This window comes from Anolis carolinensis, chromosome 4 (genome assembly GCF_035594765.1).
Source record: "Anolis carolinensis isolate JA03-04 chromosome 4, rAnoCar3.1.pri, whole genome shotgun sequence".
Taxonomy (NCBI): Eukaryota; Metazoa; Chordata; class Lepidosauria; order Squamata; family Dactyloidae; genus Anolis; species Anolis carolinensis.
Genome location: NC_085844.1, coordinates 11,495,288 through 11,567,376, shown reverse-complemented (window position 1 = coordinate 11,567,376; position 72,089 = coordinate 11,495,288). Strand labels below are relative to the sequence as shown.

At 41.6% G+C, this 72,089-nt stretch overlaps 2 protein-coding genes across 3 annotated transcripts; both read left to right on the top strand.

Moving 5' to 3' along the window:
- Positions 1–27,753: 27,753 nt before the first annotated feature.
- Positions 27,754–60,374, top strand: LOC100556382 (solute carrier family 2, facilitated glucose transporter member 5). Of its 2 annotated transcripts, none has more exons than XM_062979999.1 (13): positions 27,754–27,996; positions 29,839–29,911; positions 42,899–42,994; positions 43,838–43,980; positions 46,317–46,441; positions 47,256–47,408; positions 47,501–47,626; positions 49,004–49,191; positions 51,075–51,185; positions 53,364–53,465; positions 53,978–54,053; positions 54,195–54,322; positions 60,124–60,374. In XM_062979999.1, exons 2-13 carry the CDS (start codon positions 29,861–29,863, stop codon positions 60,295–60,297), a joined length of 1,473 nt encoding a protein of 490 aa, XP_062836069.1. In that variant the 5' UTR covers positions 27,754–27,996; positions 29,839–29,860; the 3' UTR covers positions 60,298–60,374. The 2 variants fall into 2 exon arrangements, with proteins under 2 accessions (XP_062836069.1, XP_016848235.2); XM_016992746.2 differs by having other exon boundaries at positions 27,754–28,052.
- Positions 40,525–41,466, top strand: LOC134298634 (uncharacterized; the record flags this gene model as incomplete). The annotated part of the gene is made up of 1 exon (XM_062979416.1): positions 40,525–41,466. A coding segment is annotated over exon 1 (501 nt), but the record flags the coding sequence as incomplete, so codon positions are not given.
- Positions 60,375–72,089: the final 11,715 nt, after the last annotated feature.

Here is a 72,089-nt window from a genome sequence, read left to right as displayed (position 1 = left end):
TACAACTTGGGAAGTGGGAGCTATCATGCAAGTCAAAGTTTCAGCAAAAATTCTCAATATGTGAATAATAATCAGAAAATGAAGAATAAGTGTTGAACTGTATATGAACATGAAATAAGTAAAGATTTACGACTTGCAGTTACATTGAGAAACTGCAAGTCGCTTCTGGTGTGAGAGAATTGGCTATCTGTAAGAACGTTGCCCAAGCGTTGCCCAGATGTTTTGATGTTTAACCATCCTTGTGGGAGGCCTCTCTCATGTGCCCACATGGAGCTGGAGCTGATACAGGGAACTCATCCACACTTTTCCCGGGTTGGATTCAAACCGACAACCTCCAGGTCAACAACCCAACCTTCAAGTAATCAGTCCTCCCAGCACAACGGTTTAACCCACTGCGCCACTGGGGGCTTCACATTCCTAGCTGAAAGCAATGACAGCAACACAAGGAAACCTAATGGGCCTCCGGCCTAGCACTATCGCAACTTTAAGAATAAAAACATCCTGGGGGAATCCAGCCATGGAAATGCCATTTTTAATTCTGATTTTGAAAGGGAGACTGGGGTGGGGAGGGAGAAAGGGGGCAATTGATTTGAAACCTGTGTGTGTGGATCAGTACCATCCACGACCCGTGTTTTCCAAAATGGACTGATGTAATTAGAAGGAAGGATAGTATCAATCATTTGGCTAATGGCTTCTCATTTTTAAAATCATCAATCATGCTGAATGTCTCAGACAAAAGATCAGGTGGACCTCACCTCCACACAGCGTTGATGCTGTCATTCCCACTAATAGAATTTTAAATCTTCCGCTAGAGAAAAGTCCCCGGAGAGACTATTTGGCAACTGCCAATTAAGGTGAAGCTAATCACAGCAGAATTAGCAATATATTTTAATAAAGGCAGTTAAGGTTCCTTTTCTGACTCAAAGCCATTCTTCTGACATTTGCTGTGCACCAGGTGAGATTTTGACTTTGACTCTCGGTTATTATGACTGGCATGAAATATTATGCACAGAATTACCCACTATGGGGTTAAAGCCACTTCTTGGCTTGCTTTTTTAGAACAGAGTTAATTACACACCTTTCTTGCCTACTTTATGTGCCCATCCTGGAAATAGAGGATGTGGTGCCAAAATGGACAACACTTTGTACTTATGGAAACGATTATGGCCACAGGGCTGACAAATAAGTGCAATTTAAATAGAAGCACCTGTTCAGCATTACTCATGTTGTATGAAGCCCCAATAAAAAGAAATGTTCACAGTGACTTCCTCCAAATATGCTATTATTTTAAGTTATTACAAGCATGCCAAGTTACTACATCAGAAGTGATTGTGGCGTTACTTATAGATTGAATCATGCAATCCCTGTATGGAATGGCAGTGGTTCACAAATGAACCAAGGTAATACTGAATACACAACCAAATGTGTGTGAGCATGCATGAACAGTGCACAACAACATGGAATGACACTGCATGCAAAATTTGCACTTCTATAACCATGAACTGAATGTGGATATTATGCATCAGACAGCACAGAATTATGGATTTAGACAAGACCACAAGGGTCATCCAGACCAACCCCTTTTTCCCATGCAGGTATACACAATCAAAACACTCCCAACACTCTGGAAGCCCAACTGCAACTGTCCTGTCCTCTGAAAGGAAGAAGCCAACAATCCTTCACCCTGCCTAGGCCAAAGAGCAGATGAAAGTCTGTCTCTACCTATCAACTGCCACTGCCCTTTCCTCAGAAGGACAGGAGAAGAACCTGGTCCAAATCCATCATGCCTAGGTCCAGAAGCAGATGAAAGCCTTCTCATCCCAACTGTATTGCCCTGACCTCAGATGAAGAAAAGAAGAAGCAGCGATCCCATTACAGAAAGGCTTAGACCTTGTTTTTGGATGATGTGTCTCATCATTGGAATGTATTTTAACTATGCTTTTATGTATGCATCAATTTTAATCTAATTTTATCTCAAGCTTCTGTTTTTATGCTCAAGGCACTGTACAAGTGCTGTTTGTAAGCTGCCTTGAGTCCCCCTTGGGCAGGATATAAATAAGGTAAATAAGGCAGGATATAAATAAGGTAAATAAATAAATAAATAAATAATGTCTAGATCCAGAATCAGATGAAAGGTTCTCCTTATCCCAACTGCCACTGCCCTGACCTTGGAGGGAGAGAAGCGGGGACAGTGTCTGCTGGAATTCATCTCCTCCCACACTGCCTTCTCTTATTCCTTTTGTGTTATGCCTTGATTTGCAAAACTGGGAGCAGGGAAATGTGGTGTTGTCCTTTTACTTGGAAAAGTTGATGTACCATAATGGAACTATATAAATAGCTAAATACATAAATAAATATGCCTATTGCTGTGTTTCCAGCTATAACAATGGATCAGGATGCTTCACCACCATCACTATCCTCAAGTTTTCCAGTGTCCAGTAAATAGTTATGGGGATGCGTCAGCTAAAAGGTGGGCTGGGAGGTGGATGAAGAAGGAGTGATGTTATAGTTTTTCCTGTTAATATTTTATGGCAAATCTTCTTGATCAAAGATCAACTGGATATTGGATATTACACACTAGGAGCATTATCCCTTATTCAACCTGGTAATTTTAGAAAGGCAGAAAACTGTCATCTGGATTTCCTGCAGTTGGCCACTTCTGTTCTAAGCCTTGAACAAGAAAAGCAATAAGTAGAGTGTCTACAGGAAACATGAAATCTATCTATGGTGAGATCTTTATGGAGAAGTCTACTGAGATTTTGCCTTGAAATGTCGGCAAGACAGATGTGATAGCTCCACACCAACCAGCAAAGCCTTCAGCAGATTTCTTCAACAACTGAAGTCTTAAAGAATCAGAGTCTCTTGCCAGATTTCACAGGACATTTTTAGCTAAGGATAGGATTAGATTAGTACAGGTAAGCCGAGGGAGGAGGCAGGAGATAATTCCTGCAGCATTTTCCAGGCCTAGCTGATACAAGTTGTTCACAGCAGCCAAGGAAGCTTAAGAGGAGATATCCCGCTAAATGAAGAAATAATTCCTCCAGTGTGCTTTAGGCAGGAAAGAGAGGTTTATCTATTTTGCTCTGAGTTGAACAATGCTGCTAAGGGCCTAAACACTTTCCTGGTGAAAAGAAAGCAACAAGCCAAAGACAAAACAAGAAAAAATGATTTTTCTTTCTTGGAAATAGTCCTACATTTGTTAAAAAAAACCCCGGCAGTGTGTTATATTCCTGACAGATTATGCTTTGATGCACATAGAGTGAGGTCTCCAAAAGCAGGCAGATGAATGTCACATCTCTGGAGCATGTATTGAGAACATAAGGCCAAGTGTCGCTCAAGTATCAGCCTAAACAAATCACACCCAGCTTGGGGTCTTGCCCATGTTTTAGAATATAGTGCCAAGCCATGATCCATGTTACCTTGGGTTGACAGTTGTTATTTGGTGACTGGACTACTTTGCCACAGCTGCCACAAAACCTAGAAAATTTAATATGTGAAGTCTTGGGTCTGCCTTTTCCTCTCCTTTGCTTCAGTTCCCCCTGTTTATAGGTTTTCCCAATAGTGTAGATACCTCATTTTGTATTAGATTTCGGGTGGAGCTTAAAAAACCCCTAGAGGCCAGCCTTAGTTGGTCTATTCCATTTGCCTGTATAGAGCTCCTTTGCTAGACTCCTCCTTTTTCTGCAGTAGAGCTAGACTACAGACCTGGTTTTTGTCTGGAAATCCTAGGCCTAGTAATCCAAACAGGCATCCTTAGCATAAACACTGCATTCAGCAGTATTCTTACACCACCAGTCCCAGAGACAACAGAAGCCTTTGACCAGCTTAGACTTCACAAAGAAAGAGGATTAAGACAGCCTTTGGGCTCCATCTTGTGAGCCATTGTATTGCACCAGAGACAGAGGACTTTCAAAGGCCCCAGAGAGATGACTGCAACCAGCAAAATCTCCTTCTGTAATGTAGTGTTTTAAGCTATCTTTCAATAGCCCCAAGTGGAATTAACACTTTAATCCTCTTGTTTTCAGTAAACTCATTTTTGTTATCTTTTCACCTTGCCTAAAGTGCCCCTCTATGTTAAGGGTCTTGATCTTAATAAAAGTTATACAGATAGCACCTGAGTAAAGCCAAACACTATCGTTTTCTCAGACTCGGGCATGCCATCACATAATGGCCACAGCCATGTAGAGGCTATGAAATTGTGTACATTAGAAAATCCTTCCTAATGTTTAGGTGGAATCTTTTCTGGTAGTTGGAATTCATTGCTCCATGTGGTCTTTGAAGCAGTAGAAAACAAGTGTGCTCCATCTTCAATACTACATTTTTCATTCAAATATTAAAACATAGCTATCATGCCACCTCTCAACCTTCACTCCTCCAGGCTAAACACACTCAGCTCCCTCAGTCACTCCTCACAGGGCATGGCTTCCAGACCTTTTACCATTTTGGTCTCCCTCCTCTGGACACATTCCAGATGACTGCATACTTTGATGGTTGAATTACGAGACAAGGATCCATGCCAAGGGCTATATGCTTTGATAGCAGATGACTCAGTCTTAACTAAGAAGTTGTGAGATATAAAATAACAAGACAGGAATACTTTAGACCTTGGCTGTGTTAAGTGTGGCCTGGGGCATCCAGGGCGTGTGTGTGTGTGTGTGTGTGTATAGCCTAAAATAATTGTTTCATATGAAAATGCCATATTATTGGAGATCTCTGACTTCAAGGGCCTGTAAAAAATCTAGTTATGTCCACAAATATGGCAAAACCCTTCCTCCAACCTGCAGGAGATATAGGTGCCTCCTTTTAGTGAAACTATATTTTTAAAAAGTACATACTAGTCCTCTAGAATCTTAATGGAAGTATCATTGGATCCATTCACTCAGCTTATGCCTTTGGTGATAAACTTCTAGGAGTTCCTTTCAAATGATTAGCTGCTGGAATCTAGGAGTATTAGAGAAGCAATGAGAATAGCAATACCACTTCTATGTGAAAGATGAAGTGTAGGGATGTAATTTTTCACTAATTTTATTTTTGGAGGAAGCAATGAATAATTTTATCTATCTTCTTATCCCTGTGAGAAAGCCCTCAAAAACTGTTTTTGTTATTGTCTGCCCAATAATGACCCAAAATGCAGACTGTGCAAGGAAACCGACAAAACCATGAATCATATCCTCAGCTGCTGTAAGAAAATTGCACAGACAGACTACAAACAGAGGCACAACTATGTGGCCCAAATGATTCATTGGAACTTATGCCTCAAGTACCACCTCCCAGCAGTAAAGAACTGGTGGGATCACAAACCTGCAAAAGTATTGGAAAATGAACATGCAAAGATACTGTGGGACTTCCGAATCCAGACTGACAATGTTCTGGAACACAACACACCAGACATCACAGTTGTGGAAAAGAAAAAGGTTTGGATCATTGATGTTGCCATCCCAGGTGACAGTTGCATTGACAAAAAACAACAGGAAAAACTCAGCTGCTATCAGGACCTCAAGATTGAACTTCAAAGACTCTGGCAGAAACCAGTGCAGCTGGTCCCGGTGGTGATGGGCACACTGGGTGCCGTACCAAAAGATCTCAGCCGGCATTTGGAAACAATAGGCATTGACAAAATTACGATCTGCTGAGGAACCTGCTGTGATGTCCCAGAGACCCCCGGGCCATGACCCTGTATTCGTTGCGGACCAGAGCGACGAGGATATGGGGTTTATGCCGAATCAGCAAGATTCTGTCCCCTTCCAGATGCTCCCTGTTGACAGTTCGAGCCCGAAGCTCATTAAAAAAGCCCTTGAAACTGAGCCTGTTCCCAGCGGTTCCCCTCCCTTTGATAGGAGGCTGTTTTGGGAAACAAGTCGCTTGGAGAAGGCTAATTTACAGAGAAGCGCGAGATTAGCAGCCAGAGAAACCTCTGACTAACCTGTTTCCCTTGAGAGTTTCCAGGGAGGCTCGCATCTGGCAGAGATGTTGTCTCTAGCCAGTTTTTCCCTTGGGAAAAGTGTTGGACACCTGTTTTGAAGGGAGATTTGAAGTCCCTTAAAAGTTCAGAGCGCTGGCTAGCCAGCGCGGTGTCAACGTGACAGTTGGAGGATTAACTTCGCTTCTAGTTCCTTGTGGCGCGCTACTCTCGAGTAGACCGGCCGATGCGCCTCGCCTTCTAGTTAAGTCTGGACCACGTTTGGATCCACTATCTTCAGCCTTGCCTTGCCTTATCTCCTTGCCTTGCCTTGAACTCCTTTGCCTTGGACTAGCTTCCTGAGACTCTTGCAAAAGACCTGGATTATTCCCCACTCAAACTGCCTGGAAGTTTGAGTGTGTTTCGGTTAATTGGATTATCATCTTTAAACTCTAATACTGGACATTGGACTTTATAATACTGGACTATATTTGACCTTTCCCAGAAGGTCTATTGTTGGACTATATATTCTGCTTATTTTTGTTTTATTTCTTCAATTCTTTAATAAAGATATTAGATTGTTTATTGGCTTGGTGTCTGGTTTCCAGTGCTCACGCAGCCTAGAGTATCACACCTGCGTCTGTAGACAACCCCTGGTCATGTGACCAGCATGATTGCTTGGAGCATTTTTTTTTTTGCCTTTACCCACTGGAACAGTACCTATTGATCTATTCACATTTGCATGTTATCAAACTGCTAGGTTGGCAAGAACTAAGGCTAACAGTGGGAGCTCACCCCGTCTCACGGATTCCAACTGCCAACCTTCAGGTCAGCAGCTCAGCAGCACAAGGGTTTAACTCATTGTGCCACCATGGCCCCTTTACAACCTATAGTGACTCTGAGGTGACCCTATAACAGTTCTTTTTTTTTTGGCAATCTTTGTTCAAAAGAGGCTTACCATTGTACTTCTCTGAGGCTGAGATAGTATGGCTTGCTTAAGATCACCTAATGTGTTTGATAGCTAAATGGAGATTCCCATTCTCATCTCCATCATAATTCAATGCTAAAATCATTCCATATCACACTGGCTTCTCAAATAAATATGTCAATTTCAGGACTTCCTCTATAGAAATATTAAATTTAAAAACCCCAGAAGTTGGCTGTGTATTGTGCTCAGAAACAGGTTGTTTTCTACCAGCCCACCTATCCATACAAGACACAGGCTCTCTGTGGTCATCCTCCCTGCCTGCAAAGTACATGCCTAGCATTTAACAGTTGCCATGGATGTGCCAACTAGGCATCTCTCAGCCCAGCCCATCAGACAGATGTTTACTGAAAGCCTTATTTGTTTGTTAATGCCGGGATTATGTAAATCAGGGATGGGAATCACACAGCCTTCCAGATGTGGTTGAACAGTAACTCCTAACATTTCCCAACATATGTTTAATCCTTGTATTCTTGATTATTACAAAAAATATTTTGTTTTCATACATAAGAAGTGGGTGTACAGAAAATATCCTCCCCGTTCTTCTATATGACAAAATTGTTTACAGTTATACGTACAATGGGCCCTCTGTATCTGCCGGCAGGACTGATGACTTGAAGGTTGGGTTGCTGACCTGAAGGTTGCCGGTTCGAATCCAACCCATGGAGAGTGTGGATGAGCTCCCTTTATCAGCTCCAGCTCACCATGTGGGGACATGAGAGAAGCCTCCCACAGGAATGGTAAAAACATCATAACATCTGGGCATCCTCTGAGCAACCTCCTTGCAGACGGCCAATTCTCTCACACCAGAAGTGACTTGCAGTTTCTCAAGTCGCTCCTGACATGAAAAAAAAACCTGTTCTGTCTCCGTTTTTCATTGGCATATGGAACTGAGACTATTGTAATGATCTCCCACCCTCATACCTTGATTTTGGCTGTCTCACTACATATATTTTTGATCACAGGCTTTTATTTTTTGCCACTTCCTATTAGAATATCACCCCAGGATTGTCTGCAACCTTTATGGATGCTTAACTGGAATTTCAGCTGTGATCCTAAATGCAATTTATAGTCCTGTATGTTCAACAGATGCCATTTTATGTCATCAGCAGGCATACTTTCTTTCCCTCCTACACTTTGGAATGGTTTTTAGGGAAATGTTTTCTTCTCTTTTTCTTTTCTGTTAACCATTTTGTTCCCAAATGCTATTGATGGATTTCCACAGTTAACAGCACTGTTGTGTTTGCCTGTTGTCTAATATCTTCAGGATGTATATTTGGGTGATTTAACATAAATAATTGGAAGAACAAGCCTCCTTGCTTGCTCCTCCCCAGCAAAATAAAGCTAGGGGAAGAATTGTGTTTTAAATTCTAATAATATGTTTAGAAAAAGCATTATACAGAATTGATGGCAGTGGTTCAGTAGTCCACTGATGTTTGAGGCATAAGCAGTCACTGAACATACAAGATGTTTAAAAGATCCAGCATCACAGTGAATGGAAAGTCAACCTGATTTTCTTTTGGAAAAGTTAATGTTACAGTTCCCTAAACCAGGGAACTGTTTTGTAGCCTCTGCCATACTAGCCAAGAATGATGGATTCTGGGTGCTGAAGTCCAAAACATTTGGAAGATCAAAATTGGAGAAAGACTTCACAGAAATATTAAAATCTAGTTATTTTCTTTTCTTTCTGCTTTCCATATGTGAAAGGAGCATTCAGAGGAAGGTCTTCACTGAGGTTAAAAGGTTGGTTGGGTAACTTTATTTTTAAACTTTTCCCTCTCCCTTTTTGAAAAATTGGACTCATGAATAAAATGTTTGAGAAATTATGAGAAAAAGGTGCCATTGCAGAAAACTTAATTACATTTCTCTGATGCCCTCTTGTTTTACATGACTTCTAGCATATTGCCTTCCTGCAAATGCTTCCCATGAAATAGATGAAGACATACAGCATGCCATAAATTTATGTTACAACAATTCTACTGATTCTTAAAAATAATAAATAAAACTTTATTTATACCCCGCCTCCATCTCCCTGCGGGGACTCGGGGCGGCTCACATGGGGCAAAGCCCAGCTAGCACAATTTACAAAAACAACAGTATAAATACATTGAACAATATACAAAAAATGAAACACAGTAAGACAATAAAACAAGAGTTGATAATATCAATCAACCACCAAGTAAAACATACTTGTATCATAAGGTACTCCTTCTAGAAGCACAAACACGACACAGACACATACAATCAAGCCCACCTCTTGAATCTTTGGCAGTTTCAGATTGCTCTGGGCAGATAACTGGCAAAGATGTTGTTTGAGCAGATGGCTTTTTTTTATTTATTTTGCAAGAAGACTGTTTGAGATGGGTGAAAAGAGATGCGGTCAGGCATTCCGGCTTATGAAAACTATAGAACAAAGCTCCAACTAGCAGGCAGGCAAAGTTAGTTGGGTGATTGGTTTCATTGTGTTTCAAATGGATGGAAATCTGTTGTGCAGGCAATATGTAGGGACTGTGAACCCCCCCTGCCCCCCAAATCTTTATTACAGGTAAGCATCTGCTGCGATTGGCAGGAGTCCCTATTCACCCCTGTGAATCCAGCCACTGCCTGTGTTCTTGTCCCATTAGGTAAGTCATCTCTGGTACAAAGAGTTTTTGTGCCAGAGTCCTTATTCCGCATGTCACACTGAAATTTTTTTATGGCAAGGGTTAGGAACATCAGACAGCTGATTGACAGCAAAATGGACTCCTATTGATCCCAGCACCTGCTTACAAGTAATTTGAGTTTGGGATGGAGGTCTGGCTGGAATCTATAACATAGCATTATAGTTATGACATTACATACACAGACAATTTTAACTTGTGAATTTTAAATTAATTGGTCAAGTCTTGTGTTATATAAATTTTAATAGTGTCATGTTTTATTGCACTGTTTTTAACCCTGTTGTACTCTGTCTAGTGCCACAAGGAGAGATGGATAATAAAATTCTCCTCCACCTCCACCTCCACCTCCACCTCCTCTTCCTTCTATGTACTTTTGAATGCAAGAGTCTTTTGAATATATCCTATTATATTGTGTAAAAGAAATAAGAAAAATCAAAGAATAAAGGAGGGGAGGAGGATCATTATTATTGCCATATGTATTACTTATATATAGGTTGATTTCATGGAGGTCAAAATATGACCCATGGATAGGTTAGGGATCATTCTGTGGAGAAGGGGTAGTACCCTGATAGTAAAGAAAAAGGTAAAGGTAAAGGTAAAGGTTTTCCCCCGACATTAAGTCCAGTCGTGCTCGACTCTGGAGGTTGGTGCTCATTTCCATATCTAAGTCAAAGAGCCAGAGTTGTCCGTAGACACCTCCGAGGTCATGTGGCTGGTATGACTGCATGGAGTGCCCTTACCTTCCTGCTGGAGTGGTACCTATTGATCTACTCACATTTGCATGTTTTTGAACAGCTAGGTTGGCAAAAGCTGGAGCAACACCGGGTGCTCACTCCGCTCCCCAGATTCGAACCTGCAGCCTTTTGGTCTGCAAGTTCAGCAGCTCAGCGCTTTAACCCACTGTGCCACCGGGGACTCCCCTGATACCATCACTATTTTCTGTCCTAGGCATTGAAAAAGGTGCCACAGTAGAGAGACTTGAGGTTTTAGGTTCTCCTGGGATGGACTAAGTTCTTGCTTTATACTACTCTACTCATAGAAGCAATGGTTTCCTTTTTCATAAGACATATTGTTCAGTACTCACACTGACTGTGGAAAGCTAAGCCATTTTTTGTGTTGATGCTTCCATTTAAATGTTATAGAATCATAGAAATCTTTAAGTCTTCTCTGCTAAAGAGTGTTTGTATCTCTTCAAACTACAACCCCCAGGATTTTATAGCATTGAGCTATGGCAGTGAAAGTGGTGCCAAACTGCATCAATTCTACAGTGCAGATGCACACTTAGTCTCTTTAAAAATAGAATGGGAGTTGAGTTCCTGATTATTCTGTTCTACACATGATATGCCATGTAAGATGCTAGGTATGTGGGGACAGCAAGTCCATCTTCTTGTCAATATGTCTTTGACCCACTGGCTCACTTTGTGGCCTGGATGCCTTGATTTTCCCTTTGAACTGTTTTCTATGTCCCTTTCTCTGGGCTTCTGTTCTTGAACATGCCTTCCTCCATTAAGATTTATTTCCCTGGCAAAAGATGATGCTGAGATCAGGACTTTTAACTGTTGGGATGAAGGATCTGCAGAGTTCTGCTACTCTTTCCCCTCATTTCTTGTCTCTTTTCAGAGTCAGCTCACTTGGCAAGCTTCACACATGGCTGATGGCGATTAACGATTTTGCACTTTATTCAGGGCTGTTGTCGGAGCAGCTGGCTTGCTGGGCCTTTCCATTGGAGTTGCCAAATCTCTCCCTCTCTCTTTCTCCCTCTTTCTCTCTCTCTCTGCTCTTGATTATGAGCTTTTCCTTCGCAATCAGCAGAAGGCTTTACTTCTGATGTTCATTTTGTATGCCAATGCCTTCTGAATGGGGATTATAGAACAAGAGGATTAGATGTATTAGACCTGATTTTTTTTTGCAAGCTATGCCACTTAACCAAACATCTGGGCCCTTGCTGTAATCTTAACATGGTGCCAGTAGCATTTCCTGGAAACATTTACTGCCGCATTACTCACAAAAAGAAAAGGAATAACAAGGTGTCTCCCTTTGCATATTCAGCTATAGTAAACCCAACCAATATAAGATCAAAGCAAGCTGTTTTATACAGAGCTGGAACCATCAGTCCATATAATTCAGTATTATCATCTCTGACTGACAATAGCTATCCAGATCTTCTTGCAGGGTTGTCAGATCTTTGAGACTGGCCCCGAATCCCTAGTTTTCGTGGCTCATTTTCAGATGGCAGATAAGGGTTCAAATTCTCCAATTTTGATGGTCTCAGTTCTAACAAGTGGACAGGGTTGTGTGGGAATCTCCAGCTCAGCCAGTAAAACAGCAGCTTGCTTCCATTTCTAGGAATGAATTGATTTGTCACTGCATAACACAGCTCAACAGGGGCCAAACTTGAGTTAGAAGTCTTGACTCATAAGCCTCAGAGCCAGGGATGATTTGAACTGGAAACCCATCATAGAGGAGACATGGCTTCTACTTGAAAGTTCCAGAAGAAACAATCCACATTTTTTGGTCTTTAGAAGAAGTGTACTCTGAAGGAATCAGGGAAACTGAGATCCTGGGCTATACTTTGCTCATTCCTCTTTTTCAAAGTGAGGATTTATTCAAATAATTGTAAATCATTGTTTTGGCCCATAAGTTTAGGATATAATTTTAGAAATACAGTAGATTCTCACTTATCCAAGCTAAACAGGCTGGCAGAAGCTTGGATAAGCGAATATCTTGGATAATAAGGAGAGATTAAGAAAAAGCCTATTAAACATCAAATTAGGTTATGATTTTTACAAATTGAGCACCAAAACATCATGTTTTACAACAAATTTGACAGAAAAAGCAATTTCAATATGCAGTAATGTTATGTTGTAATTACTGTATTTACAAATGTAGCACCAAAATATCATGATATATTGAAAACATTGACTACAAAAATGGCTTGGATAATCCAGAAACTTGGATAAGCGAGGCTTGGATAAGTGAGACTCTACTGTAACACTGAAAAATTAAACAACAGAAGTGAAAAAAACCAAAACAGAAAGATGGGCAATATGGTTGGGTAGCATCAAACTTTCCATATGTAATTGTACATAGATTGCTCTATGCCATCCTTGGATTTAATGACAGCCTTGTACAACTGAATTAGGACATCAACTGTACAACCAAAAAGCTATATGAATTCATGAGGAATGTGCAGTGCACATCAGTGTGTATTCATACATGCGGACTCCATATATCTAGCACTGCTTCTGGAACTTTGAACTGAATTTAAAAATTAACAATAAAAACATTCAACAATTTCTTAGGAAAATATATGCATGTGCAAGATGACAGGATTCCAACCCATACTATCTATGAAACCTAACCACTGGATACCATTTTTAAAAAAAAAAAAAATAACTAAACTAAAGCTACACACAAGTTCACACCTTTTCTATTCGTTATTTGATCAAACCAAGTGCACAGCTGTAATGGAATCCAAGCAGCCATCCAGCTAGTTTTATACCCAGAATGACTAGATATCATTGACTGTGTTTTTTCAAAGCACTTTGTTATCATCTTTATGGTATTGATATTTCAAGTGGTTGGTTATTATTAGATCCTACCAAAGTTCCACATAATTAAAAAGTTTGCACATGGAATTCCTGTTGTGCTTTCTGCAATTTTCCAAATAATGAGAAAGAATAATGCACATTGAAAAATGATTAATTAAGAAGAACTATGCCCACCACCACAGAGCACACAAACAGAAAAGAAACAACAGGACAGCTCCTTTAAAACACATCACCAGAATAGATTTTACATATTATTGTAGGAAAATGACATCCACGCAGCACATATAAGCATAAGCAACACTAATTGTTGTCAAAGTAAAGGAATACCTTACAGATATCCATCCATCCATCCATCCATCCATCCATCCATCCATCCATCCATCCATATATCTATCTATCTCAAACAGAAAAAAATGATATAGAAAAAACAAGATATAAGGAAAACAACCAAATACAAATATGTTACAAAAACAAAAATGACATATATTAAACATACCAATCAAAACTTAACACAACTAAGCTACAACTACAAAAACGGGATACAAATGGCTTCCATCTTCTAAACTTGTGGTTACATCTGTCAGATTCATGCACTTCCTCTAAGTCAGTGGTTCTCAACCTGTGGGTCCCCAGGTGTTTTGGCCTACAACTCCCAGAAATCCCAGCCAGTTTACCAACTTTTAGGATTTCTGGGAGTTGAAGGCCAAAACATTTGGGGACCCACAGGTTGAGAACCACTGCTCTTAACAACAGCACTTCTGTTTCTGCTATGCTTTGAAACCTAATACTGATAGTATTCTCCCAACATTGCTTTGGAAAGACAATAACCAAGTCTCAATCCATCTTAAAAAATGTTAAAGACTTATTTTTAGTTTCTGTTGTCAGTTTGAACGTTTCTACCTAGTCATATAGTTTCACCAACCAATCTTCTTGTGTTGGTAGTGTAGTATCTTTCTATCTCTTGGTGGCCTCTTTATTACATATGAAATAATGATCTCTAGGATCTTATAAGTCCCAAAGTGACCATGCATGGGAAGGGGAGAGTGAATAACCCTCAGTGATCTTGAAATGAAGGAGAATAGGGTGAGAGATTCTGATCTGAGGAATAGCCACTCAGATCTTTCAGGATTCAATGTTAACTCAAGAACAACCCGAAATTGTTGTCCTTCTGGTGATCGGACTTTTATGACAATTATGTTTTGATCTGCTTTGGGCATTCTTCCAAGCTTTCAGGATGTTATTGATACTTTGGAAAACAGTGCCTTGGAAAACATCTTTGAAATCTGAAATACAACTTCATCACACTATAGCATGGATCCATTTTTAAATCCAGTTTCTGGAGGCAGTAGAAACCTGATTTAAAATGGATCCATGCTCTACTGTGATAAGGTCCCAAGTAAGGATTTTCTGATTTGCTAACATGGCGGTCATTAGGTTGTATGTTACTGAATTCCAATGTATCATTTCTTGTAATTTTCCTCATCATAGGGAAAACTGACAATTGCAGATGAATTTCACCAGTGACTACTACAACAAGGGGAACCTCACTTGTGGCTGGAGATACCAAAGTGAAGGTGTAGTCCTGTTTCTTTAACCTTGCCCACCATTAAACTAATGGATGAAATGGAATAAAAATAACCCTCTTCTTTCTGGCCACACATAAAAGAACATGGATTGAATTCTTGTATCTACTCTACATTCAAAAATATACTTCATTGTGTGGTGAGAAGATATACTCAGTTCAGAGTAGACGTCAAATGTGAAAATGCCTCCGGTTCTACTGCTTAGACTGCACTGGGGACCATCTGCCTTGTAAAACACTTAAGAAAGATAATTGGTGTTTCAATTAAATGATCTATCCTTGTTTTAAAACCCTCATGCAAAAATTATCATTCTTCTTGCACTTTGTAATTACTCTGTTATATGTCAGAAGCACCAAGCACCTGAGGTAAAGTAATATCTATACTCATATGCTTAGTAACCTATCCCTCTTTATATGCCAAGTTTTGTTACTTGCTTGAAAGTTGGTGTGCATTTTTGAAAAAGAAAAGAATTGTAGGATCATGGAGCTGGAGAAGATCACAAGGATCATTATGAAGAAATTATTAAACTGATTTTTTCAGTATTACGTACTACAAGCATAACTTTATGGCTGTCAATAGACAATTGGAATAACTTGTTCACTGTGTTGTCGAAGGCTTTCATGGCCGGGATCACAGGGTTGTTGTATGTCTTTTGGGCTGTGTGGCCATGTTCCAGAAGTATTCTCTCCTGACGTTTCGCCCACATCTATGGCACACATCCATATGGAGGGTCACAACCTCTGAGGATGCCTGCCATAGATGTGGGTGAAACATCAGGAGAGAATACTTCTGGAACATGGCCACACAGCCCGAAAGACATACAACAAACTTGTTCACTGCATCTTAAAATATGGGTATTCACAGTTTTGAACTAAACTTTAACATTAAACAATCTCATGGGATTTCAAATCTATCTTACTCATGCATTTCTCTACTATGCATTGGATCCCATCCCATGATCCATCATAAAATGCCACAGGGCAATTGTAACTAATGATATCCTTTGGGTGAATATAAGCAAAACCCTAGTTCAGCACAAATGTTTTCCCATAGTAATGCTGTGACATGTCAGAGCATGAAACAAAGACAAACACTAGTTAGTAGAATGTGCATGAAATTCGTTCCTACCATTTTTCCTGATTCTTTCATGTCTTCCGTTTATTTGGACGCACAACAGGAAGCCCCCTCCTGACACAGAAATCTGCTTGAGACAAAAGCCTGCTTTCATGTTGAGCCAAAATTGCCTCCTTACTTGCATGTAGACATGCCTGCAGGCTCCGCCACACACACACTCTCCGAGAGTGTGCCGGGCATGTTTTGTGGCTGATGGGGCTTGCAAGTGAGCTCCAGGCCTGCTTGCAGGCCCCACCACACACACTTTCTCTGAAAGTGTGGAAGGGCATGTGTGGCAGCTGGCAAGGTGTGCAGGCAGGTCCAGAGCATGCCTGCAGCTGAACGCCTTACTCCAGAGGAGCAACAGCAGGTGCCAGCAGGCAAGAAGAGTGCCAGGAAGGGGAAGCAGTGGGTGGGAAGCCCTCCCCATAATGGTCTGAATTTTGCGGCCCTGATCCACCCCCCACCCCCACACCCCGATTTCAGGAGGCTCTTGAAAACAGATCAGGGTGCTGAACGAAGGCTGGGACACGAAACAGGGCAAGGTTTACCCTGAAAGCACAAGACTACTAGATAGCTGAGAAAGACCTTCACTGGAAACATATACCTTGACATCTTGTTCAACAATGCTCCTTACGTACATTAACTGTTTTTCTTTTCTTTTTTAGAATGAAATTTATAAACAAAATTTACAGTGACTTATTACAAATATTTTATAAGCAGCTTCAGATTTCAGATAATCCCCATAAACCTCATAGAGGATTATTAAAACTATATATTGTTATAACTGAAAGATTGACAGACTCACGCAATTTCTTTGTGTGTTACATTTATACAAACACACACACACCATGTACTTTGTATGTCTCTCTGTGGGGTTCTATCTCTTCTAAATCATCATCATCATCATCATCATCATCTATGTATATATATAAAAATGTAATGTGTGGTTTCACTATGGAGTAAGCAACAAAACCACTGAACCAAATCACACCAAATTTGGCCACAAAAGACATAGTCATCCAATCTATGTCTTTCAATTAAAAAAAAAACCTAGAAAAATAAAGTCCAAATTAGAAGATGTGGAGAAGCCGTATTCTGCCTGGCTGCCGATCAGAAGGGTAGGCCCCGCCCCTTTACCCCCCCCCCCCCCTCATCTCCTGGCAACCCACTCAGCCACAATGGTGACAGGCAGAGTTAGGCCTCACTTAAGCCTCTTCCATACAGGTTTTCTGATTTGAACTCAATAATATGACATTGTAGACTCAAGGCCCTTCCACACAGTTATATAACCCAGAATGCCAAGGCAGATATAATCCACAGTATCTGCTTTGAACTGGGTGATCTTGAGTCCACACTGACATATAATCCAGTGGATTGTGTAGAAGGGGCCTCATATAATCCAATTCAAAGTAAATAATATAAGATTATAAATATAATATATACACATTACTGTGGTATAATAAAACAGAACAATATAATCTCTATAAACAGGACAGTAAATAAAGAGCAACACTCTGAAAGCAAGGGAATTCCAGGCAGGAAACAATCACGGCCAGCTAACACCTCCCAACAAAGGATTTGCCCAGGCAGGAAGCAGCCAGGTTTGAAGCTGCAAGGTCATTAAATGCTAATCAAGGCGACTAACTGCAGTATTCATACTTGTCGCACCAAAACTATTCATTGTCATTCAACCTGGTCAACCAAGGATTTCACAAGGTAGAAAGTGGCCAGGCTTGCAAGCAGCAGGGCTATTCAGTACTTTTCAACCTGGCCAACCAAGATTTCCCCTAGGTAGAAAACCCCCAGGCTTTGAAGCCACGAGGCTACTCCGTCCCATTCAACCTAGCCAACAAAGGATGCCCCTGTGTAGAAGGCGGCCAGGCTTTTAAGCTGCAAGACTATTCAGTGCAATTCAAGCTGGCCAAACAAGGATTCTCCTACAAAGGAAGTAGCCAGGCTTCAAAGTGACTCTTTGATTGAGGGTGCTACTCCAGCTCACCAAAAAAGGATTCCCCTAGGTATAACATAGCCAGGCATTGAAGGTGCAAGTCTATTCAGTGCAATTCAACCAGACCAACAAAGGATTAACCTTGGTAGAAGGCAGCCAGGTTTTGAAGCAGTGATACTACTCTGTACTATTGAAGCTGACCACCCAAAGATTCTGCTAGATAGAAAGCAGCCAGGCTTTGAAGCAGAGAGGCTATTCATTGCAATTCTAGCAGCCCAAAAAACCATTCCCCTAGAACGCAAGTACCCAGCCTCCCAAGCAGCAAGCCTATTCCATTGTATTCCAGTTCACCAAACAAGGATTCCCATAAGAAGAAAATGGCCAGGCTTTTGAAGCTGCAAGGCTATTCACTGCTATTCTACTTGGCCAACAAATGATTCCCATAAGCCACAGCAATGCGTGGCTGGGCACAGCTAATAATAATAATAATAATAATAATAATAATAATAATAATAATAATAATAATATTTTTATCTGTCTCTTCCCCTGGCTTGAGAGCACACTTAAAAACACACAAATGCTATATAAAAATTCTACAAACACACATTAAATTTAAATTCATAAAAGATACTGATCAAAACATTTCTGTAAAATACACATTAATCACGCAGTTGTTTCCATAGTCACATCTAGGTCTCCCCTCCTTTTGTTTGTTATTGAAACTTTTACCCAAATTTACACATTTCTTCAAGGAGCTGGGCGTGGGGACGGCCAACAGGGAGCTCTGGCATGGAATGGTCCATGAGGTCACGAAGAGTAGAAAGCGACTGAACGAATAAACAACAACAACATGTTTCTTCATATGGTGGATGGAAACAACTTAAGAGCTTTCATATGCAAGATGTTCTCATTTAGATTAAGAGGAATACAACAAGTTGCTCAGAGCACTTTGGAGGAAGCAAACAAGCAAATCTGGGTGTCTAAAGATTCCCCTCACTCTTCATGCTTTTCTTAGCATGTTTTGTTCACCTGTTTTTCACTCCTTGTACTGTTTTCCCATTCCCACTTTAACGGTTTGCCTTTATGCTAAAAATATGTGTCATAACTGTGAATATAATTGCATCCATTCTACAACACTGCAGTCTCCGATGTATGACTCCGCCCATTCCTTCTCCTCCTTGTTTTTTCCTCTTCTTCCTCCTCCCCCCTTTATTCCCAAATTGCTCATCATTTCCTGATAGTTTTCCATAACAGTTTAACTCCAAAAAACACATTCCTCCTCTGTAATGCAATGGTCATGACTCTCATTCCCTCTTCCCTCCTTAAGGTCAACTGTTGCTTGCTAGAACTTGGGACAAGAGATTGCTTTGCCTTCATGAAGGGCACTCTAAGGGTCCTTCCATACAGCAATATAATCCAGAACATCAATCCACAATATCTGCTTTGAACTGGGTTATCTAAGACCACAATGCCATATAATCTAGTTCAATGTGAATTTTATATACCTGTGCAGAAGGGGCCTATGGGCCTTTCCAGACAGGTACTATCCCAGGATCTGATCCCAGGTTTTTTGTTTATTTCAGATTATCTGGCAGTGCAGACTCATTTAATCATTTTTAAAGCAGAAAATCTGGGATCAGATCCTGGGATATAGGGCCTGTCTGGAAGGGCCCTATGAAGGTTTTGTTGAGCCCATGGCACAAGATGGCTGTGGCGATTTCAGTTTGCAATGAAAGGATCCAGACCTTTTGAAGTGCTTTTCCATTAAATTGTAGTTTGACCTTCACTTGATCCAAATAGAAAAGTGAGGAATGGCTTATTATTGCTATTTCTGAAATTCAGCAGCATGTGATAGTGTTCATGTACCCAAAATATCACAATCCACATAAAAGAAACATGGGGTACTCAATATAACTACTTGCTCACTGTGGCCAAAGAAAGTGTGATAAGGGTTGCCAAGTCAGAACTATCCAAGCCCTTGAGATTTCAAGGCCCACATTTACAGGTAAGGGAGAGCCCCTCTGGTGTTGTTGCCTGTTCTGTTTGCCAGGTTGATCTAAAGCAGGCCTTCTTAAACTTCTCAACTCAGGATCCCTTTTGGCCCAAGACCTACCTGACCACAGGTATATAGTTATATAAAATAGGTATAAAAATCAAACACTTACTGGTAACAAATCTGTATCTGAAAGGCTTGCTAAATAGACTTTTATGAAGTACAACTGAAGCATTTTCTGTAAACACTGTGCAAAGGTTTCTTATATATGCCTAAAAATCCACTAGATAACATTCAGAATTTTTGGGACCCCAACATTGAGCTAAGGTAACCAACCCATCTGGTTTTGGGACCTTCAATTTAAGAAGCAGTAACTTAAAGCTTCAATCACAGTTGCATGAGGTATGAATTTTTAAATCTTATGGTAGTAGTAGTAGAACAAGAACACTAACACAAAAGGGAAATAGATGGATGGATAGATAAATAAATGGATGGATGGATAGATAGATAGATCAAACAGAAATTACATTTCTGAACTGCAAACAGGTTGTTGACATGAACAATTTTATAGAGAGGAATCCTCTAGAAATTTGTTAGGTATTCCAGGGTAACTCTATGTTAACAACCAGTAGTGGTGCACCACACAAACACCCTGTGGACTTACATCATTCCTAGGGGGGATATACTTTGTCAGAAATGGGAAGTGAATATGTGTGTGTGTGTGTGTGTATAATCATTTATCAGTGATATATATATATATATATATATATATATATATATATATATATATATATATCAGTCAACCATTAAAACTCCAATGATGCCATGACAGTTCGAATGTTGTCCACCTGGATGGATTTTATACTGTAGGCGCACCCTATGAAAAATAAATACATTTCATGTTTGGACATCTCCAAGTTACTTCACTATGTGCATAGAAGTAAAAACAGGTATTCCAGAATCAGGAAAAAAAAGCAAACTCCAGCAAACTTCTTGCTCCAAACATTTTGGATAAGAGAGATGTGGAAACTATATTTTTGACAAGCATTTACCTACTCCCTTACCTGATAAAACAGAAAGAAGGGACCACTTTTTGTATGAATTGTGATGGTTTTCTCTCCATCTTCTAAAACATATGTGCACACACAGAAACACACACATTATACCTTGTATCTTAGTAGCGCAGAGACTGGATTTGGCACTCAAAAACTACATCATTCTTTGCTAGCATTTTTATTAACAAGGTATTTTACTTAACAGAGCTCAAATAAGCATACAACTAGTTGATAAGTACAATATAATTACAGATTACAGACTAATTGGTGTGTTATTTATGCCTTAAGATTAGGTAGTAATTACACGTGGTGCTATTATGAAAAGGGGGGAATCTGGCAAGTGCTATAGAAAGCAATTACAATAAAAAATTAGAAGTAGCTGCTGTTTGATTTTATGATTTTTCCTGCTGCATGAAATAAAGTGCCATTTTTTTAACTGACCAGGGCTTGCTTTGTGTTCTGACTTTTTAATAAGAGGAGTGTTACTAATTGTGCACTTAGCAGTGAGCCACCAGCTGACAATCACACAAGACTTCATTGGAAGTGAGAACTCAGCAGGAATCTGAAGAAGTGTGAAACCTAATATAAATAATGCAATAAATATCACTCCCATTCTCCCTCAATTATCTGAGAGTAAGCTTCATTCACATTGGCCAGAGTTACTTCTGAGAAGACATACATTCTTTTAAAAGTAAAAACAATATCTAAGCCTGTTTTCCTTTCACTAGTGTAATCATCTTCAACTTTTCCATATATGAGGCCAATTTAGCCATAGTATCTATTTTAGGAACTCATATTTACCTATGTTTATATGTAGGCAATGCTACTGTTGAGAGGCATGATTGGTCAGGCCTCAAAAAAAGGAATATAGAGAAAGAGCCTGCACTGCGTCATATACCAGCTCCCATCAGATCAAATCACAATGGATAATGTTCAGAGGCTATGGGGACTCTAGTCCAAGAACATATAGAAGGAAATTGATAGAGCTGTTGTTGTATTCCTTAAAGGGCACTTCCAGACATAACTTAAACCCATAAAGTGGGGTTAAGTTCACATTCACCTCGCCCAAAATTTGTGCTTTCCTGGGGGGGGGGGGGTAATCTAGATGTCATCCCGGTAACTACCGGAATGGGATCCAGCCATCCCAAAGCCCCACAAAACAAACCTTAAAACTTTTAAAAAAACTTACGGGGCTGCCATTACGGTGGTCCTTCTGTCCTCCTGGTGCGTAGAAATGATGCACCAGGAGACCCGGGGGGGGGGGGGGAATCACTCCTCAACCCTCCCCTGTCTTCTGGCACATCATTATATGTGATTGGGACAGTCCTTTTTTTTTTTTGGATATACATTGAGATTTTTTTGGATATACATTGAGATTTTTGGATATACATTGAGCTTGTTTGATTATTTTCATATCACCACAAGCAGTGGATTTTGGTCTTCATAGTTTAGGGGAACCCATTGTCCTTTTAGACATCATTATATATGCCAGGAGAATGGAAAGACCACTGTAATGGAAGCCCAGTAAGTTTTTTAAAAATGTTTTAAGGTTTGTTTGGAGACTTGGGGGGAGGGGGTGGGTGCCCTGTCGGTTTTCCAGGCTCATGGCTGTTGGATTGGGCCCGGGATCATGTGATGCAATCCCCAGGCCCAATCCACTCAGGGACCACATTTGGTAAGACCCAGATCTTACCAAAGAACCAGGTCTTACCAGGTATCTAATTAATTCAGAACAAAGCAGGGCTACCTTGCTTTGTTCTGAATTAATTGGCTTTTACCTGAGCATCATTTTGACGCCTCAGGTAAAAGCATGAGAGGTCCTGCATTTTTGGACCTCTCTGAAAGAGTCCACATTTCCAAATGTAAAGGAGAAGCGTGGGAGAAACACAGCACTGGCGAGAACGCTCTTGTGAGCACCATGTGTCTCCTCCTCCTCCCACCCGCTCCCGCCTGCCCCAACCCCGCTCTCTCCCTCCTCAACCCCGCCTTCTTCCAGCCCCACCTCTTCTGTCCCCACCCACATTCCCTCCTGGCCCAACCTTGTAGCTATGCCCAGAAGGTGGCCCCTGGGCAAAAATGGTTGCCCATGCCTACTCTGAAGGCATCAAGATATCCAGGAAAATGAAGAAGGTACCACTGCCTCATCTTTTCAAAGTTTGATCTCCGATTTCAAAAGGTGATAATGTATCTCTTGAGTAGTCTCTCAGCACCTAGAAATATTGTTGAGAGTTTGGGGCCGGGCTGTGGCGCAGGCTGTTGAGCAGCTGCAATAAATCACTCTGACCATGAGGTCATAAGTTCAAGGCCAGCACGTGGCGGGGTGAGCACCCGTCAATTAAAAATAAAATATAGCCCCTGCTCGTTGCTGACCTAGCAATCCAAAAGATAGTTGCATCTATCAAGTAGGAAATAAGGTACCACTTATAAAAAAAAGTGGGAAGGCAAGGTTAACTAATTTACAACCTGGAATGAGAAAGTGCCGTCAGAGTAGATGATGAAGCAGCTGCTCCCCCTGTGGCCAGAATCGAACATCCCCTCAGGAGAAGGTTAACTTGCCTCTGTGTCTGTCTGTCTCGGTCTCTGTTTGATGTGTTTATGGGCATTGAATGTTTGCCCTATGTGTGTATAATGTGATCCGCCCTGAGTTCCCTTCGGGGTGAGAAGGGCAGAATATAAATACTGTAAATAAATAAAGAGTTATCTGATAGTCTTCGTGCCTACTAGTTAAGTATGTCACCTCATAATCAGGGCCAAGGCAGTGATGTTGTCTCATCTGCATCACTTAAAAACTTTGTTTTCTTTGCAGCGTCTATGAAGCATGATTCTTGTTCTTCCTACACTTTGTCATCACTTTCATGAGTAATCATGTAGGCTTTCTGGCAACTTAAAAAAAGAACTTTCTAACATTTCACCATACTTGGAACATAGGGTCACAACATCTCTTAAGCTCTCCCACATTGTACTGTCTATACTGACTTAGAACTAGCAGTTCACAAATGAAGAAAAATCCAAAGAAGACAGGAGAGAGAAATAACTGAATTGTGATAGATTCAGAAATTTTGATCCATTAGCCAAGGAGAAAACAATGTCATGGCAAACCACATATTTCAACATTTAAGTTCTGAATGCTACAATTTAATTAAATAATTCTCCTTAGAGAAAGGATGTAGCTCTTGAGGTCTGGGGAAAATGTGGACTTTGGCCCTCAAAAAAGAATTCTTAGAAGTATAGAGACCAAAAGGGCCAGCTAGTCCTCCCCACTGCCAAAGAAAGGGACTCAACCACACTCTGAAGCAGCACATCTTGTCCTCCCATTAAATGTTTCTTTCAGTCTCAAATCTCTAACATTGCAAAAAGGCCGACTAGAAGGTGTGAGGGATATTCCTCCCCCCCCCCACAAAAAACCCAAGAAAAAGCAGAAAGAAAATGCAAAAAGATTTGCATAGAGTAGAGTGCAAACTCTGAGGGTCACATGGAAAATATGTGTCCAAACATTTGTCTCTAACCTATACCCCAGATTTTAAGAAAATCTTAAGCCAAAATCAGAATGTGAAATTGATATTTTTCATTCTTTTGACTATGACTTTTGTAATCCCTCAGACACAGTTGTCATGGTTTAGTTTTCAAAGGACATACGTGGTACATTTGGTTGTGCATTCACTTGCATGTCCCCAATACAGAAACCTTGCCAGCATATTTGATATATTGTCACAGTTACAGTTGTTGTTGTTGAGGTTGTGCTTTCATATTATCAAAACATATTTTTCCCTTGCCCTCTGTTTTAGCAATCATCTTGTTTGAAGTCCTGGAAAAATGTCACAAGTTCCAATGGAACACCACTCTGTTTCTCATTTGACTCATTTGTGGGGGGAACAAATGAGGTTTCCGTTTTCACAATGCAGACCAATAAAAATGCTCCATAAGAGCTGTAAAATTTTGATTTGTGTTTGCCACCCAGAGAAGGTGGCAAAATGTAATTACACATGTTCGGAACATTATAATAACCCACAGTATATCTTTTGTCAAGTTATGTGAATTATAAAAATGATTTGTAATGACTTTTCTGTTATTCTCTGTAATAATAAGGAGAAGGTGCCAGGAACATGCTCCATGTTCTGAGCCCTTCATTGAGAATGGCTGACAAAATTCACTCATTCACTTTCATTTGATGCCTAAAGATGTTTGGGTGCTACTTATTCATTCACAAATATATTTGAAACAAGATGTGCTTCCCCAGGATTCTCATGTTCTGGTTTGTTGTTTATTTGTTCAGTCGCTTCTGACTCTTTGTGACCTCATGGACCAGCCCATGCCAGAACCAGAACCATGTTCTGGTACTCAAATCTTAAACAAAGGATGTTGTTCATTGCTGTCTCCCCAGTTTCTGTGTGGGGTTCAAAATATGCCCCCCCCCCAGTAATTTCAGATAATAATTCAGGACTAAGATGTTTATCTCTAGCTATCTATTTAGGCATTTCTATATTGCCTTTCTCCAAGAACTCAAGGCAGTTTACAACAATAGGTAAAACATAACAGTATAAATAGCCCATAAAAATAATCCCAAGTCAGTCCTTGTTGGACATAAAAATCATCGAAGATGTTAAAAGCACTCTAAAATGCCCAGAAAGGTAAAAATATAATTATAGTGCAAGTCCTAGGCTTTTGTCACCTATCTATCTCCAGTCTAGAAGCGTAGGTCTTTCCTTATTTCATTTTTCCATGTGCGTAAAAGGAACTGCAACATATTTTCTTCTTGGCCTGAAGATAGAGAGATACTGGCTGTAATCCTTTTGGTTTGATAGGCTCTTTCCTGTTCTATTATGTATGTGGTTGTTCTTTTCTGTCCAGGACCATGAACATCCCTATTCAGTTCACAGTTAAATAAGCAGAGATCGGCAAGTATACTGTAACTGTTATGCATGTAATATCACATTCTTGGGACTTTATTAGGCAAGGAATTCAAGCATTGCGTCCCATTGCAATGTACACCCTGTTGCCTATATGCCTTCTCTCTGTGATTCTCCCAGCCCTAATAATTAACAGCATGTAACAGTCCCACCATCCATTTTGGTGCGATGGAGCCTTTCTGCTTTTGTACTAGTCATAAAGTGATGTTCGAGAAATGATAACAACAACAGCAAAATCTAACAAAAGGACTTTTTTGACCCCTGAACATATAAAAGGCCATGAAATGTGGTGGCAAAAAGAATGAAATATGAGCCAGAATGTTCCTAGCCAGTGCAGTGTGCTATCCAAGTGGCTGGGGGTGTACCACAATTTGTCATGGTTTATTAATATTTTTGTAAAAAATATTTCAATGGTGAAAGTGCAGTACACAGAAACTTTTCGCTGTCTTCAGTTTTCCATCCCTTCCTCAGTCTCTCCTAACCTACAATCAAAAATATCCATTGTCTGTGTAATTATGTTAATGGAGATTCTCTATTTGTTACTTTTTTCTCCCGACATAAGAACTCAAGGAAGTTTGAGTCTGTATAACAGGGGTCCCCAAACTTTTAAAGCAGAGGGCCGGTCCACAATCTTTCAGACTGTGGAGGGGCCGAATTATCATTTGGGGGAAAAAACGGACAAATTCCTATGCACACTGCACATGTCTTATTTGTAGTGCAAAACAACAACAATGAAAGAACAATACAATATTTAAAAATGAAAACAATTGTAACCAGCATAAACCTATCAGGATTTCAATGGGAAGTGTGGGCCTGCTTCTGGCCAATGAGATAGTCAAGTGAATTAGGATTGTTGTTGTTGTTGTTGTTGTTGTTGTGTGCCTTCAAGTCATTTCAGACTTTGGGCGAGCCTAAGTCTAAAATTATTTATTTATTCATTTACTACATTTATGTATTACATTTATATCCCGCCCTTCTCACCCTGAAGGGGACTCAGAGCAGCTGTATGTACATACAATATGTATTATATTATTAGCATAGCACAATATTAGCATTATATATTACTATATTGAACGATACCACTATACTGTAATATTATATGTAATATATAACATATAATTAATATTATTATATGGAATTATTATTAATATTATGTTGTATAACATATTCTTGTCAATATTATATGTATATATACAATATATTATATTATTAAAAATGATATAAAAATATTATATTATAAAACTGAAGGCAGGGGCCAGGTAAATGACCTTGGAGGGCTGCATCCGGCCCCCAGGCCTTAGTTTGGGAACCCCTGCACTATACTGTAATATTATATGTAATATATAACATATAATTAATATTATTATATGGTATTAGTATTATATTGTATAACATTATAATATTATTATCAATATTATATGTAAATACAATATATTATTAAGATGATATAAAATATTATATTATAAAACTGAGGGGGGCCAGGTAAATGACCTTGGAGGGCCGCATCCGGCCCCCGGGCTTTAGTTTGGGGACCCCTGCTGTATAAAATACCTCAATTTTAATAATAGCTCAGATGAAAGCCAGCATCCTATTGTATACTAATTGATTCATTAGTTGACTGACTGGTGAATCAATGTGTAGGCAAATTCCATCGGGTCAGTGGTTTTACTTTTTGTTGTGGCTGTTGTGTGCCTTCAAGTTGTTTATGACCTATAACAACAGTTTTCTTGTCAGGGTTTGTTCACAAGGGGTTTGGCATTGCCTTCTTCTGAAGCTGAGTGAATGTAACTTTTCAGGTCCAAGTCCAGTATTCAAGCCACTACACTATATTGACTTGTAGTTTAGTTAGGTTTAACAAAAGCATTCTCTTCTTAAACCCCCCACCCCACAATAAAACAGGATAGAGCAAAAAAACACAACAACACAAAACCAGAACTCACTGTTCATCATGAAGACTGCAAGCCATGCCTTCACAGTGAGTATGTTTTATTTGGCAAGTGTAGTGTAGACAAACCCTCAGTCACTCTGTATTCTTCACAAAGACTGTGCCAAACTATGGCTCCCAACTCTCCACAGCTTTTTCTAGAATCTTCCAACATCTGCACCTGATTGGTTCTCAGAGAGTTCTGCATGCTTTATTGAAAAGGAACATGGAGCTTGGCTGATTGTTCCTTTGCTCAGCAATAACAGAAAGTCGCTGTTAAGTTGTATATTCATTCCCAAGTGTTGGCAGGGGAGCTACTTTGCATGGAAAATTGTGGATTTTTTCATGATTACCATAGCATCAGCTTTACTCAGGGTAAACCTGGGAATAAGAGACTTTCAAGAAACTTTGTCAACTCTTCATCTGTTCAGGTCCTACAAACTCATAGTTTTGGCTTCATCAATTGTGTTGCTACTGCTGTTGTTGTTGTTGTTGTTGTTGTGTCCTTTTGAGTTGTTTCCAACATAGAATGTTCCTAAGATGTGTTTTCTGAGGCTAAAATATGTGGTTCAGACAAGATCTCCTAGTGAGTTTCCATGGCCAAGCAGGAAATTGAACCCTGATCTCCAGTTATAGTTCAATGCTCAAACTTCGACACTACACTGACTCTCCATCTATTTGCAATGAAGCCTTCCTCTATTCCATCTCCTACCATTATTATTATTATTATTATTATTATTATTATTATTATTATTATTATTATTTTATTGTATGACACAGCAAACAAGATAGATATGCTGGATTTCGTTTCACAAAATCACAAGTTGAACACTTCCCAAGTGTCTAGGACTGTGTGATGTATTTTCGGATGATGCGTGCAGATCCCAGTAGGGTGGCCTTTTGCAGTTGACAGATTGTAATTTTGTCAATGTCTATTGTTTCCAAATGCCGGCTGAGATCTTTTGGCATGGCACCCAGTGTGCCCATCACCACCGGGACCACCTGCACTGGTTTCTGCCAGAGTCTTTGAAGTTCAATCTTGAGGTCCTGATAGCGGCTGAGTTTTTCCTGTTGTTTTTTGTCAATGCAACTGTCACCTGGGATGGCAACATCAATGATCCAAACCTTTTTCTTTTCCACAACTGTGATGTCTGGTGTGTTGTGTTCCAGAACATTGTCAGTCTGGATTCGGAAGTCCCACAGTATCTTTGCATGCTCATTTTCCAATACTTTTGCAGATTTGTGATTCCACCAGTTCTTTGCTGCTGGGAGGTGGTACTTGAGGCATAAGTTCCAATGAATCATTTGGGCCACATAGTTGTGCCTCTGTTTGTAGGCTGTCTGTGTGATTTATTATTATTATTATTATTATTATTATTATTATTATTATTATTAATAATAATTTCATTTCTATCCTGCTTTTCTCCCATGGGTGGGATTCAACCATTTTAATATTTTCTAAGGAACCACATTATCTCATGATTAGGACAAAGTATGATAGCCTGACTTTGGTTTCTAAAGAGAATGACTTCCAAGAACAATGCAGAACTGATTTACTCAATGATTCATTTATTTGTCTTTTTGACCATCCAGTTTATCTGTAGAACTCTTTCCAACACAACATTTGAAATGAATTGAATTTATGCCTGACAGCTTTTTTCGTTGCTTAGCTTTCACTGCCATACACAGAAACTGAGATTATGTGGATGCCCGTAATAATTTTCAGTGGTGCCCCAGGTTCCAGCTCTTTATTCCAGGGATAATTGTATTCTTGTGCTTTCAGTGTCTAACTTTATTGAAATGTTGAAAAAATCCAGGGAAATTCCTTCCTATGTTCTCTCCACTATGAAAAGATTTTGTAATGGGTTTTGTTAGTGAAGGTATAGAGCAGCTCATGATCTAAGGGTTTTGTTTCCTAAGGAATATAGCAGCTCATGATTTGTCAGTGGTCTTTATGACTATATGTTAATAGGAGCACCGTCCAATCTAGGAGCACTCTGTCTCAGAATTCTTGATGGTGCATGTTGAATGATTTCACACAATAGCAAAGGCCTCTTCGTTTCATGTTCTTTTTCTGAGATCCAGGGAAACATTTAGTTCACTACTGCCATTGGTGGAAAACAACGTCAGCCTTAACCTTCACAAGTATTTTTATCTTAACAAAGGTGTAATAATCAATAGGTGTTTTATTACAATTACTGTTTTATTCTTTGCCAGGTGAACCTCATTTCTGAACATTATGGAGAAACGTCTAGATTTACCATCAAGCAGCAGACAAATCAGGAAAGCGGTGAGTTCACCAGGAATGGTTTTCTTACCATTCAATTCAATTCATAAAGTGAAAAATGAAGTTGATTGCTACTACCTTTCCTTTTCACTGGATGCATTTACACTGTAGAATAAATGCAGTTTGACATCACTTTCTTTGGCATGACTCAATGCTACGGAATCCTGGTGAAGGACCAGCACTATTTGGCAAAGAAAGCTAAAAATATTGTAAATCAAACATCTATGAATTCCTAGCATTGAGCTATGGCAGTTAACATGGTGTATTAATTCTATAATATACATTCACACACAAGGAAGAATAGTATCTAACCATATATTGAATACAGTATTCCCTCACTTATTGTGGGGGTTATGTTCCAGGACCACCCACAATAAGTGAAAATCCACGAAGTAGGGGCACTATATTTATTTAATATTTACACATTATATTAGTAGTTAGGTGGCTTTTCTCCCCTTTGCAAGCCTTCTTCCTGCGCTTCTTCTTGGTGGCCTCCTCTCCGGTGCCTGCCAGTTTTCCTTTTGCACATGCGCCTCCCTCTTGTTGGCATCCAGAGGGCATGACTGGACGCCAACGAGAGGGAGGGCGCATGTGCAAACTGGCAGGCACCTCCACTCAGAAAAGAACCCCAAAGCAGTGAGGGACTGAAAAGCAAACCGCAAAGTAGGGAGGGAATACTGTATTATAAACTAATAAAGAGGAGCCCCCGGTGGACTAGTGAGTTAAAGCCTTGTAACTTGAAGGTTGGGTTGCTGACCTGAAGGCTGCCAGGTTCGAATCCCACTCGGGAAGAGCGCGGATGAGCTCCCTCTATCAGCTCCAGCTCCATGCGGGGACATGAGAGAAGCCTACCATAAGGATGGTAAAAACATCAAAACATCTGGGCGTCCCCTGGGCAACATCCTTGCAGACGGCCAATTCTCTCACACCAGAAGTGACTCCGGTTGCTCCTGACACGAAAAAAAAACAACTAATAAAGACAAGTTAAACACGAGCCAACAATATGATGCAGCAGCAAAAAAAAAAAAAAAAGCCAATGGGATTTTGGCCAGTATAAATAGGAGTATGTGTCTAGATCCAGGGAAGTCATGCTACCCCTTTATTCTGCCTTGGTCAGACAACACCTGGAATATTGTATCCAATTCTGGGCACTGCAATTGAAGGGATATATTGAGAAGCTGGAATATATCGAGAGGAGGGCAACTGAATGATCAAGGGTCTGGAGAACAAGCCCTGTGAGGAGTGACTTAAAGAGCTGGGCATGTTTAGCCTGCAGAAGAGAAGGCTGAGAGGAAACATGATGGCCATGTATAAATATGTGAGGGGAAGTCATAGGGAGGAGGGAGCAAGCTTGTGTTCTGCTGCCCTGGAGACTTCAAACTACAGGAAAGGAGATTTCACCTGAACATTAGGAAGAACTTTCTAACTGAGAGAGTGTGGCAGAGGCTCCTTCTTTGGAGGCTTTTAAGAAGAGGCTGGATGGCCATCTGTCAGGGGTGCTTTGAATGCGTTTTTCCTGCTTCCTGGCAGGGGGTTGGACTGGATGGCCCATGAGTTCTCTTCCAACTCTATGATTCTATGATTCTATGATTCTATGAATTGAAATATTTCATATACATAATGAGTTATCTTAGAGATAGAATCATAGAATCATAGAGTTGGAAAAGACCACATGGGCCATCTATTCCAACCCCTGCCATGCAGGGAAAACACATATTAAGTAACCCTGACAGTTGGCCATCCAGCCTTTGTTTAAAAGTCTCTGTGGAAAGAGCTTCCACTAGACTATTAGGCAGTGAATTCCACTGTTGAACAGCTCTTGTGATCAGGAAGTTCTTCCTAATGTTCAGGTGGAATCTCCTTTCCTGTAATTTGAACCCATTGCTCCGAGTCCCAGTCTCCAGTGCAGCAGAAAACATGACTTCTCAAATATCTAAACATGGTTCTCAGCCTTCTCTTCTGCAAGCTAAACATGCTAAGATCTTTAAGATGTTTCTCAGAGGGCTTAATGGTCTCCAGATCTTTGATCATTTCAGTCACGCTCCTCTGGATACCTACTAGCTTGTCAATATATATATTTTAAACTGTGGTGCCCAGAATTAATGGACATATTAGTCCAAGTAAAGTCTGACCAAAGCAGAATAAAGGGTCACCATGACTTCCCTCGATCTAGACACTATACTCCTTTGGATGCAGCCCAAAATCCTGTTTGACTTTTTAGCTGCTGCATCACATTGTTGGCTCATGTTCAACTTCTCCACTTAGACTCCAAGTGGACAATTTTTGAGTTTTTCTCATTTTATATTTCCAAAATGCTACATTAGAATTGTATAGCATAAATCTCAACATGTGATTCACATTCATTGAGCTACACAATCTTTACGGTATGTTCAATGGTAACATTGCACATCTGAAACTTCAGCAATGTAACAAAATGGCTATCTCTATGCATGTGTACTTAATCAGTTTAAGATCTTGGAAATGTTACAATTTTTCCATAAATCTTCCAGCCTGCAAAGTCAGTGTCCATTGTCACTGACTGATTCTGAGAGCTGTAGACTCTAGGCATGTGCGATTAATAAAAACAATGTTTCAAAAAGTATTACAAAATTAGGGGGTGCTGGTGTTTTGTTTCTAAAATGTTTCTAAAGTACAGTTAGTACAAATTTTGTTACTATAATGAGAATAATTGTGATGTCTCATGGGCCTTGTAGTCCCGTTCCTAGTGCTATTGTGGCAGATGAGGAGGAAAATTTGGGATTTCCACCGGTTCAGCTTGAATCGGAGCCTCGCCACCTGGAGGATGTTTGTCCTCAGGAAGTTAACCAAACAAGCCTTGGGCAGAATTCTCCCCCGTTTTCCCAAAAGGACAATTATAAAAGAGATAGAGGGGCGAGGGAGGCTAATCGCCGGAGCCTCAGAATCGCTACCAGACAATTAGCTGATTAGGTCTGCTTCCCTTGGGAAATTCTAAGGAGTCATGCATCTGGACACAGTTTGGGTTTCACTTCTTGTTCTCCAGGGAAAGTGTTCTATTGGCGGGAAAACAAGACTCTATATAGGGGTTTTGCCGCAAGGGGAACCTTGCGGAGTCAATTTGTTCAGCTTGAGGAGAGAGATCGTGTGTAGACTTCGTACCCCAGTTCCCTGTTTCACGGATCAAGTTTTCAACCTAGCCTTGTTTCACGGATCAAGATTCCAGCCTTGCCTTGTTTCACGGACTTCTATGGACTCAGTTCTTGTTTCATGTTTGCCTTGTTTCAAGTTTGATCTAGCCAAGATTCAAGCCTATTTTCCAGCCTTGTTGTCAAGCTACCTTGGACTTTAGAGACCCTGTCATTTCCCCACACTTTGCTTGGCAAAGAGTGTGTTTCGGTCAAGTGGATTATAACTTTGAACTCTAATATCTTATATTGGACATTATTTTCCTGACATCATCTGAAAGGTCTGCTTTTGAACTATACTCTTCACTTGTTTTTATTGACTTTATATATTTCTTTAATAAAGATATTAGATAGATTCTGGTCTCTGCGCATGGTTATTGGTGCTCTGCAGCCTGGGTCCTGACAGTTTGACTCCGCCACCTAAGCACCAATTAACCTAAGGCCAGAATGTCCACGGGAACCGGGGCGGATGCCCAACCACTCAGCTACACCATTTCCCGGGAAGAATTTGACCGGATCCGAGATACTCTCCGAACGCAGGAGGGTGAAATTCTGGGCTTGAAGGAACGCGGAGCGCGTCTCCCTGCCCTAGCGCTACCAACCAAGTTTTCTGGAGAAGCCTCCAAGGTTCATGTTTTCCGTCGCCAATGCCAGGCGTACTTAGAAGCCCGCCAAGCTGAATTTCCTCAAGAAGACGTCAAGGTGGCGTGGATCTACAGCCTCCTAGATGGACCTGCGGCCAATTGGGCGACGGCGCTGTTTGATGCGGGTTCCACACACCTAAGTTCTGCGCAAAATTTCTTGAATCACCTTAGAAAGACCTGGGGGATCGAGGACGATGAGGAGGCGGCCGGCCATAAACTCCGGTGTCTCTTCCAAGGGGACAGGCCATTGTCCCGGTACATAGCCGAGTTCCGAGTGCTGGCTCAAAACACCGGCTGGAACGATGTAGTCCTAAGAGGACAGTTTCGTGAGGGCCTCAACTTCGAGAGGCAAGAAGAGATCTCTAAGGTGGATCCTCCAGGGACTCTTGAGAGACTCATCAATCAGTGTTTACGAGCCGAAGCCCTAATAGCCAACAAAAAACAGTGGCTCCGAGGCCAGAGTGGGAGAGCCGGAGTGAAACCCCCCGCTTCTGCCAGTGTTCAACCACGTCCAGTATGGAGGTCCCCACCGCCAGCCCCAACCCCCATGGGAAGCGAGGAGGAACCGATGCAGTTGGGCAATGTGCGCCCCAGACTAGATGTTGCCGAAAAGGCCCGCCGCCAACATTTGAATCTGTGTTGGTACTGCGGGAACGGGGGCCACCTCGCCAGGGAATGTCCAGCCAAAAGAAAGCCCGCCGCCCGCCTGGCGACGGCGTCCTCCGCGGAGACGGAGACGGCCGAGGCGTCTGGAGCAAAGCCGGCGGGGGAAGCCGGCGACCGGGCGTAGAGAGGCTCGCCAACCCGGTCAAGAACCCCACTCAAGAGCCGCAAACCGGGGTCCTATTTCTCCTGGTGGTCACGTTGTGGTCAGTGAAAAAAGGACCCGTCATGATCCATGCCATGATAGACTCAGGAGCAACAAACAATTTCATCGATAGAGAGTATGCCGACTCTCTGGGATTACAATATCACGATTTCAAGAACGCCCGGGTGGTGCAGGCTATAGATGGCCGTCCCCTAAAGACGGGTTCAGTAAGCCAATGGACTGAACCCACCAGAATGTGGATAAGGGAACACATGGAAGAGATTTCCTTCTTCGTTACCGAGGTTCCCCACTTCCCTGTGATTTTGGGAATTCCATGGCTGACACTCCACGACCCAAACATCTCCTGGTCCAACAGAGAATTACAGTTTGCCTCAAGATATTGCCAAAACCATTGTCTAGTAGCCAAGGTCTGCCATGCCACAGACGCCGAGCCCATCATCACCTTGCCCAAGAAATATTCTGACTTTTGGGACGTTTTCAATGAAAAGGAAGCCGAGAAACTACCCCCACATAGACCCTATGACTGTGCCATTGACCTGGTGGAGGAGGCCCCAATTCCGCGAGGACACCTCTACTCCCTGACTGAGAGCAAGAAGCTCTCAGGGAGTTTATAGAGTCAAACCTTCGCAAGGGGTTCATCCGACCCTCTCAATCCCCAGCAGCCTCCCCAGTGATGTTTGTGAAAAAGAAGTCAGGGGACCTACGCTTGGTAGTGGACTATAGAGCCTTGAACAATATCACAAAGCGGAATCGTTACCCCCTGCCTTTGATCTCTGACCTATTAGACCGGCTCCGAGGGGCCAAAGTTTACACCAAGTTGGATCTCCGGGGGGCTTACAATTTAGTTCGCATCAGAGAAGGGGACGAGTGGAAAACCGCCTTCCAGACCAAATTCGGATTATTTGAGTCCCTGGTCATGAATTACGGTTTATCCGGAGCTCCCGCAACATTCCAGCATTTTGTCAACGATATCTTCCAGGATTATCTAGATCGGTTCTTGATCATATATTTGGACAATTTTTTGGTGTTTTCTAGATCACAATCGGAACACGAACAACACGTCAGAATGGTGCTACAACGATTGCGGGATCATGGACTATATGCCAAGTTAGAAAAATGCGCTTTTGATCTCCAAGAGGTAGACTTCCTGGGATACCGCGTCTCGCCACTAGGGCTCTCCATGGACCCGGCAAAGGTTTCAGCAGTATTGGAATGGCGGGCGCCAACCAACAAGAAGGAAGTGCAACGCTTCTTGGGGTTTGCAAACTACTACCGCAAATTCATCCCAGACTTTGCCCGCTGGTCTGACCCAATCACCAGCTGCATCCGTGGAAAACAGCCTTTCCGCTGGACGGAGCAAGCAGAGAAAGGGTTCCAGCAACTAAAGAAGTTATTCACGACCCAGCCAATTCTACAGCACCCTGATCCTAAAACCCCTTTTGTTGTGCAGGCTGACGCCTCCGATGTGGCAATTGGGGCTATACTCATGCAACCGGTGGGAGAACACCTTCATCCTTGTGCCTATTACTCCCGTCAGCTAACAGCCCCAGAGAGAAATTACACTATATGGGAGAAAGAACTTCTGGCCATAAAGGCAGCCTTTGAAAATTGGAGACATTGGTTAGAAGGGGCCAAATTTCCCATTGAGGTTCATACTGATCATCGAAATTTGGAACACCTAAGGACCGCACGAAAGCTAAATCAAAGGCAGCAGCGCTGGGCTTTATTCTTTGAACGTTTTGACTTCCAGATCCATTATGTAACCCTGGCTCAGACCAATCAGGCAGATGCTCTATCACAGAATTCAGAGTATGCTGCAGGGCGCAGAGAGACCTCCGAATCTCGATTGCTGCAGCCCGAAAACTTTGCCATGCTCACAGTGGGAAACACCAAATCCACTTCAATTGAACCAACTCCCTCTAACCCAGAACCCCTTTGCGCTCAAGAAATTAGAGCCAGTCAGCAGGCAGATGCCTGGGCTCAAGAACAGATTCGCCAAGGACTACGTTTCCCTTTCTCACTTAAGGATGGGCTACTATGTTACAGGAATCATGTTTACATCCCTCCAGGTCCAGGCAGAGAAAAGGTACTTCGCCTGTGTCATGACTGCAAGCCAGCAGGGCATTTTGGACTTTTCAAAACTATGCACTTGATCCTACGGGATTTCTGGTGGCCCAAGATCCGCAAGGATGTGGAGAAATATGTCAATACCTGCCCGGTATGTCTGTGTTCCAAGACAAGAAGAGAGAAGCCGTCAGGGCTACTGCATCCCCTTCCTACTCCATCTCGCCCATGGGAGATAATTTCCGCAAATTTTATCACTGACCTACCACCCTCCCTTGGATTTACCACGATCCTAGTGGTGGTGGACCTTTTTACCAAGTTGGCCCATTTCATTCCCTGCGATGGTCTCCCCACGGCCAAAGAGACTGCGGATTTATTCCTTCAGCATATTTTCCGGCTACATGGATTGCCCAAGAGTTTAGTCACTGACCGTGGATCTCAATTCACCTCTCGTTTCTGGAAAGCACTACAGAAACTATTGGGCATAGACTCTCGTTTATCTTCAGCTCACCATCCCCAAACGGATGGGCAAACTGAGCGCACCAATGCCACTTTGGAACAATACCTTCGCTGTTATGTAAACTATCAACAGGACAATTGGGCTTCCCTATTACCTCTATCGGAGTTTGCTTACAACAATGGTGTCCAGGCTTCAACTAAAGAAACCCCGTTCTTTGCGAACTACGGCTTCCATCCACGTTTCTTCCCTTCTCTCATTGAAACTTCAGAAGTCCCTGCAGCGGAGGACTGGCTGCAAGAACTCACAGCGGTGCAACAACTCTTGCACCAGCAACTGGATCAAGCCAAGGAGGACTATAAATGCCACGCTGATGGCCATCGCCAGCCAGGCCCTGAAATCAAGGTAGGAGATCGGGTTCTGTTGTCCACTCGCTTTTTGCCCTCCCACCGTCCTTGCCGAAAGTTAGATGCCCGCTTCATTGGTCCCTACCCAGTGGTGGCGCAACTTAACCCTGTGACTTTCAAACTACAACTTCCGCGCTCCATGCGCATTCATCCGGTGTTTCATCGTTCCCTGCTCCTTCCGGCGGATGGGGTACGCCCCGATGTGGACCGGCCGGCCCTCGCCCCTGTTTTGGTGGACGGGGAGGAAGAATTCGAGGTTCAGGACATTTTGGATTCTCGCTTTCATCGCCGCCGCCTTCAGTATCTCATTGACTGAGTGGGTTTTGGGCCCGAAGAACGCTCTTGGGAAGACGCTTCCACGGTCCATGCCCCCGACTTAGTTCGCCGCTTCCATCAGACCTACCCCGCCAAGCTGCGGCCCCGCAACTCGAGGAGAGCAGCCATGTTGGAGAGGGGCCTTGAGGAGGGGGATAGTGTGATGTCTCATGGGCCTTGTAGTCCCGTTCCTAGTGCTATTGTGGCAGATGAGGAGGAAAATTTGGGATTTCCACCGGTTCAGCTTGAATCGGAGCCTCGTCACCTGGAGGATGTTTGTCCTCAGGAAGTTAACCAAACAAGCCTTGGGCAGAATTCTCCCCCGTTTTCCCAAAAGGACAATTATAATAGAGATAGAGGGGCGAGGGAGGCTAATCGCCGGAGCCTCAGAATCGCTGCCAGACAATTAGCTGATTAGGTCTGCTTCCCTTGGGAAATTCTAAGGAGTCATGCATCTGGACACAGTTTGGGTTTCACTTCTTGTTCTCCAGGGAAAGTGTTCTATTGGCGGGAAAACAAGACTCTATATAGGGGTTTTGCCGCAAGGGGAACCTTGCGGAGTCAATTTGTTCAGCTTGAGGAGAGAGATCGTGTGTAGACTTCGTACCCCAGTTCCCTGTTTCACGGATCAAGTTTTCAACCTAGCCTTGTTTCACGGATCAAGATTCCAGCCTTGCCTTGTTTCACGGACTTCTATGGACTCAGTTCTTGTTTCATGTTTGCCTTGTTTCAAGTTTGATCTAGCCAAGATTCAAGCCTATTTTCCAGCCTTGTTGTCAAGCTACCTTGGACTTTAGAGACCCTGTCATTTCCCCACACTTTGCTTGGCAAAGAGTGTGTTTCGGTCAAGTGGATTATAACTTTGAACTCTAATATCTTATATTGGACATTATTTTCCTGACATCATCTGAAAGGTCTGCTTTTGAACTATACTCTTCACTTGTTTTTATTGACTTTATATATTTCTTTAATAAAGATATTAGATAGATTCTGGTCTCTGCGCATGGTTATTGGTGCTCTGCAGCCTGGGTCCTGACAGTTTGACTCCGCCACCTAAGCACCAATTAACCTAAGGCCAGAATGTCCACGGGAACCGGGGCGGATGCCCAACCACTCAGCTACACCATTTCCCGGGAAGAATTTGACCGGATCCGAGATACTCTCCGAACGCAGGAGGGTGAAATTCTGGGCTTGAAGGAACGCGGAGCGCGTCTCCCTGCCCTAGCGCTACCAACCAAGTTTTCTGGAGAAGCCTCCAAGGTTCATGTTTTCCGTCGCCAATGCCAGGCGTACTTAGAAGCCCGCCAAGCTGAATTTCCTCAAGAAGACGTCAAGGTGGCGTGGATCTACAGCCTCCTAGATGGACCTGCGGCCAATTGGGCGACGGCGCTGTTTGATGCGGGTTCCACACACCTAAGTTCTGCGCAAAATTTCTTGAATCACCTTAGAAAGACCTGGGGGATCGAGGACGACGAGGAGGCGGCCGGCCATAAACTCCGGCGTCTCTTCCAAGGGGACAGGCCATTGTCCCGGTACATAGCCGAGTTCCGAGTGCTGGCTCAAAACACCGGCTGGAACGATGTAGCCCTTAGAGGACAGTTTCGTGAGGGCCTCAACTTCGAGATGCAAGAAGAGATCTCTAAGGTGGATCCTTCAGGGACTCTTGAGAGACTCATCAATCAGTGTTTACGAGCCGAAGCCCTAATAGCCAACAAAAAACAGTGGCTCCGAGGCCAGAGTGGGAGAGCCGGAGTGAAACCCCCCGCTTCTGCCAGTGTTCAACCACGTCCAGTATGGAGGTCCCCACCACCAGCCCCAACCCCCATGGGAAGCGAGGAGGAACCGATGCAGTTGGGCAATGTGCGCCCCAGACTAGATGTTGCCGAAAAGGCCCGCCGCCAACATTTGAATCTGTGTTGGTACTGCGGGAACGGGGGCCACCTCGCCAGGGAATGTCCAGCCAAAAGAAAGCCCGCCGCCAGCCTGGCGGTGGCGTCCTCCGCGGAGACGGAGACGGCCGAGGCGTCTGGAGCAAAGCCGGCGGGGGAAGCCAGCGACCGGGCGTAGAGAGGCTCGCCAACCCGGTCAAGAACCCCACTCAAGAGCCGCAAACCGGGGTCCTATTTCTCCTGGTGGTCACGTTGTGGTCAGTGAAAAAAGGACCCGTCATGATCCATGCCATGATAGACTCAGGAGCAACAAACAATTTCATCGATAGAGAGTATGCCGACTCTCTGGGATTACAATATCACGATTTCAAGAACGCCCGGGTGGTGCAGGCTATAGATGGCCATCCCCTAAAGACGGGTTCAGTAAGCCAATGGACTGAACCCACCAGAATGTGGATAAGGGAACACATGGAAGAGATTTCCTTCTTTGTTACCGAGGTTCCCCACTTCCCTGTGATTTTGGGAATTCCATGGCTGACACTCCACGACCCAAACATCTCCTGGTCCAACAGAGAATAACAGTTTGCCTCAAGATATTGCCAAAACCATTGTCTAGTAGCCAAGGTCTGCCATGCCACAGACGCCGAGCCCATCATCACCTTGCCCAAGAAATATTCTGACTTTTGGGACGTTTTCAATGAAAGGGAAGCCGAGAAACTACCCCCACATAGACCCTATGACTGTGCCATTGACCTGGTGGAGGGGGACCCAATTCTGCGAGGACACCTCTACTCCCTGACTGAACCAGAGCAAGAAGCTCTTAGGGAGTTTATAGGGTCAAACCTTCACAAGGGGTTCATCCGACCCTCTCCATCCCCAGCAGCCTCCCCAGTGATGTTTGTGAAAAAGAAGTCAGGGGACCTACGCTTGGTAGTGGACTATAGAGCCTTGAACAATATCACAAAGCGGAATCGTTACCCCCTGCCTTTGATCTCTGACCTATTAGACCGGCTCCGAGGGGCCAAAGTTTACACCAAGTTGGATCTCCGGGGGGCTTACAATTTAGTTCGCATCAGAGAAGGGGACGAGTGGAAATCCGCCTTCCAGACCAAATTCGGATTATTTGAGTCCCTGGTCATGAATTACGGTTTATCCGGAGCTCCCGCAACATTCCAGCATTTTGTCAACGATATCTTCCAGGATTATCTAGATCGGTTCTTGATCATATATTTGGACGATTTTTTTGGTGTTTTCTAGATCACAATCGGAACACGAACAACACGTCAGAATGGTGCTACAACGATTGCGGGATCATGGACTATATTCCAAGTTAGAAAAATGCGCTTTTGATCTACAAGAGGTAGACTTCCTGGGATACCACGTCTCGCCACTAGGGCTCTCCATGGACCCAGCAAAGGTTTCAGCAGTATTGGAATGGCGGGCGCCAACCAACAAGAAGGAAGTGCAACGCTTCTTGGGGTTTGCAAACTACTACCGCAAATTCATCCCAGACTTTGCCCGCTGGTCTGACCCAATCACCAGCTACATCCGTGGAAAACAGCCTTTCCGCTGGACGGAGCAAGCAGAGAAAGGGTTCCAGCAACTAAAGAAGTTATTCACGACCCAGCCAATTCTACAGCACCCTGATCCTAAAACCCCTTTTGTTGTGCAGGCTGACGCCTCCGATGTGGCAATTGGGGCTATACTCATGCAACCGGTGGGAGAACACCTTCATCCTTGTGCCTATTACTCCCGTCAGCTAACAGCCCCAGAGAGAAATTACACTATATGGGAGAAAGAACTTCTGGCCATAAAGGCAGCCTTTGAAAATTGGAGACATTGGTTAGAAGGGGCCAAATTTCCCATTGAGGTTCATACTGATCATCGAAATTTGGAACACCTAAGGACCGCACGAAAGCTAAATCAAAGGCAGCAGCGCTGGGCTTTATTCTTTGAACGTTTTGACTTCCAGATCCATTATGTAACCCCGGCTCAGACCAATCAGGCAGATGCTCTATCACGGAAACCAGAGTATGCTGCAGGGCGCAGAGAGACCTCCGAATCTCGATTGCTGCAGCCCGAAAACTTTGCCATGCTCACAGTGGGAAACACCAAATCCACTTCAATTGAACCAACTCCCTCTAACCCAGAACCCCTTTGCGCTCAAGAAATTAGAGCCAGTCAGCAGGCAGATGCCTGGGCTCAAGAAAAGATTCGCCAAGGACTACGTTTCCCTTTCTCACTTAAGGATGGGCTACTATGTTACAGGAATCATGTTTACATCCCTCCAGGTCCAGGCAGAGAAAAGGTACTTCGCCTGTGTCACGACTGCAAGCCAGCAGGGCATTTTGGACTTTTCAAAACTATGCACTTGATCCTACGGGATTTCTGGTGGCCCAAGATCCGCAAGGATGTGGAGAAATATGTCAATACCTGCCCGGTATGTCATTTTCCTGGACTATATTTGACCTCATCTGAAAGGTCTGCTTTTGAACTATACTCTTCACTTGTTTTTATTGACTTTATATATTTCTTTAATAAAGATATTAGATAGATTCTGGTCTCTGCGCATGGTTATTGGTGCTCTGCAGCCTGGGTCCTGACAATAATGAAATTTCTTTACTTTTTCGTTATTGTAATTGCATATTAAAATTTTATTGGAATTCTGGTTGGCTGTTGCTACAGAGGAACAAATCTCTCCCTTATCCTGATTGGGGCTTTCTGATGTGACCAGAATTCTGGGAAATGTAGTTTATGGCAGGGTCTTTTGAATTCTCTGGAATAGGACTAATTTCCTTCCCAAACTACATTTACCAGAATTCTGTGCTTTCCGAGTCTCTTTCCCAGCGAACTCTGCTCCCTACTTTCCTTCTCCTAATGGTGAGAGGCCATTAATTTAAATAGGAAAGGTAGCCTTTTTGGTTTTGCCTTGCGTTTTTGCGCTGAAAATAAAACTGACTTTGGGAGGCTTCCTAGATTTACAAAATGCAAACAAAACATGTTGGGTAAGTTTCAGTTCTTAAGTTTTTGGCTCAGGCTATGCCCACATGTAGGATATTGGATTGTAAATATGAATTTAACAAATTTGATACAACTTATGAGGACTAATGAAAAAATGCACATCCCTAGTTGCCTCCAAGGCTTCCTTTCCAACATCTGACCAAATATTAGTAAATATAACTGTTGCACTAAGTACTTGCAATTGTTCCTCTTACATACAGGATCTGACAAAAAGGCTTATTTGGATCACAGTGGTTTCCTGTCTCCTGTCTATGCATTTTGGCTACAACTTCTGGGTATCTTATTCTATTACTGTGGTAAGATGATCCTGTAATGCCACTAATTTCTGAGTCTTATATAATTACAGTGTTCCCTCACTACTTCGCAGTTCACTTTTCGTGGATTCGCTGTTTTGCGGTTTTTCAATAAACTTTAAAAGACTATTATAAATCATAAAAAATTACAATTTAAAGCCTAAGGAAGGGAGGAAGGAAAAGCCGAAAGGAGAGAAAAGGAGCCCAAGCGGCAACAGGAGGAGAAGGAGGCGATTTATCAACACACGATTGGTTGATAAAGACTTAAAATAGTGTATAACTACTAAAATAATGTATAAATCTTAAAATAAAGATAGTGTCCCTACTTCTCGGGTTTTCACTTATTGCGGGTGGTCCTGGAACCTAACCCCAGCAATACGTGAGGGAACACTGTATAGACTTAGAAGGGACAAAAGGCTGTCTAGTAAGACCACTGCTATACAAGAATACACAACTAAAGCACTTCTGAAAGATGCTCATCCAAATTGTGTGTGATTAACAACCATCAAAGATGGCCACTCAGTCATCCTCCAAGGCCATATTTTCCATTGCCTAACAATGCTTACAGTACATAAGTCCTTGCTACTGTTTAGATGGAATCCCTTCCTGAAAAACAAGCTTGTCACCTCTTAGTCCCTATTTACACTGCCATATAATGCAGTGTAGACTCCTATAATGCAGTTCAATGCAGTTAAACTGCAGTATATGAGTCTACACTGACCATATAAATGCAGATTCAAATTGTGTTATGTGGCAGTGTAGATGGCTGTATCGATGGGGCTTTAAATAGTATTTTTCTGCAGTGGGGAAATATCCTAATATGGTTCTTATGTGTTCTTTTCCTAGCTTCAGGACAACCCTTATAACATAACAATTGATGGATTCAGCTATCAAAGTGAAGCAATGGTGGCAATCGCTATTGGTGTATTCCCATTTGGAGGTATTTTTGGGGCAACTGTGAGTGCCTGTTTGACAGACAGAATTGGCAGGTATGGAAATGATATTTTGCAGATTGAACGAAGCTGGTCCTAGCAAAGTGAGGTGGTCCTCTGAAGTGACAGTTGCCACATCTTGCCTACCTTGCCCCCCTTAAACATAACCGGTTGTCTCCCAGTGCTACTGAATCACCAGAATTCAGTAGCCGGTGCAACTGCTTTTGTATATGGAAAGAAGGAAGTCACATCTGCTACATCTCAGGAAGCAAAGTATTTTGAATTGATGCTGATGGTGAATTGCACATTTTAGGGTAAAATTTTAGGAATAATAGGTTATAGGAATGGCTAAAATAAGTAATTTCTGCTGCCCAAAATTTCTGTTTTGTTGTTATATGATAGGGTTTTCTTTACACAGTTTATTCACAGAAGATTTGTCATTGTCTTCCTCTTAAGGAGTGAGAATGTGGCTACCCAATAGTTTTTTCTGGCTAAGCAGCACTTTAAGCCTTGGTCTCTCAGAATCCTAGTCCATTACTCGAGCCACTATCCCACAGCATCTGATATCTTTATAGCAACATCTAATGAAAGATGCAATAATATTGTCTTCCATAACTGCTCTCATATATCTCTGCAGCAACAAAGGGATTTATGGAAATGGTAGATGTCACAACTCCTTTAGGTTTTACTAGACATTGAGTCCAGGGGTGTATTGAAAGGAGAGAAACAGAAGCTACATGGTCCATTAAAATCCTGTTCCTTATAAATGTTGGCTTTCAAGTAGCTAATGAAAGTTGGTGACACAGCCTCCAAATTTGGCAGTTGTTGTCCTTATTTGATTTGAACCATTAGCTTTTCTAATATATAGAATGGAAATGGCTGTAACTCTGCTCGTGAGTGGAGTACAATTTATTTATTTATTTGTTTATTTATTTACAGCATTTCTATTCCGCCTTTCTCACCCAAGGGGACTCTAATGCTCAGAAAGTTCCAGATTCAGTTCTACTTTCTTGTTTCAAATTATGGGTGGTCAAAGTAGAACCCCTGAAACCCCTCAAATCTTCCTCTAGCTCCCACAGGTGATTTTTTTCACTCCTCAAATTCTCAAGTTGGATCTGCTACAATGAGCAGCATATTCACCAATCAATCAATCAATCAATAAAACTTTATTTATATCCTGCCCCAACTCCCCTAGGGACTCAGAGTGGCTTACAATATAAAAGGAAAACATTCAATGCTAGAAAAATAGACAATAAATTAAACAATACAGATAAATAATATAAAACATTCAATCGTAAAACAACAAATCACAATAAAAGACCAATAAAACACATTTTTGTAGAATCAAAGCCACTGTGTTTTGCAGCGTATCCAATTTTGAAAAATCACACATTCTCATATAGTTGTGTTGTCTGTGAAATAGGGCTGGTTTGTAGAGACAATATGTGACTAATGCCTGTTCAAGTCCCTGATCATGTTTATTTGGGCAAAATAAGTGATGCTCAACTGCTGGATTCTCAGCTACATCCAGCTACTAATTCACATCTATGGGACACTGGATTAACTCTGAACCTTCTTGGACTGTCTTCCTATAGTTTGAGGTTTAAATAGCTGGATGAGGCTGGATTTTGTCTGATCCACGGACCTTATCGCCAACAGACTCACAGCTTCATCACCACCAGCAAACAGTTCCCTTCTGCAGGCTTGCTGGCAATATCCCATTTCTGGTGATGTCATTAGGGTGCCAAACCTTGTAACCAGAAATATGTCACCAGTAAGCCTCTGGGAACAAAAGGTCCCAGGTTCAAATCCCGGGAGCAAAATGAGCTCCCGCTGTTAGCCCCAGCTCCTGCCAACCTAGCTGTTCGAAAACATGCAAATGTGAGTAGATCAATACGTACCGCTCCGGTGGGAAGGTAATGGTGCTTCATGCAGTCATGCTGGCCACATAACCTTGGAGATGTCTACGGACAACGCCAGCTCTTTGGCCTAGAAATGGAGATGAGCACCAACCCCCAGAGTTGGCCACGACTGGACTTAACGTCAAGGGAAACCTTTACCTTTAAGCCTCTGAGAGGAATCTGCTTGCTGTTGGTGATGTGCTGTTGGTGGTGTCTCCAATGCTCCTTCATCCTGCCTGAAAGCCAAAGAGCTCCAGGGCCCTCCTGAGCTGTAACAGAGCAGCTTCAGAGTCCTTTATGGTCACACTATACACTGTACACAGAGCTCACACTGGCATAGGAGTTTTGCTGTAATTATTTGTGCTTCCCCAGAACAAGTAAATTGGAAAGAACGTATTCATATAAAGGTCAAGATTCCTGCATTCCGTGCTCTTTTTACAATACCTTATATTAATTGGCATCTCCACACCCACCCCATCTCTGTCTTTTCAGGAAAGGTACCTTGTTGCTGGCTAATTTTTTGTCCCTCATCTCTGCTCTGTTCATGGCTTCCTCGCATTTAATAGGTCCTTTTGAATACATTATATTTGCCCGCATGTACACTGGGATGTGCGCAGGTGAGAAGTTTGTACAGTTAACATTTTACTTGTTATCTGATTTTTAAGAGGATGCTCTCTAGTATTATCTTCCATCTGTATTGTAAGGCTGTGCTGTGTACAGAGAAACATAGAGAAGAGATCCAGGAGCATGGCTTTTCTTTTACATTTTGGCTGGAGATTGCACTGTTGAAAAGACAGGTCACTGTCTCAAACTGAGAAATAGCTTGGCTCTCAGGCAGTGAGGAATCCTGCCGCAAAATACTTGGAAAGAATTTGGTGATACAGAGTGGTTTCACGCAGAAGCACTTGAACAGTTTGGACTTTACTTCTTCCTCTTCCTTCTCTCTGTCTTGAAGTTTTCTGACACTTGCAATTCCCACTGTTCACCTCTCCATTGATTGTGGAGTGAGAAACAAATGGTGGAAGGCGTGGTAATAAAAGCAATGTATGAATAATGAAAGAAAGAAAAACACAATCCTCATATCAGTTTAATTAAAAAACAAAAGAAAACAAAAAACACGAGTATGAGCAACATAACTAATAACAGTGCATTGGCTCCAAGCTCACATGTATCCTGACTCAATTAAGATGAAAAGATTGGCTACTTCTCCTTACCTATGGGGTCAGGCAACACGTCTCAGCATAATTTCAGCCAGAAGCCTCTTATACATTGTAATGGGAAGGGCAGAATTGCAGTTTGAGAACTTCAGACATAACATCTCAGAAGAATGAACCATTGGGGTCCATTTTATCCCAAGAAATATGGGGGGGGGGGTTTGACATCATGTTAAATTTATGTGGTGTGTTCTCACTTTATTTATCTTCTAACCAGGCATGGCCTCCACCAGTGTTCCATTATACCTTGGTGAGATCTCCCCCAGAAGTCGGAGGGGTGGCGTTGTCATGATGCCCCACTTCTTTCTAATCCTTGGGGTTCTGTTAGCTCAGATACTTGCTCTTAAGCATCTCCTGGGGACACCAAAAGGTAACTCAGAAAACTACACAATTGACTTGTGGCAAATTAGTTCTTCTTACTCAAGTTCTTCATTTTTGGTTTCTCATCATTGTGTTTCCTAGGATGGCCTACATTGATGGGCCTTGCTGGAGTCATGCCATTGTCTCAAAGTGTGCTATTGCCTTTCTTTCCTGAAAGTCCAAGGTATATACTGATTCAGAAGAAGAATGAGAGGAAAGCAAGAGAAGGTAAAGAGAATGAAAAGATTTAATCCTACATTGGTCTTTCTCACAACGGCATACCATTCAATGATCATTAGAAATTATTTTTGGGTGGTATTACAGATGTTGTTACGAATGCACAACTATTGAGTCACATAAACGATCTATGAACAGATCTATGACCAGAAAGATACAGTCATCCATGTGCAAGGATAGACGTGGATCATTTCCTCCTCCCTGAACAACAAAGGGCATAAATCATTCCAGTGGAGACCCTGTCACCATTCACCACTCACCACTGGATAAATCAGCAAGTCCCAGGTTTTGCCCCAAGCCCCACTGGGCAGCCTCCTCCATCAGGTATAGCTTAGCTCTCATAGGGTTTTTTTAACAATGAAAGGAAAAAAAATGAATTTCTCATCACTTTGTATTAGATATGACCAGGACCCCTTAGGAATTGTTCTAAACACTTTAGAATTAAAACGGGGGTTGCACAAATTTTGTGAATACAAACAGCAGATTTTCGGAGTCATGGACACCTCTAGTATTTACCAACCAGCCTCACTTTACTGAAGGCCAGCAAATAACCTTTCCCTCCCACACTGGCAGGGAAAGGACACTTAAATATGTCCCTAGGACATTGATAAAAACAAGCCCAATTCTGATAAATTGTTTAGCCTCTAGTTATTATGATTACAGAGCTATTAAGAGATATGTAATATCAATGTAGATGTACACATAAGCATACAAACTACAATTTTATTTATGGCCATTCATTCCCAAGTTAAATAATTTTAGATTGCCAACAACCTTCACATGCACATGAATGCACATGCACACACACACACATACTGTACAATCACCCCATTCTAGATAATTATGTATATTGTATGGCTGTTCTGCAGGGGAAAGGACTGGTTTTCTTTTAAGACCTTTGGTGCTTCTAGGGTCCTATGTATGAAGAAAGATGGCATACAAATACAATAAATAGATATAAGAAGTAAATTCCTGATTTAAGTAATCCCTTTTCAATAATTAGAGGAAATGATTAGAGGGAATTGCACTCTATTTTAAATGAAAAAAAGTTATTCCAGATCATCATTTTAAATACATTTTTAAAAATTATAATTGGGGATGGGGGAAGACAAGTCATGAGCAGGAGGCCCCATGCAATCTATGGTCAATCATCTTTTCTTTGCTTCCTTGTTGGTGAGCCATTTGGAGGGAAGCTATTTCCTTGTAGGCCTCTGCCATATTTGCCGGTTCTTTTGCTCATTTTATTGAGCTGGATTGAGCACAGCCTGTGCACAGCCAAAGTTTTGCCCTGTTGACATTACTATGTGTAGTGCCTAAAAATCTCATCCTGATGTAATTCAAAATCTTTCTGACTCTGCTTCCATTTAGCCTTGCAGATGCTGAGAGGAAAGGATGATGTGGATGATGAGATTCAGGAGCTTTGTCAGGAGGACATTGCTGAAAAAGCAGACAAGCGTATGAGTATGCTGAAATTGATAAAGAAGCGAAACATGAGATGGCATCTTATTACTGTAGTTGTTGTGATGACTGCACAGCAACTTTCGGGTACCAATGCGGTAAGGAACGCAAAAGCACCCAAACAGTGAGAATGAGGAGATCTTCAGCATATAGTCTATAAGTGGCATTGGTCTTAATTTGATTGGTGGCTCCAACTCAAATAGTCCCATTGAATCAACGGGATTATATACAGATCCACCTTTCACCATTGATTCAGTGGGTCTGCATTAATTGGAACTACTATTAACAGGATGCAGGCCACTGTGTCCATATATTACCCTGATAATTTTAATTATCCTTCTTTTTTTTTCTTCCACCTTCTAATTCTTGTCTTTCTTTCATCCTTTCCCCTTCTTTTTCTTCTTCCTCTTCCTTCTTCCTGCAAAGCTCAGTGCTATTTTCCATCTCTGAGTTCCATGGGGACCAAAGGTATTCTTAAGCAGTAACAATGGAAGAAAACATACATTCTCTTTAGTGTTTCCTAAAAATAAAGGAAGAAGAGCCCTATTAGTTTTGCTTGATATGAGAATAGTAGTAGAGCAACCAAAAATGGTTTATACGAGCTGCATCTCTTTGTGTATGTGCCTTCGCATCACATGTCAACTTATGACAACCCGATTAATTTCAAAGAGTTTTCTTAGGCAAAGAATACTAACAGGTGGTCTTGTCAGTTCTTTCCTCTGAAATATAGCCTACAGCACTTGGCATTTGTTGGCAGTCTCTCTTCCAAGTACTAGCTCTGATTAACCTTCAAGATCACATAAGATCTGGTGCGATTATGGTATTTAGGTTCCTTGGAATGCTAAAACCAAAATGGGATCAGAGAGGTGAAACAACATTATGGGACTCAAGCAAAATGAAAAGCAGGTGAGGCTGATTTGTGGAGGGATGACAAGCAGGAGAAGAAAACAGGACACTTTTGTAGAGTCCTCTGCCCCCCAAAGAGCAATTTACATGTCAGTGGAGACCATAGAAAGCAGCAGAGATGTCTCCATCTACTGTCTTGCAGCTAGGTCCTCTCTGGCTTTTTCAAGGGCCTTCTTAGGAAGCCCCTGAGGGTGATTTTATTGCTGAATGCCCAGCTGAAGGGAAATAGCTGGACATAGCTGTATTGCTCCTCTACTCTCCACCAACATGAGAATAGCTGCCTCAAGTTTTCCCCACTGAAAACATGGGTTGGAAGGGATTTTTTCAATGGTACTCTTGGACTAGAATGCCAACACCTGCAATAACAACAAAAAGAAGAGTTACAATTTCATTACATTAGACTTACATTCTCCTTTCCTTTTCCCTTTATATTCCACTTTGAGGGGACTCAAATCAGCACTGGGAACCTGAAAAGTTTTCTTTGGGACCATCACTGGAAACAAACGAAAAATGGCATCTCCCTAAGGGGCATTTTAAGAAAAGAATCCCCAAAAGGAGACAGTTAGAAAGAAAAGCTAAATAAAATGGTTGCTTCCTTTAGAACAGAGGTGTGGAACTGTGATGGGTTTGACTACTATTTTTGCATCCCTGCGATTCTCTTGGAGCTAAATGGCTCCAAGTTCACATCTGTTTCTTTTTTTTTAGGTTTGTGATTGTTTTCACATTAAACAACATGAGTAGATAGGGACCAGAACCTATTTGAATTGTTAATTGTTACAAAAAAAGCCCTGAAGCCATTCTTTGTCTCTCCTGTTCTAAGAAGTTTTGATCAAGAGCAGCCAAAATGAATGTGTCCATATAGGGTGTTTCAGCCAAAATGAATATGTCCATATAGGGTGTTTCAGCCAAAATGAACGTACCCATATAGGGTGTTTCAGCCAAAATGAACATGTCCATATAGGGTGTTTCAGCCAAAATGAACGTGTCCATATAGGTTGTTTCAATCTCTCAAGATGCTGGCTGATGAGTACTTCCATTTTGAAAATAACTTTTGACTTTCCTTGTCTAATTTCAGGTGTACTTTTATTCAGAGAGAATCTTTAAATCTACAGTCTTGAAAGATGAAGCCATTGCTTATGTCAGTATTGCCACAACAGCAGTCACCAGCTGCTCAACTTTCTTAGGGGTAAGCTTCACTATCTTGGCTCTCTTACTCTCAAAATAAGCAACTGTAGGACACTGGTGGGTCATATTAGGCCCCTTGTGACTTAACTATGACTGTCTTCATGATGCACAGTGGTATACTTGTTTTGCTTTAAACCAACGTTGCTCCACTTTTGACATAAGCCAGATTTACAATGCAATTTGAACTGCATTGTATTTATTTATTTAATTATTTATTTAATTACTGCGTGGATATCCCACCCTTGAAGGGGGCTCAGGGCAGCTCACAACAAAGGCACAATTCAATGTCATGAATACATATATAGAATAAAACAGCATATACTTTAAACTCACATAATTAAAATATATCAAACTTAAAGCCATTACCTAAAATTACACAATCCGAAAGCGTATTCCAGTTGTCACTTGCATTATTCATTATTTCACTGAGAGATTATTATTGCACAGGGAATCGTTGTCCAAAGGCTTGGTCTCACAACCATGTCTTCACTTTCTTCCTGAAGGTCAGGAGGAAGGGGGCTGATCTAATTTCCCTGGGGAGGGAGTTCCATAGCAGAGAGGGCACCACTGAAAAGGCCCTGACTCTTGTCCCCACAAGTTGCACCTTTGAAGGAGGTGGGATCAAGAGCTGGGCCATCTGAGATGATCTTACCCTCTCAGATGATTCATAGAGGGAGGTATATTCAGGTAGGTAAGCTGGGCCAGAACCGTTTATACAACCAGTGTAGATCCAAATAATGCAGTTCAATGCCTCTCAAACTGCATTTTATGGGTCTACACTGACCATATAATACAGTTCAAACAGCCTACATTGAGGGATATTACAGAGTTCGATGGAAACACATGGCTTTCAAATTGTCTGGATAGCTGGGTTGGATCCAAATTGTCCAATTATTGTCCGATGACACTGCTGCTATTGCTTTTTCTCTGCATTGAATAACACTGGGGAAAGAGGATGGCTACTGCCCATGTCAACATATCACCATCTCCTCTAGTCGATCATGGAGCTATGTGAAAGCTCCTGGCTGTTACAGGCACCTCTATGGTGTCAGAATTGGGCACCAGCACAACCAGGAAAGAGGAGATGTGGGTGTGATCCCAGAATGCCTTGGAGATCAGATTTCCGCTGGTATAACTGTGCCCTTACTTAAAACTTCTAGAGAACTTCCCTTTATCATCATTAAAAAGGGGAGTTTGGAGATGCAATGGAGACTAGAGGCTCACAGAAACAGCTTGCAGGAATTACATAGCTCTCCAGGATGCATTTTACTCACCTTTGCTAAATTATAACCTAATATACAGGGAGAGTTACAGGGAGAGATCTACTCCCCTGTTCAAGGAGCTCCACTGGCTGCCTTTTATTTTCCGGTCCCAATTCAAGGTGTATACCATCACATATAAAGCCCTAAACGGTTTGGGACCCACCTACCTTCGTGACCGTATCTCCTACCACAAGCCTACACGATCCCTTCGCTCATCAGGGGAAGCTTTCCTGTCCCCACTACCGATATCCCAGACCCGCCTTGTGGGAACAAGGGAGAGGGCCTTTTCTGCTGTGGCCCCCCGATTGTGGAATTTTCTGCCCGCGGAGATTAGGCAAGCCCCCACACTAGCAGCCTTCAAGAAAGACTTGAAAACATGGCTCTTTCGCTGCGCTTTTGGAGAGTAACCATTTTATATTTCTTTTCCGTTGCTCCCCCTAATAGCTATCCTCCAGAATACCCCACTCCCTTATGACCCTGTTCACTGTGGTTTTTATTTTTATGTCTTTCTCACCCCGAGTTTTAACTTAATGTTCATGTGGTCTGCCCTTGTTTTTATTGTCTCCTTGTTTTATTTTGTAATGGATATTATTTACTGTATTGTTTATTGTATTGTGTTGTGCTGTTCTTTTATATGCTGTTTACATTGTATTGTTTTGGGCGTGGCCCCATGTAAGCCGCCCCGAGTCCCCATTGGGGAGATGGTGGCGGGGTATAAATAAAGTTTTTATTATTATTATTATTATTATTATTATTATTATTATTATTATTATTATTATATGAGAGAGAATGAGGTTAATTTTAAGCAATGAAATATGTCTCCATTCCATATACTAAGCAAAGGTATGGGTGTGTCCATTACATATTATGACCGCTTCTTTCTGTGTGTTCTCATTGTTTCCCTTTACATTCCTTAGATATATCTGGTGGACAGTTTGGGACGAAGGGTTCTGCTCCTTATGGGCTATTTAGCCTGTGCCATCTTCTTAGTTCTCACAGTCATGTCCATGGAACTGCAGGTTTGTAAATGTATTATTATTCCATGAATTTTAAATTTACATTCTATCACTATTGTATTTTCACCTTTGCACCATGCATTTTAATAGGTGTATTTTATAGAAATGTGTTTTAATATATGCATTTTATTCTGTGATGTGTTTTAACTGTGTTGTGCCTCACCTTGAACCATGAGAAAAGGTAGGTAACAAATAAAATGTGTTGTTGTTGTTGTTGTTGTTACAATAGCGTAATTGAAATAAAGGAGAATTGAGATATTATTTTGTCCCACTCTCAAAATATGTCATTTAAACAAAGAAAGAAATGTGTTTTAATATATGCATTTTATTCTGTGTATTTTATGACGATGTGTTTTAACTGTGTTGTACCCCACCTTGAACCATGAGTGCCCTGAGTACCTTCGGGGAAATCGGACAGTCTACAAATAAAGTTTTATTATTATAAATGGAACCAACCAAACAGCTTTGCTAGACTTATGTTATATAACTTAAATATGTTCAACCTTCTCCAACAGAAGTCCATGGAATGGATGTCATATATCACTGGGGGTTTGATTAGTGCGTTTCTCCTTTCGCATGCCTTTGGACCATGTAAGTTCTCAGACCATGTACTGAACTTCTTGAGTGAAGTACATGATAAGAATAAGAGGTTGGTGGGATATCATCATCAACAACAGACAACAACAACAACAACATGACTCTTTGTTCCTTGAAACTTTTCTCCTCCTGCAGATCCAATTCCATATCTAATTGTTACTGAGCTCTTTCTTCAGTCATCACGTTCCTCTGCCTATATGATTGCTGGAATTCTTGAATGGCTTCTCAACTTTATTACAGCAGTGTCATACATTCATGTAGCTGTGAGTCACACTGTAATTTAATTTAGTAGAAAATGCATTGTTTGTAGGGTGTCCCAGTCTATCCACCATGAACTTTTCCCATGAAGCTATATTCCAAAGTGATCCATTTGTCAGCTTTCCTTGCTAGGTTGGCCAGGTGAAATACTAAACAAGGTGTCTGTCCAGTTTTTGTGAGGAAAAGGGTAGTTCAGCAGATGTTGCTTGAATGCCAAATAATATTTGCTGACATTCCTTGTCCTACATGACTATTTTGGAGCATTGGAGGAGACCAAGGTTCAACTACCAGAGGAAGGCAACTTACTTACTTACTTACTTTCTTACTTAAGTGATCCCTCGTAGCCAGAGGATGATGGCCCTCCAAGTGTAGTGTCTTGGCAGTGGATGTGTAGGTGGTTGTAGAGCTTTACTCTTGGCCCACATATTCTTCCACAGTGAGGACATCAGTTTCCAGATGGAAGGCTGTCCCAGTCAGGGTTGGCTTGACATGCCTTCCTCTTGACACATTTCTCCCTTAAGCCCTCCATTCATGCCTCTTTGAATTCTGCAGCACTGCTGGTCACAGCTGACCTCCAGTTAGAGTGCTCAAGGGCCAGGGCTTCCCAGTTCTCAGTGTCTATACCACAGTTTTTAAGGTTGGCTTTAAGTACATCTTTAAACCTCTTTTCCTGTCCACCAACATTACATTTCCCATTCTTGAGTTGGGAGTATAGTAACTGCTTTGGAAGACAGTGATTGGGCATTTGGACAACATGGCCAGTCCAGCAGAGTTGGTGGTGTAGGAGCATCGCTTCAATGCTGATGGTCTTTGCTTCTTCCAGCATGCTGACATTTGTCCACCTGTCTTCCCAAGAGATTTGCAGGATTTTTCTGAGGCAACGCTGATGGAAACGCTCCAAGAATTGAGTGTGACGTCTGTAGACAGTCCATGTTTCACAATCATATAGCAGGGTTGGGATGACAATGGCTTTGTAAACAAGTCCCTTGGTCTCCCTACGGATGTCCTGATCCTCAAATACTCTCTGCTTCATTAAGAGAAATGCTGCACTCTCAGTGTTGTATTTTAGCATCAATGTTGACTTTTGTGGAGAGGTGGCTGCCAAGGTAGCGGAAATGGTCAACATTTTCTAATGTTACACCATTAAACTGTATTCCTGGCATTACAGAGGGATTGGTGGCAACTGCTGGAAGAGCACTTTGGTTTTCTCAATGTTCAATGAGAGGCTGAGTTTCTCATATGCTTCTGCAAAACTGTTTAGAGTGGCTTGTAGACCTTCTTCTGAATGCGCAGACTATGTTATCATCAACATATTGGAGTTCTATAAGAGATGTTGTTGTGATCTTGGTTTTGACTTTCAGTCTGCTGAGGTTAAATAGCTTGCCATCTGTCCAATAGATGATTTCCACTCCAAGGATGGTCCAGAGAGCACTGCAATTCACTGTATTGAATGCCTTTGCAAGGTCAATAGAATGCCATGTACAGAGGTTGATTTTGTTCCCTGCATTTTTCTTGGACTGTCATGCAGTGAAGATCATGTCCACTGTTCCTCTGGAGGGGTGGAAGCCATTCTGGGATTTTATGAGGGTGTCTTCTGAGACACATAGAAGGTGGTTTGCAAAGATTCTTGAGAGAATTTTCCCAGTGGAGTTTAGAAGGGAGATACCTCAATAGTTTCCACAGTCCATTCTATCTCCTTTTTTTTAAGGGTGATGATGGTGGCATCCTTGAAGGCTGCTGGGATTCTTTCAGTCACCTACATTTTTTCAATGAGCTGGTGGAGTTGTTTTGTTAGCTCAGGTCCACCCTCTTTAAAGTCTTTGGCAGGGATCCCATCAGGTCTGCTTGCTTTGTTATTTTTTTGTTGGCTGATGGCATTGCTGACTTCCTCCAGACTAGACAGTGCTACAAGCTCATCCCTGATTTGTTGTTGCGAGTTTTGTGAGAGGGCCTCTTCTGCCACATTAGAGATGTGATTCAGCAGGTTCTGGTAGTGCTCTTTCCAATGTAGTGCACTTGATTTTTTGTCCTTCGGAAGTTTGTTTCCATCTGATGAGTGTAGAGGGTGTATGCCATGATTTCTTGGTATGTAGATGACCTTGGTGGCTTTGAAAAATCCCTGTGAATCATGGGTATCTGCCAAGTGTCAGATTTATTCAGCCTTCTTTGTCCACCAGATGTACTTGAGTTCTCTGGTCCTTCTTTGAACCTCAGCTTTTACACTAGCATAGATCTTTTTCTTAGCATCACAGTTGGTGTCTCTCTGCCATGCTTGAAAGGCTTTCCTTTTCTTAGCAATTAACTGTTAGATCTCTTTGTCATTTTCGTCAAACAAATCTTGATATTTTTTTAGTTTTGTATCCAATGGTTTCTTCACAGGCTGTGATGATGGAGGTCTTCAGTTTGTTCCAGTGTTCCTCAACATTTTTGGGTGTTCTGTGAGTAGATGAACCTTGAGTGTTGTTTGGAGAAGGGTTTGTTTGAAGGGCTCCTGAAGGGCTTGGGTATTCATTTTGTACCTCATCTTTCTTCCTTGGAGTCTACGTTTGGGGACGATCTTGATAGCCATCATGGGTCAGATTCGCCTGTGGTCTGTCAAACAGACCACGTGGCTCTTGTGAGAAGTATGTCACGGTGGTCTCTGGCACATGTAATGGCTCTGTCATGGCTCTTGTGAGAAGCATGTCACGGTGGTCTCTGGTACATGTAATTACATAGTCTAAGAGGCGCCAATGCTTCCATGCTGTCTTGAGCTTGTTTTTCTGGTGGAAGAGCATGTTGGTGATAACAAGGTTCTGCACATTTGGTGAGAAGCATGATGCCATTTGAGTTGCTGTTTCCAACCCTGGCTTTTCCTATGGTCCTTGGCCACAGGTTGGAGTCTCATCTGACTCTTCAGTTAAAATCCCTCAGGAGGATGATGTTGTCCTCCTTAGGTATTTCCGATATGATGGTATCCAGCTGACAGTAAAAATTTTCCTTGATGTCTTTATCAGCATATAGTGTTGGTGCATAGGCACTTATGATGGTTGCCTGTTGGTTTTTGACAAGGTTAATTTGGAGGGTTGAGAGACGTTCGTTAATGCCAATGGGTGCTTCAGATGGGTGCTTCACCAGGTCATTTCTTACAGCACACCGACTCTGTGTATTATTCACTCTTCTTCAGGCAGTCCCTTCCAGAAGCAGGTGTGCTCACTGTCAGTGTTATCCAACAATGTCCATATGTTCCGTGTTCCAAAATTCATTTTTCTTTTTTGGCCACAGAGTGCTAAGCCCTCTGGATGCGGCAGTCCAGTCAGGGTAAGAGAGGCAGACTATTTTTAGGGCACCTTTTCTTGCCCCTTCCCCATATGGGGTGAGCAGGATGGATCCTAAAAAGGGCTGTCCAGTCATGGATACAGCTGCCAGACTACTCAACTGCCTCAGATCTTGTGGTAGAACAGCTGAATCCATATCAAATGCCAACGTGCCAGTCTGTAACTAGGGGCTTCAGATTTCACAGTCCTGCCCCTGTCTCCACTCGCTGGTCATCATGGGACTTTTGTTGTTTGTTTTTTTTTCTTGGAATATGCCTGTGTGAGAATTTTTTTTAACGTGTGGAGGTCAGGGCACAGCCAATCAATACACAGTCTTCACAGAGTGGGATGGCTGACATGATGATGGTGGCTTCCCAATCTGTTGCAGCCTCCTTCCACCTTCACAGCCATTGTAACATGTACCATGTTATCCTCCACCTGATCTGCTGTTGAGGTCTTCAGGTCTTCGGATTGTGCTTGGTTTGGAAACTTCCCCGTAGCCCCTCCTGGGAGTGCATGACTCCCAGGTGGTTGCGCCTGCAGGTTTATTGGAACACACAAGCCCCCTCATCATGACAAAGTGACAATCCATCAGGGGGGAGAGGAAGGCAAACACAAACACAATCTGGATGACTCTTGCTTTGAATTCTTGTGTTAGGTTCACCTTAAGGTTGCTGTATAAACAGTCCAGTCAACTGTCCCAACAACCTCATTACTTGCCACTTAATATTTAGGACTGTGTGGGGTTTTTTTTTTTTTTTGGGGGGGGGGGTTGGAAATTATTGACAAGACAGCTCAGAGATTTGCACCTTTTGCCTCATGACTGAAAGGGGAAATTTGGAATTGAAAGATCCTAGTAGGTCACTGTGCTTTGGACAGATTACTATATTACAGGTGGTACTACATGTGTGCTATATATATAATCTTAAATTCAGTCAAAGGTATCTTCACATAGGTTGGTGAAATTCCATGTCTAAGGCCTTGGAAAACCCTTTCTGTGGATGAAAGAGTTGATCATACCGAGTTGGATGGAAAGAAAAGTTATTTTTTGTATATAACAGCTTTATGTTTTTCTGAGGCCCCTTCCACAGAACTGGATAAAAACCAAATTGAACTGAATTATATGGCAGTGTGGACTCAGATAACCCAGTTCAAAGCAGATACTGTGAATGATCTGCCTTGATATTCTGTGTTATATGGCTGTATGGAAGGGCCCTCGATGTCATCAGCTTATGTGGATGTTTGACAACCTAGTACCCGAGGCAGGAACTGCAGTAGCTCAGTGCATGTAACTTCCATACCACATACTACACATTATCAGGTTACAGAGTCCTCATAAGGTTATGAAAATGAATAAATAGGGTAATACAGGCTCCTGATACTCAATCTTTCATGTAGCAATCTAGTTCTTTGTTGTTCCAGAGACTAGAACATGAACCAAATGATTCAAATTAAGAGCACAATTTCACTTAGACATTAAGAACAACTTCTTTACTGAAGGAACTGTTTGATTGTAGAATATATGGCTTTGGATGGTGATGGGCTTTCCTTCTTTGAGGTCTTCAGAGGTAGGACTGGCATCTATTCCAACATGACAGGAGTTTGATCAAATGCAAATGGTCCGTCTAGCTTTCTGCCATACAAATCTCCTACATCCAGCAGCTGAATGTGTAGCAGACTACAAATTCTGCTTGGCACTCATTCTGTGACATTACTAGATCTGGAAGAGAAAAAAATAACCCCACTTTTTGCTTTTTGATGGAGAACAAAAGGCTCAAAGAACCTTCCATTAGCAAAGGAATTTTGGAATAAAATACACAAAAATATGCAGAAAATATTAGGAGTTAAAATTCAGAAACTGCCAGAAACTTACCTATTGAATATCTCTAAATTATCTCCCGGAACAAATGAAAAAAAAAATCCTAACCTATTTATCAACAGTGGCCAGAATCTCATATGCAAGATACTGGAAACAAAAACAAAAAATACCCTTGATAGAAGAATGGTTAAGATATTAGAAATAAAGAATATGGACAGATTGACTTTTTTGATAGCAAAACAACAATGTAAAACAGGAAAAAAACTGACTGGAACCAAGTAGAGAATTATTTAAAACTTTAAAAAATTGAATAAAAAGGAAGAATCAAGAAGAAGACATCCCCTCCCCACAACCTTGACAGAAAAGAAAGACATAAATAAGCAAGAAATGATTGAGGATTAACATCATGGATATATATATATATATATATATAGATATAGATGTATATCCACTGGGACTGACTTGGAAGTAAATTACCCACCAACCCCTCACGAATCCGTACCTATTCCCAACCTTCCCTGTCCCTCTCTTTCCCCCGATCCCTTCCCCGCTTCCCTTCACACTAATCCCCTTCCCAATTTTGACCCTCACCTATGTTTTTATCTGTATATACTAAAACCTTAATAAAGATTATTTATATATAAAAAAGAACCTTCCATTTTTTCTTATGAATGTCCTTTTCTCTTCCTAGAGAGTACTTGGTGCCTTCAGTATCCTGTTTTACTTTCCTGTCTGTGTTTGCTGCTTTGTTTACATCTTTAACGTCTTCCCTGAAACGAAAAATAGGACCTTTGTGGATATAAAGAGACTCATGGCAATCCAGACATCCAAGAAGGTCAAGGTCAAGCAGGCAGCGAGTAAATAGGATTTCCAGAAGTGTTCTATATAGTGTTTTATTTATTCATTTTAAAATTAAAATTTACTTTTTCTTTAAAACAATGAAGCAAGAGAGCCTTTGTCATTGTCCTTCAAATGCATTCACTTTGGCGATTGGACTCCTATTGGTATCATACATGTGAATAAGTTCTGTCTTCATGCAATTGTACTTTTCTGTTCATAAAATTGCATGTTATTGAATGGCGTATAACTACAGTACAGGCAGATTTTCGTTAACAAAGCCCTGACTAAGAAGACTCTAATGGTTTGCTATTAACCAGAGGATGCTTTAGCAGCATCAGTATTGTGAAAATGGAAAAGATACACATGCATTTTGGTGTCAGTTTGCATCAAAATATTTGCAGTAAATGGTACAAGGAAAGTTGATCTGAGAAAGAGAAGGATACTACATGCCTTTCTACAACAGGCAAATTAAGCAGCAATTGCCTTAAGATCCATCATTAAGTATATGTGAATAACAAAACAGAAAGGAAACAGGAAAACAGATAGCCCTGTCTTACCAATCCAACACCCCTCTTTTCCCCAAATGGAAATATAATAATAATAATAATAATAATAATAATAATAATAATAATAATAATAATAATAACAACAACAACAACAACAACAACAACAACAACAACAACAACAACAACAATAATTTTATTTTTGTACCCCGCCACCATCTCCCCAGAGGGACTCGGGACTAGCATGAATTGATAAGTTTGGCCACCAAAATGAAAATCATGAGGAAAATAAAGGGTTGGAAGCAGTCTTCTAATAGTCTTCAAAGGGTTCAAAATACTTGTTTTGTTTTACTTATGCAACATTTATCTGACCTAGTGGGCTTATTTTGCAATGTGCAAAGTTACTTTTGAACAAAAAAAATACTGAAACAGGTTTAATTGCTCTTCCTTTTGGTGAGTAGGAACCTATCCCTATTCCTTCCCTGTTATTTCTGCCTCAGTGCCCAGGAGCATGTCTACTCTGATATTTGAAGTATACGTAATCCTCTGTTATACATATGTTCTGCATCCATGAACTCAACCAAACATGGGTCAAAATATTCCCCAAAATTTCCAGAGAGCAAACTTTAATTTTGCCATGAACCGAGCACTACAAAAGGCATACCCTGTTGTAGCTTTTCTCCATTTCCCAAATCCCTGGGCTTTTTCAAGCACTCATTGGATTTGTTCTCCATTTTATATAAAGGATACCATGTTATTATGCTATTGTACATAATGGGATTTTGCATCCACAGATTTTGCTGTCTGTGCAGGATACCATTGTGATTTAGTTCTTTTCATGATATGTTCAGAGTATAACAGGTTCAGTTCATCTCGGCTTCCAGAAAGATTTCAGGCTATATTTGTAGTAATACTCATTCATTTGTCTTTTTTTTCAGCCCCACGTTATCAGTAGAGCTTTCTTCTAGTACTCATTTCAGAAGAGTGTATTCTATTTTTACTAGGTTTTTTTTTAAAAAAAAAAAACTCCACAGCTTTTGAAGCAATCTACAGAAACTGGAAAAACAATTCCAGGTTGCAAGTAAGGAGACCAGTCTTAGGCTGAGCAACATAGAAAAATGTTCTGTTTTAAGATGTGTTTTCTTAGTTACTGTGCCAATTAGACTGCAGTATCAAACTTTTAGGCCCTCTTGTTAAAACAGAAGAAGAACTAGACTGGATCTGAAACAAGCCTACCAAAAATTCAAGGATAGTACTTAGCAACATGGACTTATCTAGAATACCCATTTCCTAATTCTAGTTTATTTCCATCTTTGTCCCATATTTGTAACTAAATGCACAAATGTTAACTGTATTAACAATAAAATCCACATAATGGTGTCATTACTGATTAATGACTGCCTTGTCTGTCACTAGCCGCCCCGAGTCCCCACGGGGAGATGGTGGCGGGGTATAAATAAAGTATTATTATTATTATTATTATTATTATTATTATTATTACTATTATTACCTCCTACATGTGTGTAAATCATGTCAGTTCACCAAGATGAACATCCACCATGTGTTGACCAGTAATAGTCTTTGAAATCTACCTCAGCACGGATTAAAGTCCACACACCTCCCCCTAAATTGTGCACTTTTCCCGGGAGGTCCAGGAGGACAGTGAAACACCCCCCCCCCCCAAGGCCTTAAAACAGAAAAAAAAACTTACCCAACCGCCATCATTATGGCTTTTTGGCATGGTTTTTGGAATGTACCAATGTATTGCTAAGAGACGGAGGACAAGGAGCAATTTGCCCCCCCTCCCCCATCTCTTAGTGCTACATTGGTACATTCCAAAAATCATGACAAAAAGCATAATGGTGGTTGGGTAAGTTTTTATTTTATTTTAAAGGGGGTTTTTTGGGGGGGGGATTTGGTGAGGGGGTGGGTTTCCTCTTCACTTCTCTGGGCCGATCAGGACAAAGAAGCGAATTGGGCTGGGTGGACTACTGAGGGGTCTGTCTCCATAGGACCCATACTCCATTAGACCCGGGTCTTTCAGGAAGACCCGGATCTAATGGAGTATTTATTTATTTATTTATTTATTAGCAGTATTTATATTCCGCCCTTCTCACCCCGAAGGGGACTTGGGGCAGATCACATTGCACATATAAGGCAAACATTCAATGGCATAACATAGAACAGAGACAGAGACAGACGCAGGCACAGGCGGGCCTCGAACTCATGATCTCTTGGTCAGAGTGATTTGTTGCAACTGGCTGCTAACCAGCCTGCGCTACAGCCTGGCCTATCAAATTAATTATCAAATTAATTCGGGACAAGGGAGTTTCTTCCTGCTTTGTCTTGAATTAATTCTGTTTTACCAGATATGTCATTTGGACGCTTTTGGTTAAATTGCAGGAGCTCCCACGTTATGGGTCCTGTCTGGATGGGCCCAGAGACTACTTTAGCAGTCATGGTGCAGTGCTATGGAATCAGATTTGCAAGGTTTTTAGCCTTCTCTGTCAAATGGTACTGGTGCTACACCAAATTGCAACTCCTGGAATCCCATAGCATTGAGCCACATTAGCTGAAGTGGTCTCAGATTGCATTAATTCTATAGTATAAATGCACCCACAATCAGAGTTCTGTCACAAGCTTGCTGGTATTTTTCTTCTTTTTTCAAACCAACTGACAGAAGGATCTGGAAGTATAAATCCTACACCTACAATCAGATACGTTCAGCGCTCTTTTCATGCAGAAGATATAATAGTATAAAGAAGGGTTTTATACCTAATTTTATCTGGTGAAAGAACTAGAAAATTAATTACGTAGAAGATAAGGGGGACTGTATTATAATAAATGGACACTGTAGAAGACATGAATGATTGAAAATGGAATATGAATCAGAGCTGTTATTAACTAGAACTCTTAATATTTATATGATTCATTTAACAGAGCTCCAATTTATTTTGGGGCACATCAATTTAATAAGTATCAGAATCTACAATCCCCTTCCCAAGGTGACCATGGTGAATTATGCCTATGCATATGGAATGGATGGAATTGTATACATATAGTGTTCTATGTGTATACCTGTGTATTTCACAAAGGCGAACCACATTAAAAATCTTTCTTCTTTTTTTTTTTTAAAAGCAGAGAAATAAAAATATTTGCAAAATTCCTTGGTTAACTTTGAAACAAATTGAATTTTCTACCTTCAGATTGAAAAATGCCATTCATTTTTTCTTCTACATCAGTACTGGGGGGAAGCATGTTTCCGGCCTTTCCTACTAAGTCTTCCTAGAAATTCTTTGATATTTCACAGATTAAAACATGGACATATGAGATAAAGTAACATCAGTGGTCAAGATGGCAGTGGGGTGGGGGGTGGGGAGGGAAAATATTCATTAGGAAGAACACACAAGCTAGGTGAGACTGCAGATGTTATCTTTTGCCAGAGGACTTTATTGCACAAGGCAAGTAAAGCAGCATTATGGCTGGATCATCACAAGTGATCCCTATTGCACAATGTCATGCACATCCACTGTCATTATGTCTCCTCCTCATGATTCTCCAATCCTTATCTATTGGTGGGCAAAACCTATTAATAGCTCCCTATCCCACAGCATTCCCATCACCTCTTTTAATATGGTGAGTCCCTTCCACTTCCATGTCAATATGACAGTAGTAAAGGACGTCATGGGCTGGATGCTCTTCCTTGTCCCTTCTCCCTTTTACCCCTAGGTCTTTCCAAGTTGCCGTTATCCATTTAGTTTAGATTTTATAATTATATTTGCCTTGTGTTGTTTTTGAATCCAGGAACTGTATGATTGCTCTAAAATAATAATAATAAGTAAACCATGCTTTTTCAGCAATAGTGCAGGAAGGCAGTTATTACAGTAAATGGAAGTAGTAATGCAGGATCAAAAACTGTTGAATAAGATTTGGACTCTGCAAAAAAGTCATTTGTGCCTCGTATGCTGTATTATTTTGTAAGATGTGTACATATGAGACAATAGTAAGAAACATGAGGAGCACATACACAAAAAACTTCAGAATCAAAACACTCATCTATGACTTTTCATTACAATTTAATCCTAGGGTTCTGACAGATTCATATAGAGCTATACTGCTATACTGTTCTTTGAGCTCCAGCATCTCAAATGACAGGCACATTAGATTTAGCTGTAAAAAGGCACTCCCGGCCACTCCTCAAACCTGGATAGCCATGTTCAGAGGTCAGTCCAGGAGAATACCTAATCCGTGGACTTGGAATTTCTGACATTGATTCAGTTTTGAGCATGCTTCCTTGGAATCAGATGAAAAGAAAATATAGAGTTGGGTGTCATCATCATATTGGTAATCCACTATAACTCCCCCCCCCCCAAAAAAAACCCAGATGATTTTCCCCACTGGTTTCATGTAGATGGGGGTGGGAGGGTAGAATCCTGAAGGATCCCTCAAGCTGACAGCCAAGGCATCAAACAGGAATCCTGTAGTATTATCTTCTGAGTTCACCAAGGAAGTCCAGAATGACTGCAGAACAGTGTTCTTAAATCCTATCCTAGAGGCAATCCAGCTGTACACCATGGTTGATGGTATCAAAGGTCACTGAGAGGTCCACCAGTATGAACAGGGACACATTCCCACTACCTAGTTCCCTGTGGAGGTCATTCACCAAGGCGTCCCAGAACCAGATCTGAAGCCTGACTGAAACTGATGTAGATAACCCATCTCATCCATACCACTGAAGCTAGGAAACCACTAAAATGATTGTTATAGACTGGCTGATAAATGTTAAATATGGTAGAAACCAGGGAGGTCTTTTTCAGTAACAGCCTCATCATTCTCATTGTCATCATCACCACCATCTACACTGGTGATGTCGGAATAAATTCCAATCTCTCCTTTGCCCACTTTCATTCCATCAATGCAACTTTGTTGCAACTTTGAAATAAAAAGCAGGCTAAATCAACTCAAGTCATCACGAGTTGGAGTATGCATTATGTTTTGTATGTTTGTGCCAAACTTTGTGTTTTCATAACTGAGTGTGAAAGAGAGTGGGCAGTCATTTGGCATTATTATATAACTTTTTTACTTTCCTAAAACAAAAGGAAAGCAAAAAAGGAAAGGCTGTTCATACTCATTCTTTCATGTCAACATCTAAAAATCAATTGAAAATAAAAAACAGGCTCTAACTTTGGTTGTCTATTTGTTTTTATTTGCCTGCAAATCTACTCCAATTTATGATGACAATTTCATAAGGTTTTCTGGACACAATTTATTTAGAAAGGTTTTGCCATTCCTTACCTGAAGAGACTGAAGACTTAAGAGTTATCTTGCCTAAGATAATTCAGTGGGATTTTCCTAAGTTCTAGGGTTCATCTATACTGTAGAATGAATGCAGTTTGAGATCACTTTAACTGTTATATCTCATGCTATAGAATCATTGGATTTGTAGTTTGATGAGGCACAAGCACTCTTTAGCAGAGGAGGCTAAATACTTTGCAAAACTACCATTTCTGTTATCCGTTTTGTCAAAACATCAATCTGAAAAGGGAATCATCTCTTTTCAGAGTAGAGTAGAAAACACAAAAGCTTACTTCACTGCTGGGAGAATCTAAAAGGATCACCAAGAGACATTACTCTTTCCACAGTGGCACCACTTCTGGTTTTTGAATGTCTATGTGGGGAATTGGTAGCAGCACTCTGGGGTGACCCACCTCCTGAGGTAGCTTGGTGCTTTCCCCTCTCACAGAATGATCCCCAAATTATCCATGGGTTATATCAAATTTTTGTCCTTGAAACCTGCCTTCGGTGTAGACAATGAGGTTCATTTATACACAGATATAAGCAATAATTTCTCTAGAAAAGACATTGCCCCCAACCTCTGAAGTGAGACAACACAACAATATGGGATAAATATAGGCAACTTTTATTAATGTTACCTATTTAACTTTTGTGACCTGCAAACCATTTCTAAAGGGTATGAACTTGATGTGGAAAAAGCTAAGGCAGTAGTCATCCAAGACCTACCTCTCAGCTAATGTGGGCAAGACACCTGGATCCCCAGATGCCATAAACTATTCTGCTTCCAGAGTGACCAATCAGGGAAATGGCACAGAGAATTCTGCCCCAACTCTTGAAGATTTATTGAGGTCAGGACTCAACCCTCTCCAAGGCCATTTCCGTTTGCCCTACCTGTAGTTGTGCAGGTGAAGATTTCCATTCCCAGCTTACACCACAAAGGGGTGTCTTAGGTGTCAACCCATCCCTGTTTCCTGCATGATGTCCTATTTAAAACCTCTGAACCCAATCAGCCCATATAGAAACAGTATAGGATAGTCAACCTCCACACCCCCAAACATGGGGGGGGGGGGGGGTTCCACCACAACCCCAGAGGCAACCCAAAGTGTATACTGTTAAGCAGGTGGGAGGGTGGGTCCATGTCAAAATCAGAATGAACTCTTAGGGTGGACAGTATGCCTGGGCAAGCCCCGCCACTGAAAATAGTTCCATCCAGAACTATGTTCAGAATGGTCTTGCTCATTGGAGGTGGCAAATCACCTTCCACCCTCAGCAAGCAAAGGTGGAAAGCTAATTCCATGCAAACCCCAGTGGGTTCTTTATTGTAAGAAGAACTATTTAACAGTCAGATGAACTACTTTACAACATGAGAGACTTGCTTATTTGGAGTTGTTTAAGCAGAGGTTGGGCGAATATCTTTGAAGAAGGCTTTCATTATGTATTCTTGTATGCCAGGTGGATGGTCCTTGCAGCCTCCAACTATGTATGATTGCTTTGTTCTGAGATGCCAAGCAATCTATGTGAAAATGATCTGTAGGGCTTGGGTGATAATTCAGTGTATTGTGTTGCAATTTATCTCTTTCCACAACAACCTAAATATGAATCACTTATCTATAGCTTAATTATGATCCAGGTGAAAAGTCCAGGTGGAACTTTTTATCCTCTCTGTCCTGTATTATTCTGACTATTGGTGCCCTTTCTCCACCTTCTCTGAAATCCTCATGGATTTTAACAATGAAGTAAACTCTGTTATGTTTGTGTGCTTGTTCATAATTTTTGCACAGATATGTCAGGTTCCTAGAATTAGACCATATTATTCAATTAGGAGTTTGGAAAAGAAAAAGTTGCTTTATTTGAAAACTATGTGGCAATATTGGTTTGGACTGGTGGTATCAACTGGAAATTTTGAGTTGGAGAAAGTGTTATTTCAAAACTAATAAATAATAATGATATAACAACAACAACAACAACAACAACAACTTTATTTTTATATCCCGCCTTCATCTCCCCAGAAGGACTTGAGTGGTTTACATGGGGACAAGCCCAATCCAACAAAAATTAAAACCAAACATAGATTAAAACATATCTCAATAGATTCAACAACATCACAAGATAATTACATTAAAACAGCATCATCAAGATAAAAAAAATCACCAATAAAAGCTACAAATTTAATAAATATGCTCAAAAAGAGCTCCTGCAAGCAGAAATGAGCTCACTACATTTTTGTAGCAATTTTATATATCTATCATCAAAAAGACTCAAGGTGTGCAAAGAGTATTCTAAACTTCCCCCCTTATCCCTAACCACCATTGAGGATGTGTTGTGTTAAAATAATCATCCCTACAAGGAAGAATGATTCATTCAATTAATTTTCACTTCACTGCCAGATGGCTTCAAAAACTGCATTTTTCAAACAGGTCTCTCAGGGGTCCAGTTTCCAACAGCAGCCACCCACACAAGAAAGTCAGAAAGGTGGAGAGGCAAACATTCTAGTCTAGCAAATGGGTAAGTAGCAGCCTATAGCCTTCCATGATCTTCTTTTAGATCCCCCTAACCCAGGCATGGCCAAAAACCTTTTTGCTTTGGGGCCTCATTGCAGGCCTGGCCAGAAGCGAGGGGGGTTGTGCACATGCTGGGTGAGGGTGAACCAGGAGGGAGAGGGCTAAGAAAGGGCAGGGCAGGGCCTGGATCATTGTCGGGTTATTCTCCTAGTATAAGGACGGGTCTGCTCACCCCATCCTTACGCTGGGAGAAAGGCAAGACATGTGCCCCAATCCTCCCATTATGCCAGGAGGAAGATGAGACAGGCGGTGGCTGAGAGTGCTCCAGAGGGCTGTCAGCCACCATGTGCCTTCCTCGAACTTTCCTCCTGGCATAAGGATAGGGCTGCTTGTACAATCCTTATACTGGGAAGAAGACAAGACACACAGTGGCTGAGAACACTCCAGAGGACTCTCAGCTGCTGAGTGCTTTCCTCCCTCATACTTTTGACATAAGGATGTGGTGGGCCACCCTGTCCCTATGCCAAGAGGACAAGGAAAATGAGGAGGGCCTGAGGTAAAGAGGGTCTGAGGTAAGGGCCACATTCGACCCCCGAGTCTTAGTTTGCTCATGCCTGCCCTAACCTGATCACTACTTGGCATTAGCTGGGGCAGTGGAGAAGAAAACATAGTAGGATAACTAGGTGAGATAATGGTGGCTATAGCCTTGGAAGATCTTTTCTTGGTTACCTCCTCCTTATATAACCTGTGTGATATCAGCTGAGGATAGAGGTGGCTGTCATCTTGTCACTGATGAGTGTCTCATTGGGATGCAGACGTCAACATCATATGCTGGTTATTAGAACATAAAAATGCACCCCACATTTTTCTTTTTTCTATAAATGAAAAGCATTTCTCAGTCTGAAATTTACCCAGTGTCTTCTCTAATTAGATTAGTTTTTTTTCAATTTCAGCCATTTCAAAGATCTTCAAAATCCATTCATCTTTTGTGGGGAGAGCTGTAAATGTTCATTTCTGAGCAAAGGTATATAATAGGCTTGTGCAATTCAGCTAGAGGGCGATCTGTTTTTGAGCACCCAGGTCCATTTTCAGAAGTCTTTCAAAAATGAAACAAATCTGTTTTCGGCTAGGCAGCCGAAATATCAGGGAAGATCTGGCCAATTGACAGTAGTGGGGAACTTACAAGGCTCCCCTTTCTGTTCCTGGGATCCTTTCCTTTCTTTCTTTCAAGGGGGCCTGGGTTTGAGGAATGGAATTAAGGTAGCACCCTTCCTGGGGCCCTTTCATTTCTTGCCTTCAAGGGTGTCTGGGTTTGAGCACCCCCACCCCACCTTAGGGGGTGAAGAGTGGACTTCCTCAAACGTCCCTATAAGTTTCATAAAATGGGAGCTATCCTTGGGGCTGGATTGAGGGTTCTCATTCTTAAAAACTCTGTGGTTTGGGAGAGAGCACCCTCAAGATGGCCTTTCAACTATGATCGGCCGACAGGTGCAGCTAAAGAGTTTTGGTTGGTCTTCAGGATCCATGGTGCATGCATGTCCTTGGAGGGGGTCAGAGGGAGTGACACCTGGCCCAGGGACAAGGCTCACAATGAGTTATATTTTATGTGTTTACAGATTTTCCCTTTACAAATTATTTCATGAATTCTTTCAATAAATAGGTCCGAAAATAGCCCTTTAGATCCATTTTCTTGTATCTGGTCTCTTTATTTCATGGTGGGAGTTCAAACAATGTGACTTCAGTAGTTGAGACTATCAGGGAGACGGATTCCACTAAGAATCTGGTGGACAATATGCATGAAGACTCTTTGGTTTCCAGAGAGACAGGACAGAGACAGACCACTTTTTATAGGAGAATTTGCTTGCACAAGCTCATGGCCAATCAGTTTCTATTTGAGTCGGGGCAAGAGAGAATAGTTTATATCCCATCCTCCTATTATATATTTCATCTGTAGGGCAAAAGTCATTGCCTTACAGATGAAACATCTTACAAAAGGCAGTTCTGTATATCTCTCTACTAGAACTGTGCAAAAAGTTGTTTGTGTCTTGTATGTTGGATCTATTTCTTAAGATTCATATAACGTGATACTAAGATATGTGGGTGATGCCCACACCAAAAAAAATAAGATTCAAAACAGTGACCTATGACTCTTTGAAAGAGTTATGTAAGTCATGTAAGTGGCTCTAGGGCTCCGTCACAGGTGCTGCTTCTCCCCCAAACAGACTGGGATTGGTTCCCACAAAGGGACCCAAGGCTCTTTCCCCAAAGGGGAAAGGAGGCCCGGGCTGGCAGGAGGGAAGGAGTGATGCCAGGCTGGATGGCTGAGCAAGGAAGTACATTTCCAAGAATTCTGCTTACGGCCTTGAAGAAACCCTTCTGGCACATGGCTGGCCCAGAGAGAGACAGGTAGAGACCATCACACTGAGGCTTTAACAAGGGAAGCCCTGATATTCTGAAGTGAGCAAAATTCTGGGAAACGTAGTTTAGGGCGGGACCTTTTGAATTCTCTCTCACAGGGGTCCTCACCTTCCAAAACTACATTTCCCAAAATTCTGCTTACTGCCTTGTGTTCTACAGTTGTAGCAAGTTTCATGCGGATAGCTCTAAAAATGAAGGAGAAGGGAGCCCCAGAATTTTCCCCTCTTGCACATTTACATAACAAAAAAGGAACAAAAATTTCATTATATCGTTATAGGTACAATACGGACCACTTATAATATTTTAGAAATACTGTAGAAATAATTACCCCCCCTCCCCCGATTTAGTAATGAATATTGAAACTTTTTTTTTCATTGCTAGCACAGGCATATTGTCTACATTATCAAAAACTGGTCCATTACCTTCACTCATAATTACAGTAGTATAAAGCCTAAAGAAATGTCAACTCTAATGGCACAATGAGACATACATGGAATACCTTTGAAAAGTATTGAGAAACTGACATTGATTCAGACAGCTTTCATCCTTCTAGACCAGTGGTTCTCAACCTGTGGGTCCCGAGATGTTTTTGGCCTTCAGCTTCCAGAAATCCTAACAGCTGGTAAACTGGCTGGGATTTCTGGGAGTTCTAGGCCAAAACACTTGGGGACCCACATATTGAAAACCAGTGTTCTAGATCAATATTGAAGCCTCAGATTACTTTTTCAAGTTTATTCAACTTTGTGTGCCTCAACACACAAAGAGAAGGGATATCAGGCATCCAGGTTTGTCCGATTACTATTTTAGTCCAACGGGAATCCCTGATTCCTAAAACAACTCTTAAAATGTACCATATAGTTATTGTTACCCCAAGATGAGACTCCATTTCTGAGGAAATACTAAGGGCTTTCAGGAAGCTTCTGTCACTCCACCTAACTCCCAGATAGTGAGATTCAATTATTCATTTATTCTTTGGCATTTATGAACTAGTTCAAACTATCCTCCACACCTTGTGTGGATTCCCTTTCTTCCTGTCATAATAACTGGAGTAAAAGATTTAATAGTATTAGACTTACATCCACTATTAGGTGCTTTCACTG

Coding starts and splice junctions, on each gene's coding strand:
- LOC100556382 (XM_062979999.1), top strand. CDS start 29,861: ATGGAGAAACGTCTAGATTTACCATCAAGCAGCAGACAAATCAGGAAA. Junction 43,981..46,316: donor TTGACAGACAGAATTGGCAG/GTATGGAAATGA, acceptor CTGTCTTTTCAG/GAAAGGTACCTTGTTGCTGG. Junction 53,466..53,977: donor TCATGTCCATGGAACTGCAG/GTTTGTAAATGT, acceptor CTTCTCCAACAG/AAGTCCATGGAATGGATGTC.